The sequence below is a fragment of the Myxine glutinosa genome, chromosome 3 (genome assembly GCF_964187855.1).
Source record: "Myxine glutinosa chromosome 3, kmMyxGlut1.1, whole genome shotgun sequence".
NCBI lineage: Eukaryota > Metazoa > Chordata > Myxini > Myxiniformes > Myxinidae > Myxine > Myxine glutinosa.
This window is the reverse complement of record NC_136263.1, coordinates 93,880,664-93,952,752: the sequence shown is the minus strand read 5'-3', so window position 1 is coordinate 93,952,752 and position 72,089 is coordinate 93,880,664. Positions and strand designations below refer to the sequence as shown.

Genomic DNA, 72,089 nt, shown 5'->3' with positions numbered 1-72,089 from the left:
ATGTTGTTGTAAAAGGTTGTTGTAAAATATCACCCCTCCTCCCTCCGTTTGTGGTTGTATAAAGGTCAAAGGGCGTTTCCGTAGTTAGTCCATAAAACATACATGCAGGACACGATATATCCTTTCTTTTGACAGTTATATCTTATTCTGTGTATTAGTGTAAGGCTGTGTCTTCCATTAATTGAAATACTCCATTGCACCAGTGAAAGAGATAGATTCCCTTCATTCCCATTCCCAAAACCTCCATTCCCCCTCTCGTCACTGCTGAGCCCTCGATTACCAATTACCTCCGATCCAATTGCCGCCATTAACCACGAGGCATTGAGTCGGAGAAGAAAGGCGTGTCGCACCTCGTCAGAGGGGAGGAGGGGCGCGCCCGCCCGTCGTCATCCAGGGCGGAGCCCGAGGGTCGCGCGACCAACCAGGGCCGAGGTGAGCACCCCCGATGGGCGTGTCCAAAGCGCCGGGGGCGTGATCGCTGGGGGCGCTATAAAAAGCGCAACCGGAAGTGAGTAGAGAGAGATGCACTCTGGGTTGGACTGAGTCGGTCGCAAAAGAGAGAGAAGGGTTGTTGAGGGAGAAGAGTTGGTTGAGGAGTTGGTTGCAAGGTTGTTGGTTGCGGTGAGGAGTGAAAGAAGCAAGGAAGAGTTGAGGGTTTGGACCAGACAAGTCCTGAGAACGTAGCGGACAGAGGCCGCAGCCGCAAGACCACCCAACCGCCAAAGGGGGCCTGAACGGCGGTTTGGAGCAGGGCCAAAGAGGAACGGCGGCTGCTGAACGCGCCGGTTGTGCTGCGGGACCCCCCCTTGGACCTCTCCCTCTCCCTCCAGCCATCCACCTTCTGCCATTCCTATCATCAATTCCCCGCGTGAGTCAGTGTTCTGTTTGTGCTGTCCTGGGTTAGTTAAGTCTGTAGATAAGCTAAATTTGCACTGTGTCATCTGCGTCTTGTACTTGTAAATAAACTGAATTGCTTTTTGTTGCTTGTGTGTAAATAGTAAATAAATTCAGTAGTAATATTTCAAACCTTTTGTCTTTCGTCTTGGCCTTCTTTTTCCTCTTTGCATTCGTCGCCTTTGTCTTTTCCCCATTGGGCAGCTACGGTGCGATCCGGCCAAAGTCTGGGTGAATCGGGTGAGTTTTTGTTAGGTCGCGGTTTTAAACCACCGCTCGGTCTATAACATCATAACCGCGATCTGTAACAATTGGTGTCTGGGAGTGGAATTCGGGTCCCGAACCAAATTTTTAAAACATCTAAAAAAAAATTTTGGTCAAAATTACGAGCTGCCGAAATTTGGTTTTTTTTAAGCAAAACCCGAATTTTGAAATCGCGCCATGGCTGTTCAAGGCGACGGGATGCCGGTGGGAGAGATAGACGGGGTAGAATCGACCCAGGACTTAGGAAAAAAAATGGTGGAGGAGAGTAAAGAAGGTGTGGTTGCGGGAATATCAGGTGCACAAAATGGCAGCCTCCCGTACGTGACGGCGATAGCCGGACCCGCAGTGCCAATGGACTGGGGTGTTTGCATGATGCATTTCAGTGCCGCTCTGAGGGGTGACAGTAAGGGATTTGATGCAATGATGGCTACCCAGGGGCTAGACGCGGAAAAAGCGAGGCACGAAGCAAGGTACAACCCGATTGGATTTGAGGAGCAAATAAACGCCACGGTAAAAAGAATACAGGAAGACATTGACCGCAGGTTGGGCGAGCAGGTCCCACGGGTGCACGGGGAGGTAACGCGTGTCGAAAAGCGCTGGTTGAGCGAAGCGGAGGAAAGCACGGGTACAATGACGGGGGTAGAAATCGCGACACGGGGTTTGGAAAAGCCGGCGACCGATGAAGTAGAGGGAATTTTATTAAAGCCAACAGTCGCCGAGGTTAATAAAGAAAAAGCAGTAGCGGGAATTAAAATTGAAGAGATGACGGAGGTAACCCGGGAATTGCAGGGAGAAATGGATTATGTACAAAGTCCCTGCTCAAATCATGATGCTGTACTCGCTAACCCGAATGGAAGTTTACAGGTTCGCGTGGAGAAAAGGATCCCCCAGGTGAGTCGTGCTGTATATTGTGCGGGTAGATTTTGCAGGAGGATGTTTAGCGACAAAAGAATTTTCGCGCGCTTGGGATCGAGGAAGCATCCGGGCGTTGGTGAAGGGTCCCGTGTGAGTGGAAATGGCACGCGTGGGAGGAAAAAGTGTGCGTCGGCGAGTGGGTGTGTTATAAAGTGTGGGAGTGAAACCGAGTGCGAGCGAGAATGCACGTCGGGGTGTACGGCGAGTGACACGAATAGTGAGTTGGTGGTGGCGCAGGTGCGAGAGGGCACATCGGAGCGCGAGTGTGAAACCGAGTGCGAGCGAGAATGCACGTCGGGGTGTACGAAGTGTGACACGAATAGTGAGTTGGTGGTGGCGCAGGTGCGAGAGGGCACATCGGAGCGCGAGTGTGAAACCGAGTGCGAGCGAGAATGCACGTCGGGGTGTACGGAGTGTGACACGAATAGTGAGTTGGTGATGGCGCAGGTGCGAGAGGGCACATCGGAGCGCGAGTGTGAAACCGAGTGCGAGCGAGAATGCACGTCGGGGTGTACGAAGTGTGACACGGAGAGTAAGGTGGTGGTGGAACGTGTGCGAGAAAGCACACCTGAATTGGTCATGGCGCGGGTGTGGGAGAGCCCATGTGAGCGCGTTAGTGGGTGGATGCAAGAGTGCACGCCCATGGTGAGTGTTACGGAGGACGTAACGGAGGAGAGGTGTGGACCGAAGTGTGCGCAAGAGGTGTGGTGTGTAACAGAGAGAGCGTTGGTGGAATGTACGGACGGCGTTGGAACGCCAGGTTTTGTGAGGGTGAAAGGGGTAGCGTATGCTTGTAAGCATGCAAGTGAAGCATCGATGGTAACCGGTTTAGTGGTTAGAGCGACGGATAGCCGATGCGAGCACTCGGTGCGAGGGGTGCTTGGTTGGGTGCGAGGCCCGGCGTCGATCGAAGCTGCGTCGTTTCTCTTCGAAGCGTCGTTGCCGATTCGGGCTTGGCCCCGCCCCACACGGTCGAGTCCGGGCTTTGTCGGGCGAGGCGACCGGTCCGGTTCGAGGGCGAGTGGGAGGAAGCGGAACGGTGCCCCCTCGTGGGGACGGGGTTCCGACCGGGGGAGATGGAGCCATCGGGCCCGGGACCGCAAGGTGCCGCGCCGAGATGGTGCGTGGAATCTCGGTCCAACCAAACCACCTCCCTTGAACCGAAAGCCGGACGGATTCAACCTGCAGGCAACCAAACCACCCGAATTCATTGCTCGGCTTTACGAAGCCGAGTTTAATGATGTCATGACGCACCGAGGCTAGGATATAGCGGACTGTGATGATGGTGATCGTGATAGTAATAGTGTTTTGGGCCCAAAATTAGAGAAAAACAAAATTTGATGATTGGCAAAGGATTGGCAGTAATGATTGGCAGATGATGAGTAGTGATTGGCAAATTTTTGATTGGTTGGAATTTAGGGGTACAAAATTGATAGTGAGAGACCCCCGATGTGGTGGGATGGCAAATCCACCATCCCTCACAGACGTGGGGCAAAGGAGCTATAGTTTATGGGGTGTATGGCAGTGAAAACTAGCCCGGGTGGGTTAGGTTATATTGTAGGGATCTAGAAGAGATTGACATTAGGTAACGTTAAGGTTAGTTAGTGACTGATACCTGTAGTGGGGACGCAGGTAGATTAGTGTGGATGATAATGACGTGGGAGCGCAATAGTTTAAAGGGACGACTGGGAAGCGCAAGTTTCAGAAGGGAGTAGTTAGCTGAGATGATGCCGTGTGTGTGAGGATTGAACAGGTGAGAATTGGACAGGTGTGATTGCACAGGTGTGCAACTGAACAGGTGTGTGGAGCAGTGTATGAGGGAGTAGTGGTGATTGTGTGTTGTGTTGACCAACTGGTCCAGGAAGAGGAGGAGGGTGCAGGTGGCACCAGGTAGGATTGCACAGGTGTGCAACAACAGGTGTATGTGGTTGTATGGAATAAATGGTATGGAGTAGTGGAATGGATGGTAGTGGAGTGAGAATGGTGGAAATTGTGGAGTGGAGTGGATGGTGCAAAGGTGTGAATGGGGGAAGAGTGGACCCCCATCACGGATACCCGGGGCGGGTAGTGTAAGTGTTAGGTAGAGGGTACAGGTAAATTGTAGTTGGATATTGGCATCTGTGGTGCGGGTGACAGAATGGTATGTGGATGGGTGCGTTGGTGTTGTGGAAATGGCTGGGCGTGTAGCCTGTTAGTGTGTGTAGTTGGTTGGGCGCTCCACCACTGTGAGGATGTCGGCCAGGTGAGGCCGCAGGTGGGCTCTGGGAGCCGGTAGTAGTTGTTGTGGATGGGGCCCGAGGATCCGGAGGACGGACCCGGGTAGCCCAGTGCCAGAGGGCACCGAGTGGGGTGACAGAGCCAGGAGGGGCCTGCCCCAGTTAGATAGGTTAGGGTGAGGAGCTAGGTAAGCTCGGGTGGCAACTGCAGTGGTGGAGGTGTGCAGGTGGGTAGACCCACTGGGAGAGGTACACGTCGCAGCCCAGAAATTGTGCTAGAGCACCGGGAGATGAATCGGGGGAGTGAGACCCCAAATTGAGAAGCACCACAGTTTGGCCAATGGGAATTGGTTTTTAGAACCCATAGTGTAAGAGGGCCAATGGTTTGGCCGGAGAAAGAACCCGGGTAGTGTAAAGTGTGTTAAAATCATTTAGAGGATAGTTAGGATGAAGGATCTCCTCGCACCATCTGCATCCACTCACCTGAGGTGACAGGTACTCCACACCATGCCATGTTTAATTATTTTTACTGTGCAAATGTTTGGAATGTGAGACGCATCATGACGTGGGTGTGACATTGTGCGTAATTCCATCTCTTCCTCCTTATGAGGATTGATGATGAATTGATGATGGCAAATTTTTGAAGTAGAGGGATTGTGGTGACGAATTTGGTATAGGGGAAATATGGGGAAGACGTGACAGTAGTGACGAATTGGTAATGTGTAGATTTTGTACATATGGCGTAAGGGCAAGGGTAGGCTAGGTGACAGGGGGGGTGACGTACGGTAGGGACGAGCTTTCTCACTTCGCCCTCCGTACGCATTTTGCCTTGCATTGCCTTTTTGACGTGTACCCTTGAGACCTTACCCCTCGCTCATCTGTCTTGTCCCCCCTTTTTGTCTCCCACATGAGGACCTGAGCGCCGTTGGGCGCCGGGGGGAGCGTGCGTGGGTCGGCCATTGTGCGCCCGAAATTCCCAGAACCAGCTGTCTGCATCGATGCACCACGTTATGGACCACATGTCAGTGGCCGAGCACCACTTATGGACCCCATGGGTTGGGGCAAGGCCCCTCTGCTGGAACCGGCCATGAGGGCCCGAAATCTTGCTGGCGGACCTTGGCCACAGGGCACCGATGCCCCACAGGTGAACCACACTAGTCGGCCCTGTGGGCCATAAATAAAATCAAATAAAAAAAGGACACATTGGGCACACTTTATTGAAAATAGGCCGCCAGTAAGCAAAGCAAAAGAACGACAACATCTGGAAGAACAAATAATAACCAGCAGAGGGAGCCGAAGAGCAAGAGATCACCTGCAGGGTTTGGGTTTGTTGGATTTATTTTATTGATGAACAGTGGTGACTGCACTGATTGGTGCTTGAGGGTGTGTTGGTGCGTTATAGGTGCTTTCATGGTGCATTGATGCAGAGCAGACTGTCCTCCCCCCAGAAAGAACAATTACAGGTCCTGGGTTAGTTTTGTAAATAAAAATAGCGTCAATTGTAAATAATGCTTCCCACCGTCAGTGTGTAGTTTGAAGACCATTCCGCAATTCGGTTAACTGTGGGCGTAAGTCTGTTAGGCAGGGTGCAATGGAGCAGCGGGACACATTTATTTATGTTTTAAAACTGTCGCACTCAGGGTCAGGCTAAAAGTAGAGGGAACTACACCTACATGCCACACTAAGGTAAAAGTAATAGGCCCGGGACGTGCCTAAGGGGAGGAGGGTGCAGTGTTGTGGATATGAGAATGTTTTTTTATTTTGTTGTTGTGGTAAAATGTTGTTGTAAAAGGTTGTTGTAAAATATCACCCCTCCTCCCTCCGTTTGTGGTTGTATAAAGGTCAAAGGGCGTTTCCGTAGTTAGTCCATAAAACATACATGCAGGACACGATATATCCTTTCTTTTGACAGTTATATCTTATTCTGTGTATTAGTGTAAGGCTGTGTCTTCCATTAATTGAAATACTCCATTGCACCAGTGAAAGAGATAGATTCCCTTCATTCCCATTCCCAAAACCTCCATTCCCCCTCTCGTCACTGCTGAGCCCTCGATTACCAATTACCTCCGATCCAATTGCCGCCATTAACCACGAGGCATTGAGTCGGAGAAGAAAGGCGTGTCGCACCTCGTCAGAGGGGAGGAGGGGCGCGCCCGCCCGTCGTCATCCAGGGCGGAGCCCGAGGGTCGCGCGACCAACCAGGGCCGAGGTGAGCACCCCCGATGGGCGTGTCCAAAGCGCCGGGGGCGTGATCGCTGGGGGCGCTATAAAAAGCGCAACCGGAAGTGAGTAGAGAGAGATGCACTCTGGGTTGGACTGAGTCGGTCGCAAAAGAGAGAGAAGGGTTGTTGAGGGAGAAGAGTTGGTTGAGGAGTTGGTTGCAAGGTTGTTGGTTGCGGTGAGGAGTCGGTGGTGAGGAGTGAAAGAAGCAAGGAAGAGTTGAGGGTTTGGACCAGACAAGTCCTGAGAACGTAGCGGACAGAGGCCGCAGCCGCAAGACCACCCAACCGCCAAAGGGGGCCTGAACGGCGGTTTGGAGCAGGGCCAAAGAGGAACGGCGGCTGCTGAACGCGCCGGTTGTGCTGCGGGACCCCCCCTTGGACCTCTCCCTCTCCCTCCAGCCATCCACCTTCTGCCATTCCTGGCATCCCCCGCGTGAGTCAGCGTTCTGTTTGTTCTGTCCTGGGATAAGTTAAGCCTGTAGGTAAGCTAAATTTGCACTGTGTCACCTGCGTCTTATGACTATGTGTTGTAAATAAAACTTGATTGCCCCTTTTTGCTTGTGTGTGTAAATAATAAAACCCATTACTCGTCTGTACGTCTTCTCGTTTTATTCCTTTTCCTCTTTGCATTCGTCGTTTTTGTCTTTTCCCCTCATTGAGCAGCTGCGGTGCGATCCGGCCAAAGTCTGGGTGAATCGGGTGAGTTTTTGTTAGGTCGCGGTTTTAAACCACCGCTCGGTCTATAACATCATAACCGCGATCTGTAACAATATATATATATATATATATATATATATATATATATTTATATTTATATTTATATATATATACAGTCACGTGAAAAATTAAGTACACCCCATGTAAAGTTTTGACTTTTTCAACATATTTCAACATACAGCTATTTGATCTTCATTTCAACAATATTGATAGATGAAGGTGATATAATACAACAAATATCATGAAACATTTACATTTTGTCGTCCATTGTATAATTTAAATAAACAAATGCAAATTTCGCACATGGAAAAAGTAAGTACACCCCTACATTTATCACTACTTCAAATACCTAAAATTAGAATCAGGTGCACCAGCTCAGGTGCAAATGATTATAACATCGTTAGAGAGGATCTTGGAGGAACCTGTCTTATTTAAACCTCAGACATTTAGTTTGGTTTGCTCTTTGTTGTTGAAGTGTGCGGCGTCACCATACCTAGATCAAAAGAGCTCTCTGAGGTCTTCAGAAAGAAGGTTATAGATGCCAACGAGTCTGGGAAGGGATTTAAAAAGATCGCCAAACAATTTGAAATCAATCATTCGACTGTCTGGAAGATCATCTACAAGTGGAGAAGATTCCAAATAACTGCCAACTTGTTCAGGCCTCTGGACATATATACATCATTAAAAGTAAATAATGACCTCGGCCAAAGTTCAAACGACGTGAGTTTCATCTCTACATGAGAGAATTCCACATAGCTATTTGGGCGGTGTATAAGCCAACAGATCGCTGTCTCCATCGATCTTGCCGAGGCTGTAACACCTATCGGCTCGTAATCATTTCAACTATTCACTTGGTTGTTTTTACAATGAAGGAAACATTAACAATGTTGTTAAAAGTTTATTTTGTGATTAATTGGAATTATGTTGTTTGGAATGAAAAAAGATATCGAATTCAAGTAAATGACGACATGCCATGGTGGTTTCTACTTTCTAAACGTGAACTTCGCGGATCGCCATATGCAGATTCGCCCCGGACCCACGATCGATGTTTCTATACGTGAACGTACCTGTTTGTTTGCGAACGGGTACGCTTTTCATGGAAGTCCTTCACGAACTTGCTGTCCATGTCTGACGTGTGACTGCGGGTGCAACAGTAATATTGAATTTATTGGTTTCATGCTTTAGCATTCGCCGTATCTGCATTGCCTGTTTGCTTCTGGCCTCCCACCCGTGCTATGCACGGGTATCTCACTCGTTGAAATAATTACATTGTAAATATTTGTAAATAAATCAAATTGTTAAACGTTTTCCTTTCTCTCTGTCCGTGAAAGTCTTTTCCTCCATTGATCCGCCATTGCTCGCACACAGGTTAACAATCGGCCGCAACAATCAGCATTACCCCGGCAGTTACCAACGGTTTTCGCTCGGCCATTTAAAGCGGTATACCGCCGGAGGGTGCGGTGCGTTACCTGAGTGAGACCATCACATGGTACAGGTAAGCTATCGCGCGACGGACCACTTGGCGTTTATAGTTGCTGATTCGCAACCTGCTAAGCACGAAGTTATTCGTGCACGGTAGCCGCAGGTCCGGTAAGTTCGGGAGGGAACGGAGGTTAACCCCCTCGTAGTAAACCCGAACCCCGGGCCGTAACAATATGTACACTTGTACAGTCACGTGAAAAAGTAAGTACACCCCGTGTAAAGTTTTGACTTTTTCAACATATTTCAACATACAGCTATTTTATCTTCATTTCAACAATATTGAAAGATAAAGGTGATATAATATAACAAATATCATGAAACATTTACATTTTGTAGTCCATTGTATAATTTAAATAAACATAAATGCAAATTTCGCATGTGGAAAAAGTAAGTACACCCCTGCATTTATCACTACTTCAAATACCTAAAATTAGAATCAGGTGCACCAGCTCAGGTGCAAATAATTAGAACATCGTTAGAGAGGATCTTGGAGGAACCTGTCTTATTTAAACCTCAGACATTTAGTTTGGCTTGCTCTTTGTTGTTGAAGTGTGTGGCGTCACCATGCCTAGATTATAAGAGCTCTCTGAGGCCTTCAGAAAGAAGGTTATAGATGCCTACAAGTCTGGGAAGGGATTTAAAAAGATCTCCAAACAATTTGAAATAAATCATTCGACTGTCCGGAAGATAATCTACAAGTGGAGAAGATTCCAAACAACTGCCAACTTGTTCAGGCCAGGCCGCCCCAGCAAGTTCAGCCCGAGAGCAGACCGCAAGATGCTGAAAGAAGTCTCGAAGAACCCCACAATGTCATCATGGGACCTACAGGTAGCTCTTGCCACTGTTGATGACAAAGTGCAGGAGTCTACCATTAGAAAGAGGCTGCACAAATTTGATCTACATGGGAGGTGTGCCAGGAGGAAACCTTTGCTGTCCAGAAAGAACATCAGGGCAAGACTAAAGTTTGCCAATGAACACCTAGGCAAAGACCAGCACTTCTGGAACAATGTGCTCTGGACAGATGAGTCAAAGGTAGAGCTATTTGGACACAGTACCAGAAGACATGTTTGGCAAAAACCAAAGACAGCATTTGACCACAAGAACCTGATACCAACTGTAAAGCATGGTGGTGGAAATATTATCGTTTGGGGCAGCTTTGCTGCATCAGGGCCTGGGCAGCTCACCATCATAGAATCCACGATGAATTCTTCATTGTACCAGAGGGTGCTTGAGGACTTGAGGATAGGTGGTATTGCCCCCTTTGGCAGAAATAACCTCAAGTAGGCGTTTCTTATAACTCTCTACCAGTCTCTGGCATCGACTGGGAGAATTTTTATCGCAGGTCCGGTAAGGCCATCTGTCACAGAATGTGAGGCCATCTGTCGGAAAGTTGAAGCTCAACCGAAGGTGGACCTTGCAACATGACAATGACCCTAAACATACCAGTAAATCCACCAAGAAATGGCTGAAAAGAAAGAAATGGAGGGTTCTGGAATGGCCAAATCAAAGCCCGGATCTAAATCCCATCGAGATGTTGTGGGGGGATTTGAAACGAGCTGTGCATGCAAGAAACCCCTCAAACATCGCACAGCTGAAATAATTCTGCATGGAGGAGTGGGGAAAAAATTCTCCCAGTCGATGTCAGAGACTGGTCGACAGTTATAAGAAACGCCTACTTGAGGTTGTTTCTGCCAAAGGGGGCAATACCACCTATTAGAGCCAAGGGTGTACTTACTTTTTCCACATGCGAAATTTGCATTTATGTTTATTTAAATTATACAATGGACTACAATATGTAAATATTTCATGATATTTGTTATGTTATATCACCTGTGTCTATCAATATTGTCGAAATGAAGATCAAATAGCTGTATGTTGAAATATGTTGAAAAAGTCAAAACTCTACATGGGGTGTACTTACTTTTTCACGTGACTGTATATGGTGCCAGGCCTAATCGCCCAACATCAGTGCCAGACCTCACTAATGCTCTTGTGGCTGAATGGAAGCAAATCCCCGCAGCAATGTTCCAACATCTAGTGGAAAGCCTTCCCAGAAGAGTGGATAGCAGTAAAGAAGAGTGGATAGGCTGTTTTAGCAGCAAAGGGAGGGGTGGGGGGAACCAACTCCATATTAATGCCCATGATTTTGGAATGAGATGTTCGATGTTCAGGTGTCCACGTACTTTTGGTCATGTATTAGATAACAGCAGTGTCATGAAGCAAACCGCCTTGCACATTGGACCATAGCCATGCCATCCCAGGAAGTGATACATACCTCACCAGACTTGATGAAGTGTATTCATCAGCGTGCATACTCAATGTCTCTCTCCTTGGAGCCGACCATAACCTCTGGGCGATATGTCAGTGCGAATTCCATGCAATGATTCGCAGGTGAATTGCACATCCATGTGACGCTCGTCAGCAATGCGAATGTCCAATAGCGTGAAGTTTCCAGGCGAAGCTTCAATATGGTTTTGTGCATTTTGAATTATAATGTTGAAAATTAAATTCAACGTCATGTACACCAAATTTGCTCCTTTTTTGGACAATTCTATAAAACCATCTGGCTCACCTGGATTTCAGAGGGGCATATATTGTATTGTGTGAAAAGAAACTTCGTGGATATTGTGAGAATCTTAGCTCTTTCACGAGCCTCGATCTTGTATACAAAAAAAAAAAAAAAAAAAAAAAAAAAACATGCAACAAATGCTTTTGGCTAAGTGTTGGTAATTTGCTTAACGAGTAGATTGCGTTATACCTTAGTGCCGATTAAGGGACCAGCAATGATCGGATTATTATACTGTATTTGTGGGTGAATACCACGTGTGGTGATTTCAAACGCAAGGTAACCCAAAGCGGAGTGTTGGGGAAACCCCGATCAAATTTAAAATATTTCTTCAGATGAATTTCCTTTGTGTCCACAGATTTAATTCAATATATGTATATATAAGGTTGTTTGTCAATGAGCATGTTCCTGTCACACCTGCATGATGCAGTGAGCATCCTGTGTCATGCCACACCTGCATCATGCCGTGGGCATCAATCGTGTGTTACGTGCTCCTCCCCAAACTCCGGCCACGGTGAACCTCCGAGCCCCAAAAGGAGTCACGGCAGAAAGATGTGCTATTATGTGTGCCAATGACCAATGGTGAAACCACACCAATCAATTGTTACAAAAACCAAGTATTAAAGCGCGGCGTTACGCGCGCTGCTTGTAAACAAGGAGGAAGCGGACAACGCGGTAATTTGTAAGAGTCTTTATTCAAGAGCTCACTGTAACACTGGCGTGCTCCGGGCTGCGCGCCCGGTGTATATCCTGAGGCCACGCCTACCCCTCGGCGTGGCCGCCGCCCACTTGGTGCGCGGAATGATGTCACCACGCCAGTGAGCTTCCGTGTCCGCCACACGCGCCCCCCCAGAATTCCCGCGCACCTGGAGGGCCAGTTTGTGGGGCAAACGGATGACCCGGCCGAAGCGCCCTCTGGCGACCGGGGTGCAGGGATGCCAGGTGGGATGCCCCCGGCTGTACCCGGGATGGGTGCCGGACCGGGGGGCGGCGTGCCTGCAGTGCTGGGCGGTGCCGGGGGTCTGCCCGCAGGGGGGCGGCCCCGACGCGGGGGCCGAGCCACCGGCGGTGGGTGGTCCACGTCGAGGTGGGCCGGCTTGAGGCGGTCCACAGAAACGCGGTCAGGAGTACCGCCGATGTCCAGGGTGAAGTGTTTTACCCCGGTCTCCAGCACGCGGAAAGGCCCGTCGTATGGGGGCCGCAGTGGTGTCCGATGCGCATCATGGCGGACGAAGACGTACTCCGCCGTGCGAAGTTCCGGGGCGACGTGCATCGGTGGGTGCCCGTGGCGTGCCGTCGGCACCGGGGCGAACCTCTGGGCGGTCTCCTGCAGAGCGGAGCGCTGCTGTGCCGCGGACCATGGTGCCGTGGAGTCGGGGAGGAACTCGCCCGGCACCCGCAGCGGTTGCCCGAAGACCAACTCCGCCGCGGATGCGCGCAGGTCCTCCTTGGGCGCCGTCCGGAGGCCCAGCAGGACCCAGGGGAGCCTGTCGACCCAGCCGCCGTCGCGGAGGGTGGCCCGGAGCGCGGCCTTCAATGAGTGGTGAAATCGCTCACACAGGCCGTTAGCCTGGGGGTGGTAGGCCGTGGTTCGGTGCAGCCAGACCCCGAGCCCCTGCGCGACCGCCCCCCAGAGCTCCGAGGTGAACTGGGGGCCGCGGTCGGACGAGATGTCTGAGGGGGCACCGAACCGGGCGACCCAGGTGGCGATGAAAGCCTGCGCGATGTCCGCCGCCGTCGTCGACGCCAAGGGCACGGCCTCCGGCCACTGGGTGGTGCGGTCCACCATGGTGAGGACGTGGGTGAAACCCCGCGAGGCGGGCAGAGGTCCCAGCAGGTCCACGTGGACGTGGTCAAACCGGCGTTCCAGCACCGTAAACGGGGCCAACGGGGCCTGGGTGTGCCGGGGCACCTTGGCGCGCTGGCACGCGAGGCACGTCCTGGCCCAGCCGCGGGCGGCCTTCCGGAGGCCATGCCAGACGAATTTGTCGGCGATCAACCTTTGGGAGGCCCTCGCGCCCGGGTGGGACAGGCCGTGGATGGCGTCAAACACCTGGCGCTGCCAGCCTGCGGGCACGATGGGGCGAGGCCGCCCGAGGGAGACGTCACACAAGAGGGCCGCGCCCGCGCCGTCGAACGGCACCTCAGTGACGCGGAGGCCCGTGACGGCGGTCCGCAAGGCCTGGACGTCGGGGTCAGCGGCCTGGTCCGCTGCCATCCGGGCATAGTCGATGCCGAGGTGGACTGCGTGGGCGACGGCCCGGGAAAGGCAATCCGCCACCGTGTTGTCCTTCCCCGCGACGTGCCGGATGTCCGTCGTGTACTCGGACAGGGCCGAGAGGTGACGCTGCTGCCGGGCCGATCACGGCTGGGTGACCTTGCCCATCGCGAAGACCAGCGGCTTGTGGTCGACGAAGGCCGTGAACGCACGGCCCTCGAGCAGATGGCGGAAGTGCCTGACCGCCAAGTGAAGCCCGAGCAACTCGCGGTCAAAGGTACTGTAACGGCGTTCGGGCGGGCGAAGCTGCCGGCTAAAGAACGCCAGCGGTTGCCAAGCTCCACGCACCCATTGCTCGTGCACCGCGCCCACCACGTAGTCCGAGGCGTCGGTGGTGAGGGCGATCGGTGCATCGGGCACCGGGTGCGCGAGCATGGTGGCGTTAGCCAAGGCGAGCTTCGTGCCCGTGAACGCCGCGTCCATCTGCTCGGTCCAGGTGACGTCGCCTTTGCCCGGCTTACCTCGGAGAGCTTCGTGCAGGGGGCGCAGAAGCTGGGCGATACGGGGCAGGAACCGATGGTAAAAGTTCACCATGCCCAGGAACTCCTGCAGCCCCCTGATCGTGTGGGGGCGCGGAAACCCCTTCACCGCCTCCACCTTGGCCGGCAGGGGGACGGCTCCGTGCCTGGTGACGCGGTGCCTCAGAAAATCGAGTTCGGTGATGCCGAACCGGCACTTTGCGGGGTTCACAATCAGGCCATGCTGGCCCAGGCGTTCGAAGAGCATGCGGAGGTGGTGTAGGTGCTCTTCGCGGGACGCGCTGGTGACGAGGATATCGTCCAGGTAGACGTATACAAAATCCAAGTCGCGCAGGACGCTGTCCATCAGCCGCTGGAACGCCTGAGCCGCATTCTTCAGACCGAAGGGCATCCGCAGGAATTCGAAGAGTCCGAACGGCGTGATGACCACCGTCTTTGGGACGTCCTCCGGCCTGACGGGGACCTGATGGTAACCGCGTATGAGGTCCACCTTCGAGAAGAAGGACATGCCCGCCAAACGGGCGGAAAAGTCCTGAATGTGGGGGACGGGGTAGCGGTCGGTGGTGGTGGCGTCATTGAGACGGCGATAGTCCCCGCATGGTCGCCATCCCCCGCCGGGCTTCGGCACGATGTGCAGCGGCGACGCCCAAGCACTCGCCGAGCGCCGAACGATGCCGAGTCGCTCCAGGGTAGCGAACGCCGCTTTTGCTACCGCCAGCTTCGTCGGCTCGAGGCGGCGTGCCCGGGCGTAGACCGGTGGCCCGACGGTGGGGATGTGATGGGCCACCCCGTGCTTGACGGCCCCCGCCGAGAAGGTGGGCCGCGTGAGGGCCGGGAAGCCGGCGGGTGAATTCGTCCGCTGCCGGAAGCGTACAGATCAACGTGGCCGGAACCGAACCGTTCAGCACGCCGCTTGGCAAGCCGCTCGGTGAGCCGCCCAGTGGGCTGCTCGACGAGCTGGGCAGCGCACAAGCGAGCGAGCTGAACGTCTCGGCCTGGACAAGACGTCTGTGCTTTACGTCGACCAGGAGCCCATTTGCGCACAGGAAGTCCGCGCCAAGCAATGCCATGGGCACGTCGGCGGTGACGAACGACCATTGGAAAACCTGCCCTCCGAACCGCAGAGAGAGGCAGCGTTTTCCGTACGTACGGATGGGCGTCCCGTTTGCGGCAAGCAGCGCGGGGCCCCCGCCCACGGCGCGCTTGTCCGACGTACCGGCAGGAATGACACTCACCTGCGCTCCTGTGTCGCACAGGTAACGGCGCCCGGATAAGGTGTCCGTGATGAACAGCAGGCTGTTCGAACGGCCGGCGCTCATTGCCACTATTGAGCGCCGGCCCGGGCGTTTCCCGACCTGTCGAAGGAACATGGCGGATGACACTGTCGAGCCTCGTGGCCGAACCTGGCGTGGAACCGGCACCAGGTGGTGGAGCTGGAGGAGCGCGGCTGGCTCCGCCAGGCCGGTGGAGCTGGCGGTTTTCCCCGCGGTGGCGGTTTTCACCACGGCGGTGGGCGGGGCGTGGCGGCGGCCACGAGGTGCGTATCAGCATGTTGTGTATGCTGTGGAAGCTGATGCTGTGGATCAGCATCGGCCTCAGGATCCACGAGGTGGGCCACACCGACTCTCGCCCGCGTGTCCGAAGCCGCGAAGTACCTGTCCGCCTCGGCGGCCAATGCTCGGGGTTCCGTTAGCACGGTCCCGGCCAACGCGAGGCGTACCTGTGCTGGAAGTTGGCGACGGAAAAGCGCCCGGAATAGAGAACCAGGGGCTTCGTCGCCCAACAGTGACAGCATATGGTCCATTCGGACCGACGGGCGCGTGTCGCCGAGTTCGGGGAGATCCAGGAGGCGGTCGGCCCGTGCGTCCTCCGTGAGGCCGAACGTGGCTAGGAGCAGCCGCTTGAGTGCCTCGTACTTGTGGCTTGTACCTCGTACTTGTGGTGGGTGGCGAAGGATGGACACAACTCGAGCGGCCGTGCCGGGCCCGAGGGAGGCGACGACGTGGCAGTAGCGCATGTCGTCGTTGGTGAGGCGCCGAAGCTGAAACTGGGCTTCGGCTTGGACGAACCAAACTTCGGCCTGGGCCTCCCAAAATTCGGGAAGTTTAACCGACATCGCGTTGTTGGGCATGGCAATGGCGTCGTGTTTGGAAGGATCGCTACGGCAGATCCAACGTCGAGGGTCACCAGTAAAGCGCGGCGTTACGCGCGCTGCTTGTAAACAAGGAGGAAGCGGACAACGCGGTAATTTGTAAGAGTCTTTATTCAAGAGCTCACTGTAACACTGGCGCGCTCCGGGCTGCGCGCCCGGTGTATATCCTGAGGCCACGCCTACCCCTCGGCGTGGCCGCCGCCCACTTGGTGCGCGGAATGATGTCACCACGCCAGTGAGCTTCCGTGTCCGCCACAGTATTGTATTAAAACCACACAATAATAACAAGTAACGCACGTACAAGAAAAACTCACTTGCACAGTAAACACCATATAATTTCTATGATGGTACCACCAATTTCCTGAATCAATAACTCACGGTCTTCCCACGTGAGCAATCGGTAACATCCCCCAAAGTCACTGTGTCACGATACCAGGCCAAAGTCGATCCCCTTGGCTTTCGCGATCACAAGAAAAGGTCGTACTGAGACCTGAACCCAGAACGGCTAACAGTCGACGCTGCAGACGAGCCGATTGGTGAGGTGTCGGGCCGACGTTGGTCCGGTAAAAGTTCACCCAAAAGGTGACTGGGAATTCACACCTTCTGTTCACCAGACAATGACGCTGACATGAACGATCAGCGGCTCCCAAGCGGAGAACCGCGAAGAACCGCGAGTTCCCAAGTGAAATCCACAACACACACGAGAACCAGGCGAATGGCTGGTGCGAGGTGAAATGGCGGACGGGCCCGTAATGGAGGCGTACCGGCTCTCCAGTGATGATTCACTTTCGGAACCAAAAGCAAAACCCGTCACGCAGGTTTATCTGCCACAGCAATAACGACACTGTCACAGGAATCCCTCTCCCGGGGAAACCAATATTCGCTCATGACCAATGTCCACCAGCGTCAACTCGACACCTCGAAGCAGATCGGCCTTCCTTTCCCGATCTCTCTCGATCCGCTCCTTCTTCTTCTTCCGGTTTCGCCCTCACCCATCTCCTTTTCCTTCTGAGACATTATTTTTACCTTTGAAGACAGTTATCTCCATTTCACACTCAAACTGTAACAATAAAAGTACATGAAACTAAAAATGCTTCAAGTGGATGACAACCACAAAGACGGAAGTGTCGAATCCGTAACACGTGCGTTCGTGCAACACCTGCATCATGCCGTGGGCATCAATCGGGTGTTCATGCCACACCTGTATGGTGCTGTGAGCATTGTGTGTTCATGCCACACCTGCATGATGCTATGAGCAACATGTGTTCATACCACAGCTGAACGGTGCCATGAGCATCGTGTGTTCATGCCACACCTGCATCATGCCGTTGGCATCAATCGTGCATTCGTGCCACACCTGCATCATGCCGTGGGCATCGATCGTGTGTTCATGCCACACTGTATGGTGCCGTGAGCATTGTGTGTTCATGCCACACCTGCATTCATGGTTTGCATTTGTACCTCTTTGAAATTCAGCGCTGTATTCATTTGTCAGGCTCTGTGGAGGGGGTAACATAACGGAGGGGGGGGGGGGAGGGGGGTAACGGAACTTTGTAAACAGCCTTTAGATTATTGGCTGAGAGGAATTGTAAAAGTTTTACCTTTGAAGTGGGATTTTATGTTATTCGTGGAATGGATGCTGCCGAATGTGCTCTTCATCTTTCTGGGAAAAGTTTTGCCGATCTATAAATATGGTTCCGTTCCTAAAGAAGATGTACCACCAACCTCGACCGCTTCCGGATATCCGCAAGGCTAATCCCCGCTCTTGCAGGGAAAATGGCCTTACAAAGGGTTCCTTCTCTATCCCTCTCCACTGCAAATATATCCTAAAGCCCTATTTGTTTTACCTATAGCTTCCTGGTGTTGTCCTGTCTGCTTACCCCTGCATCTATTACCACCCCCAGTTCCTACTCCTATGTGACCCGCTCCCAAACTGCCCCTTGCATCATGTGATCTCTATATTCATTATTCGTACCCATCTCCAGCACCTTACATTTGTTTAGGTTAAATTGCATCTGGATATATTTTGCCCAATCTATGCAAGTATCAATACTTTCCTGAATCTGATCACTACCCACTCTGCTATCTACCCCTAAACTTGTTAAGTTGTGGTTGGGTTTGAAGAAACACCCAAAATATGTTTTTTTTTACAAATGCAAACAGTACTAGGGAAGGACTGCTGTTTGAGCCAGTAGTTTCATACTTTTTCAATGATAATTGAATATCTAAAGTAATTTTTGACCTGCTTTATAATCGGTTCATTGACAAATTTTCTGTCGTGGTTTAATCGCGAATGCCACTTCTATATTTATCGGTAACCATTCGAGTGGCGATCCATCCAGGATTGTGCCCCCTCATTAAGGAAAACTGCCTCGGAAGCCTGATGTATCTGGCAACGCAAAAGGAGTGCTTCTTATTATTATTCACGGTAACCACATGGTTGGGTGTCATGTTTGTCTTGCACCAGCCAACATGTGAATGGAATATTCCATTGGTTGGACTATTCCATTAAATCTTCTATAAAAGGTCATGGGATCTTCAACTTCCACCAACTAATAAATAATAATTTTCAGAATCATTGGAATCTCCTGCGATGAAGCTAACTCCGAGGGCCACTCACTCACCACAGGCAGGTTGGTGGTCTTTCTGTCTTCTATCGACTCCTCTCCGGCCTTGCTCCCCCAGCTCTCTCTGTGCTCTGTCCCCCAAATATTCTTACAGGTCGCACAAGATCTGCCAGCAACCCTCTTATGGTTAAACTGCCAAAATCAAGACTCTCTGCTCACCTTCACTCTTTCATTCCTCTTTTCTCCCGCCTCTTGAACAAACTTCCCCACTCCCTTCAATCCCACTCCTCCCTCCAGGTCTTTAAAACAGCTGTTCACCACCATCTCTTATCTTCCCCCATCCAAAACCTACCTTGATATTTTCTACCCCAGCTAATTCACCCCAGATACACTTTTTTGAAATTCCAGTTTCTTTCCTGGAAGTCCTTGCAGTGTCCATTTGTTTTACACCTCTCCCACCTCCCCCCAAGCCCTCTCCCTCCCACATTTCTCTCGATGTCCCTGCTCTCAAATGTTGTGTTTGTGTCCTTCCCCCTCTCTCCCCATCTTGTCTACCGCTCCCCTTATTTTGTGTTTTATGTGTCGGTTTGACTTTTTGTGTGATTAATGTTAGCTCTTTCACGAGCCTCGATCTTGTATACAGAATTTTTTAAAAATAAATGTGGGCAGATGGGATGCCAGTTTAATCCATCCATCCAAGGGAGGCCACACACATTGATGGATCACTCTGCTTATGAAACACCAGGATGACCGTTTTTAGCTGGGTCGAGATTCAAACCCAGGCTAGACAACTTAAAAGTGAGTGTGCGTACCTCTCGGCCATCCTGTCAGTCCTGTGCTGAGATACCTCAACTGAAACAAATGGAATCCTTAATAGGTGCACATGTGTATGGTCATCAAATAAGAGTGGCTCAAATGAAGTGATCCATTTTTCTTCTTTCTGCAAAGTGCATCATTTAATTTCCACACAAAAGTACAAAGTACTCCATCTGTCAATAGACAACTCCCATGAGTCAAGCAATAAACATTCAGAATCTCGCAATTGTTGCCAATGCATGATTTTCCTGCATTATATGAACCTGAGATGCAGCTGAAGGAATCTTGTTTAGTTTGGCAAATGCTATGGATTATTTCATCAAATATCCCACGTTGTGTATTTTAGAAATAAACAAATAAATGGGGTGTTGATAACCTGAACTTGGTGAGCTAAACAGGCTTGGCCTGATATGCACCAATGATGAGATACTTTGATTAAGACAATGCTTTTGAGCCGAGAGCTTCTCGAGGCCTTACACAGTTTTTAACACACATTACACAAGCTAAAGTTTTCATTGGGGAGAGACAAGCTTTGGTCCCAATATCATCAGTACCATAGCTTTATAGAACAATAAGCTTACTGGATGATTCACTGGGATGGCCTTTCTTAACCCTTGGATGCAGTGATTGGGTCTCGGAGGCCCACAAGGTTTTTTTTGTTGCAAAAACTATGCTGTATAATTTTTTTTGGAATGAGCCTCATTTTCACCGACCTTCATGTTGTTACACAAAATTCAGGTACATAAATAAATAAAAATTTCATTCAGGCTCTTGGGAAAATCTTCATTCTTCACTTATAACCCGAAAATCCGACACGAATGCAGCCCTGTGGCCTTCGAGGTCCCGCATAAATATTGTTGTACTACTATGTTATATCATTATTTTTTTCATATGAGCCTCATTATATGCTCCTATAACTTGGTTACAAATAATTCAGTGACAAAAATATGAAAATTTCATTCAGGTTGGTGGGAAAATCTTCATTCTTCACTCATAACACGAATGCAGGCCAGGGGCTTAGTAGTACAACAACATTTATGCGGGGCCTCTATGTTATATCATTATTTTCTTGATGCGAGCCTCATTATATGCTCCTATCACTTGGGTACAAATAATTCAGTGACAAAAATATGAAAATTTTCATTCAGGTTCGTGGGAAAAGCTTCATTCTTCATTCATAACACTAATGCCTAGGGCATTAGAGGTGCCTCATAATTTTTCTTGTGTTATATCTATGTTATATAATTTTTTTGCTTAGCATCGACTTAGATTGAAAAAGGATATGAAAGAAAAAAATCTATGAAAAATAAAAAATGCAAAAACTGTACACGATTACATTTGTGGGGCCTCCGAGGCCCAAAGGCTGCATTGGTGTAGGATTTTTGACAGTTGGGGTCATATACTTTCTAAATAAAAGGATTACTGAATCATATTTTTTGAGCAAATACTCCTCCATGAGCCTCAACTTTTTAGAGAAAAAAAAGTTGAAAAACCAAGAACAAAAAAGTTTTTTAGGCAAAAAAAATAAAAATCATTACTTGTATGGGATTCTTCCAAATAATAGGATCAATGATTCACATTTTCTGGGCAAATATACATCCATGAACATCGACTTGGATTGAAAAAGGATATGAAAGAAAAAAAATCTATAAAAAATTTTTTTTAAACATTACACGAATACATCCGTTGGGCCTCGGAGGCCCAATGGCTGCGTTTATGTAGGATTTTTGACGCCTGCATCTAAGAGTTCACTTGGATTTTTCTTACATTAAATCTAGGTTGATCAATTATGTTCTGGACAGTGGTGTAGCAGGTGGATACAACAAGCAAGGGAATGAAGAGAGAGGAAGATGGAGAACCTGCAAGAAGGTTGGGTTAGGGAGGATTAATGTGGCAGAGAAGATCACTGGTGGAGATGAGGGATTTCATTGACAAAGTTGTGCAGGGGTTGAAATTAGATGGTGGTATAGACGATTTAAAATGAGATTGTGATCGAGGTGGTCGGAATTGAAATGAGGGAAGTTTAAGAGGTTGAACATTTTCTGGTGGCTAACTATGGAAATATATAGATGGGTTATTTTCACAATTCCTCGCTCGAGAGACAGGGTGAGACAGATATTTGCCAGAATTGAACATTTTCCATTTGTCAGACCAGCATCTCATCTATTCCGGATCAGCAGAGAGTGACGCAGCTGCTATCTGCCTGTCGGTGGGATGTGGGCACTGTAAGACACAATGTGGAGTCATCTGCGCAAAGGAAAAAAGTGTTTCCAGAGCATTGGAGGAATCATTTATGTAGAGGAGGAACAAGACTAGACCCTGGGGCATTGCAGCTTCTTCGAAGAGAGAGGATAATAAGAGAGAGTGAATGCATTCACTGTGTGAATTGAGGAAGCCAGTTATGAGGATGGCCTGTATGCCACAAGCAACAAGCAGAATGCCAGACTGCATCTAAAGCCTGAGCTGTGCCTCGGGAGATGGTCCTGACATATTGATTTAGATTTAGGGCCTCTGACCATTGCTGAGAGAGATACAGCAGCATGTCCAGAATTGAGTGATTGGGATGGAATGCAAACTGATCGTCAGAGATCAGCTTGTTTGAAAAGAGGAAACACTTCATGTCAACAGTGATGGATTACATAACTTTGCTTATAATTGGACGTAATGCTTCCCCTCCATTCCCGTTGCTCACTTCAACTGGCGAGTAATTGAGAGGATCTGTTTTTGCACCCTTCTTGTGAATGGGAATGGTGTTTGCTGCCTTCAAGGCAGATGGGAGGCAGCCAATGGAGGATACAGCAGACATCTGAATAGAGCAGACAGATGTCTGAATAGAGCAGACAGAGGATAAGCAAGATCAGCAGAGCAGGATTTGAGAATTTGGCCAATGTTGCCATGGCCACCGTTGCCGATGAAGCGTTGAGGCTGGGCAGAAGCTTTGTCCACCTACATGGTGTGAAAGAAGGAGCCGATAAGACAGTGTGTGTGAGAAGGTAAGGTCAGGACAGTGCGAGTTTGAGGCTAGCACCGAGCGAGTAATTCTTCCTTATCACGAGCAGAGTCTGAGGTGAGGCAGTTTGAAATAAGCATGGGGATACAGGGTGAGCACATACCAGAGACAGACCTGACAAGTTATCAGTTGGTATAAGAAAGACATTTCTTGGCACTTTGTTGGTAAGAGCAGAAAGAGATTTGGTAGCAAAAATGGCGACATAAGCTTTGTCTTCTTTGAAAAAAGTATTTTAGCATACTATGTAGTACTTGCTTCTTTTCATACTTTCTCTGTATGTTGGGCATATTGAGCTTAACCGCTAATTTGCAAAGCATGTAGCAAATCGTCAGTCTCATAATGTTGCTGGTAAGATAAACTGTATAAATATTTAGTGAATTACAGCAAGAAGCAACCCTTCTTAGCATGTTTACGCAGTAGAAGAACCATTCAAATTTGATACATTGAAGTCTAGAATATAGCATACATAAAGAGCACAAATACATGGCTTGTTGGTAAGAATGCGTTTAGTATGTGGGCCACATCAGAAAACTAATTTTAAAAAACAAAACACCCACAATAACCCAGAAAAACGTGTTTCTTTAGTTTTCCAGCATACAAATTCAGTAACATCTCATTTAGCCAAACTATATTTCTTGCTCTCAATTTCTTTCTTTCTCCAACTATCTGTATATGGAGAGGTGAATTCCACAAATTTTTTTTGTTAGGCTCACTTGGCTGCACCTAGATGGTTTTGAGGGTAGAGGAGTAGCAGCTGAAACCCAAATACCATCCACGTTCCTCGTGACGATTCCATCTTTGCTCAATCCATTCTTCCCGATGACTCGCACGCAGTATTTGGTCTTTTATTTGAATACTAGCAGGGGTATCCGCCGTTACACAGTCTATTTTATGTGGGGGACTAAAACACTTCTGTAAATCCACGAAGGAATTGGGTCGGCGATCATTTAATATTACCTTTCACATAGCTACAAAGGCATAGGCACTATGGAGCATTTTTCTTAAACCAAAAAATTCCCTATTTTTTTGCCTAAAGCACTCCCGGCACTCACGGATGAGCCTGAAAGTTTGATGAAGATCCGTTTTGCCATCTCTGAAAAAAAAATGGTGACGCACACATACGACTCTCTTATAGTATGATGATGATGTGAGTCGTCGCTTCGATAAATCTCTTAACTTCGTTGACATGCTTTCTAAGCACTGTGTTGGCGATGGCTATATAAGTAAAAATGGGTGAGCAGGTGAGGTATCCATTGAAGGGAAAAACCTGCACAGAGAAGCGATTAAAGTGATAGAGGTGTGTGCTATCCCTCTCCCACTCTCCATTCCTATGAGCATCGTTGGCTGCAGGTGCAGTAAAGGCAACGTGAAGTCTGATGCACATAGGCATAGCAGACTGGCCAGGTCATCGGTATGATCACAGCTGCCCTTGATGTCCAAAGTGGGCACAGCTGTCTGCAGATGATGCGCAGTGATGCCTAAATTGGTGCCACCTCTGACTTTCATAGGCGCATTTATCCACGATGTAGCGTTGCCCAGGCTGACCTTCAGGTGCAGTTTGGCGACTTGAGTGTCCTTCTCATAGCCTTAGCCTAAAGAGGCTTCCCTCACAATGCAGTGGGGATCCGTTACCCTGGACAAGGGTACTGTCACAAGGTACTGTCAGCCGGAGCCAACTGAGCCTGGGATTTGCATAGGGCAGGGTCGTCACTCCCTGAGGTAGCTGAAGAAAAGATACCCTGCTACCTTCTTATCGTATAGTTGAGGATCGAATGGAAAACTAGACAATCATCAAGGCTTGCATTGTTCTACATTGGCAGATGTGTAGAACAATGGATGGAATAAACGAGAGTTTGAACAAAGTATGTTGACCTCAGTGGAAAGTAAGGAGAAGCTGATGTTTCGGACATTAACCCTTCATCGGCACAAAAGAGAGAGACGGGATAGGGGTGAAGGTTGATATAGGATCCACCCTAAGCTCAAAACTCAAACCACTAACGGTATGGACAAACACACTTAGGGACATGTGTGGATAACTTGGATATCGACGTGTGGGGTCCACATTTAAGGTGCAAAACCAACTTGTGGTTAAAATTAGTCTACATTAGACAACTTTGTTAAACTGTGCTTATTCTTAAATTACAGCTACATACTGAACTTTGAGAACTTTCAAACTTTGTTCAAGGATGTGATATTAAAATTGGCCGACCGGGGGTGCAATATTAAAGTTGGTTCAGTACATACGCAACATACAAAACAATACCCTATCCCATCCGTTCGGAAATGTGAGGGGCTAATTAATTAAATACATACATCAGCATCCTCATCCTAAAATTTTCTTACTAGCAGGTGCACCTTGTCATTGATGAGCAGCTCCATAGGATTTCCTCCCCATTCAACAAGAGCCAATTCATTGGCCTCGCCTGGCACGGCATATGAGAAAGGTGTCCCCATGCCAGGTGTGGCACTCGAGCGCAGCCACATGCTTACGGTGAACGCATACATCTGTGGCAGTCTTGTGTGGACACGAGCATACATGTAGTCCGTGCGCAGGAGGAACGATGCTTTGAAGGATTCTGCACTTTTCAACGTATTCGTGTCTGCAGTGAAGAACGGTAGAGGTACACATATGGTGGGAACGGAGAGCACTGCAAAACTCATTTAATTATTATTATCCTCGCCAGGGGAGAGGCTGTTGGATTTAGGTCCGTTTGTTTGTCTGTTTGTCTGTCTGTCTGTCTGTTTGTCCGCACAGAACGTGTGTTTTTCTCTGCAACCGTTGGTCAATTGCCACAAAATTCTCACCTTACGAGCGCCTCCTACTGTAGAATGTTCTAATGATAATTATGATATCGTAGGTGACCTGGTAAGGGTGTCATCTTGGAAAAAACTGAAACACTTTGCACCTCTACATCTCCAAAACCACTACATGGGAAAAATTGAAACATGGCTCATTTTCATGTACCCCCCATGGGGAAAAACATATTAATGATGATTTCATCCGCGCCATCATTATGATGTCATAATTAGACAAGTAGAACGCTTGATCCAATCAGTTTGAAATTTTTTGAGCATGATATACACAAAAATAGTATGTGAGAATTGAATTAATGACGTCATCGGTCAAGTCGGCAGCCATATTGGATTGAAAATGAAAACCTTCAAAAATCCTCTTTTTCAGAACGGCTTACTCGATCGTTTGAAAATGATTCAATTATGTCACATGATCTTTTTTTTTCTTTTTTTTTGTTGTTTACTGAATCGAGGCTCGTGAAAGAGCTAAAACATGTCCTGGCGAATCTGGCAGCCATATCAGATTTTATGCACAAACTGCATAAATTTAATTAATGCCCTTCTCTTAAAGCACTGAACGGATCGATGCAAAATTTTAACCATATGTTTGACGACCCATGGGGATACAATTTTGAAAAAAACCCGTCATCGGTCACATGGTTTGGCAGCCATATTGCATTTAAGGGAAATATTCAAAAAATTGTTTATCTGAAAGTGCTTACCCTATCGACGTGAAGTTTTACAAATACCATCTCACACCATTTATGTAAATAGGGTAAAAATGGTGATATCATAGGTCACGTGGTTTGGCGGCCTTCATGGATAGAAAAACAAAACAAAAAAAAAACCACCTTTAGAGGCCATTTTTCCCCGCAAGTGGGGGTTGGCCTTTTTCGGGAACCGTGGTTGTTGTTGTTTTTTGGTCCCCTTTTTGAAGCAATGTTTTACGGCCGGATGCCCTTCCTGATGCCAACCCTTTTTGCCGCCTTTAGCGACAAACAGGGAATTACCAGTGAACTGGTACTCAATTAGCCGACCTCGGAAGGATGACAGGCTGAGTCAACCCCCCTGGCGTTAATTCAGCGATCGACCGGGATTCGAACCCAGGATCCTGGGATCCTAAGCCGGCACCCTAGCCGCTAGCCCAACACCAGGATAGAAAAAGCCCAACATATGATTTGCAAAATTTGCAAATTTGCAAAGCCCAAAAAGCCCAACATTTGCAAAAAAAGCCCAACAATCGCTAGCCCAACACCAACACCATGGATAGAAAAACAAACATTATCCGAAACAAATACCACACAAAATACACCACACAAATTACACCACACAAACATGTCCTGGCGAAGGTCTGCAATCTATGATTGATCTTTTTTGTTTCTATTGTAGAGGTTCTGGATTCAATTGTTGATGGAATATGGTCCAATTAATTATACGCATCTTGATGCTCTGCAGGGAAGCAGTTACACCATTTACATTTACACCATTTACAGTACTGATCTGTTAAGCTTACTGTCCCGTCTACCAGCACTCACATGAGAAAGTTAAAAAAATACCATAGCAGCTTTTGAAAAGAGTAGGTCATCAGGTACAGATGACCTTGGCCAAATTTCAATTTCCCATCTTATGGTCTCCAGGATTAGTCGTGCAAGGTTGTATAGTCTCTCCTTTCCATCAAAATTTGGCGAGAAACATCGAGGGTAGGTTCAGTGACTGCAACTACGGAGTTGCAAGTCGTTTTCTGCAAAGGTTGATGAGGGCATGCCCAGTCGTCAGCAATCGGTAGTCTGAGCATACTTTCAGAAAGTAAAATACTTTATTGACCACATCTCAAAGTGTTGAGCTCATAGTGCTTGTTCTATTGCAATAAATAGATCAGCTTAATCAATAAAATACCCCAGACCCTCATGTTCTGCAAAAAAAATATTTCAACATATACACGGCAACATCACGGGAAGCATGTCTCACCGTGCTCTAGCTCGTCGACACGCTGCTGTAGTTCCGTGAGCGCAGAATCCACATGTTTTTGATGTGTAATAGTCTCGTTCAGCAGCTGCGATTTCCCATGTTCAAGTTCAATCACTCGTGTCAGTAAATGCCGTTCAAGACCAGTCTTCCCATGCCTTGGCACACCTTCGCCAGCTGAGTTCTCCAGGCCATGCTGTGCAAGTGTGAGACAAAAGAGAGGTGGGAATTTGAGGTTCATCTAGACATGGAAAGTCTTTTTTGGGAAGGATTTACAAAATGGGAGTGAGCATACATACATAAGGGGTTTATGAGTGTTGAACCGAGCAAGTACAGAAGATGATGGCAGCTAAGTCCAGCAAGGCACGTTCGTCGATCATGTCAACACTAGGCATCAACTTTTGACAACGTTTGCAAATTGGATGTTAAATCGAAACGGTTCAAGCAAAGGGCACTCCTCTGGTGGCTGTGACTCATCTATCTGAAATGCTATGTTGCAGCAAAAATGCGGCTTCTCCGACTACACTGGAGTGAGTCTGGACAAGACTGTGCGTCTGACGAGGGGACGCTTGCTTATCGTGCGGAGCCGGTGACAGTCATGTCAGGAAAAACAATTTTTAGCAAAATGAGTGAAAGTTAGAAAATTGGACATAAAAAGGGACATAGAAGGAAGATACATGGGGTAGTGAGGATTTTTTTTTGTAAGTCTATGCTTATAGATAGAGAAATAAGAAAAAGAATGTCATTCTAAAATCTTGTTGAAGGCTCCTTGAGCTCCAACATAGCCATAGCACAGGCCATCTTTCAAAAGGCTCACAGTAGCTTATTTGGTACCGTGCTTGTTATCAAACTGTCTAGTCTGGGATCTACTACTGATGAAGTGCAGGCAGGGGGGTTCCATATTTTGAAGTAAGCCATACTTCAGATGGCGATGCAGTGTCAACTGTCCCGAATGCATTTGGATTATGGAGGTTCAGGATTGCACAGTAATAGGCGAGTTTCTCACTGCCAAGGACATATTTCCTGCCTATACAAGTTAATTTACATTTCGTTGATTGTAAAAAAAACTGAAAGACCAAGTTAATGAGGTGTGGATAAGGCAGCGGTATGGTGGACAAAATGGATTCCTCCTTTTTTTTTTCTTTTTTTTTCTTTTTTTTTTGTATACTGAATCGAGGCTCGTGAAAGAGCTAACATTTACTTCACAAACAAATCAACCAGACAAACAAAATATATTAAAAGAGGGAGCGGAAGACAAGATGGGGAGAGAATGGGAAGCACACAAACACAACATTTGAGAGCAGGGAGATGTGTGGAAGGGAGAGGGCTTGGGGGGAGGAGACGTGGGAAGGGGGGGAGGGAGAAGTATAAAACACAAGGACACCAAGGACTTCCAGGACAGAAGTTGGTATTTCAAAAAAGTGGAATTGGGGTGAAATTAGCAGGGGTAGAAAAGATCAAGGTTTTGGATTGGGGAAGATAAGAGATGGTGGTGAACAGCCGTTTTAAAGACCTGGAGGGAGGAGTGGGATTGAAGAGAGTGAGGGAGTTTGTTCCAGAGGCGGGAGAAAAGAGGAATGAAGGAGTGAAGGTGAGCAGAGAGTTTTGATTTTGGCAGTTTAACCATAAGAGGGTTGCAGGCAGATCTTGTGCGACCTGTAGGAATATTTGCGGGACAGAGCCCAGAGAGAGCTGGGGGGGCAAGGCCGGAGAGGAGTCGGTAGAAGACGGAAAGACCACCAACCTGCCTGCGGTGAGTGAGTGAGAGGCCCTTGGAGTTAGCTTCATCGCGGGAGATTCCAATGATCCTCTGAATGCTCTGTCTCCTGCATTCAAGTTTGCTTTGACAAGTGGAAACTTTTCCTCATAGTCAAGAAAAATAACAAGTACAGATGCATTCAAAGTACACAGCCCCCATGCCAAATAAATAAATAACATCCTCCAGCGTGGCAATGCCAGACTGGCTTCGCCCATACCTGGCGATGCCGCCGTGCAACACACAGAGACGGTATTGGGAGGGAGAGGTGTACAATAATTGATTGATTAATTGCGTAATTTAAATCAATCAATAATAATCGTAAAATAATTAATTTATTAATCAATTGGCTAATATCATATCTAAACCACTAGTATTTAATCCGAAGCTGCAACTTTTTGAAAATGAATTCAATAATTAATGAATCAAAAAAATTAAACAATTAATTGATTAATTGACGAATGAATAATTAATCAATTAATTGATTGTTTATCAATAAATCAAAAATATCCTTTATGGCCACATCACTTGGTCACTGTTGTGTCTGAATATCAGCTTCCTAGCTCAAAAGGTGCCTGAGATATTGCCCAGGTGAGAAAGAAAATAAATAATTGATTGATTGTGGAATTACGTTAATTAAGATAAGTGATTAATAATGAAAATAAATACATAGTAATCATAAAATAATTAAATTATTAATCAATTGGCTAATAGCATTGGTTTCATTGGCCAAACAGTTCAATCTTGGTTTCATCAGACCACAGAATCTTGTTTCTCACAGTCTGAGAGTCCTTTAGGTGCTTTTTTGCAAACTCCAAGCGGGCTTTCATGTGTCTTTCACCGAGGAAAGGCTTCCGTCTGGCCACTCTGCCATAAAGCCCAGATCGGTGGAGTGTTGCAGTGATGGTTGTCCTTCTGGAAGTTTCTTCCATCTCCACACAGGATCTCTGGAGCTCAGCCAGAGTGACCATCGGGTTCTTGGTCACCTCTCTCACCAAGGCCCTTCTCCCCCGATTGCTCAGTTTGGCCGGGCGGCCAGCTCTAGGAAGAGTCCTGGTTGTTCCAAACTTCTTCCATTTAAGAATTATGGAGGCCACTGTGCCCTTGGGAACGTTCAATGCAGCAGAGATTTTTTTGTAGGCTTCCCCAGATCTGTGCCTCGACACAATCCTGTCGCTGAGCTCTGCAGGTAGTTCCTTCGACCTCATGGCTTGGTTTTTGCTACTGATATGCATCGTCAGCTGTGAGACCTTATATAGACAGGTGTGTGCCTTTCCAAATCATGTCCAATCAATTGAATTTACCACAGGTGGACTCCAATCAAGGTGTAGAAACATCTCAAAGATGATCAAGAGAAATGGGAGGCACCTGAGCTAAATTTCAAGTGCCATAGCAAAGGGTATGAACACTTATGTCAATGTGATATTTCAGTTTTTTTCTTTTTAATAAATTTGTAAAACTTTCTAAAATCCTGCTTTCTCTTTGTCATTATGGGGTATTGAGTGTAGATTAATGAGGGAAAAAATGAATTTAAACGATTTCAGCATAAGGCTGCAACATAACAAAATGTGAAAAAAGTGAAGGGGTCTGAATACTTTCTGAATGCACTGTATACGTATATATATATACTGTATATATATAATTTTTAACAAACAGGAATTAGATTCCTGCGTGGGGCTAGTGTGAAAAATTCTGACTCAACCCGGGCCTCGAACCAAGGACCTCCATCACTTATGCGGTGACAGCCCACTGCGCTATTGAGCCAACGGAATCTCCTCAGAAATTTTCCACACTTAACCCTGCGAGCTTTATAATGGCCGATGTGTTACATGCCTGCTAGGCAGACCCCGGATGTGAGCATAAGTACATATGCGTATGTACGTGTAAGCAAGTATATGCAGAATACACAAGTATATGCAAGTATAACAAGTGTATACTGTATGTATATATATATATATATATATATATATGTATATATTATATGTGTTTGTGTCATTGTGTGTGTGTTTGTGTGTGTGTTTATGTGTGTTTATGTATGTGCGTGTATGTATGTATTGTTAATGTCCGGCTTCCTTCTTGTAGCTACAGTGCATTAAGTGGTCTTTATTTTGATCGTCAATGATATAATAATACAAATTAATATCAATTAACAATGTGTTGTTAATGATATCGAGACAATGGAAGCCCATGATGAAAAATTAAACGATGAAAATGAAACGTGTCTGCAATGAAAGTTTTGAAATGTTTTTGCACTATTTTGAAATTATCATTGAGAACAATCTAGAAATCATTGTATTTACATATTAAATGTGCTCCAAAATTACCAGCATATTATTTCGATCACATGGAGACTTCTGATTGGCTGTCGCAGAGGTGAATGAGCCTTGGCTCGGTGAGTCACTTGCTGTATTGTTCATGCTGATCCTCACGATATAATATTCATCGGGGGGGAATAAGGTGCATTTAAAAGAGTTAACACGGGAAGCTCCAGGAGAGCTTCTAAGGTCTGTGCCCTTCAAGGTTTCTTTTGATATGGATATCATGGGGATATATCTGCAGTATTCATTTAAATTATTCATTCGCCATGTCTATATGTAAAAAAGAAGTACCTGTCTGAACAGTTCCGTTTTGCATTTCACTGATGGGGAAAATCTGCATTTGGATCTTAACCCAAATCGAATTAGCTTGTTCTTGCCACTTATCCAACTCCTACACCAGGTTTTGTCATAACACGTCCAAAACTTTTTGAACTCATCGTGCTATATATCGTTTTCAGCTCTATCTCTCAATGGTGAAGAATCACTTAAAATTATAGTATCTGGATAAGTATCCATATCTTCACCAATATCTAATCAATTCGTCCTCGTCACACACCCAACCTGTCCACCAAGTTTTGTCTGAATCCGTCCAAAACTTTTTGAGATATCCTTCTCACAGACAGACAGAAAAACAGAAAAACAGGTGTGAAAACATAACCTCCGTCCACTTTCGGTGGCGCAGGTAACAACACCACAAACATGTCATTGAACCTTTGCCTATTTGTCTCCATGTGTATCATGTCTTCCATCTAAAAGCACTCAAAGAGTTCAATTGGTATTTTTACACTCATGACTTTTATGAACACATGTTTTTTGGCTTCATGTATAGTGCATGTCATTAATAAAAACATAAAATGTAAAGTACCTTTTGGTATTCACCGGTTAATAGGTCGATATGAAGTCCACACCTTTATATGTATATCCTTTCCATCCAAGTTCATCGACATTATGAACTAGCTAATACCACCCGTCACTTCGCTGATGGGAATATTAAGAGAAAGCGGATGAAAGAAAGAGGAGGAGGGGTGGGGGAGAGAGAGAGCGGGGGAATGAGAGGGGAGGAGAGAGAGAGAGGGCTGGGGGAGTGAGTAGAGGGTAATTCTAAAAGGTAAATCTAGAGAGTAATTCTAGAGGGGCATTCTACAGGATAATTCTAAAGGGTTGTAAAGGGTAATTCTAATGGGTTGTAAAGGGTGATTCTAAAGGGTTGTAAAGGGTAATTCTAATGGGTTGTAAAGGATAATTCTAAAGGGTTGTAAAGGGTAATTCTAAAAGGTTCTAAAGAGTAATTCTAAAAGGGAAATTCCAAAGGGTGATTCTAAAGTGTAATTCTAAAGGGTTGTAAAGGGTAATTCTAATGGGTTGTAAAGGATAATTCTAAAGGGTTGTAAAGGGTAATTCTAAAAGGTTCTAAAGAGTAATTCTAAAAGGGAAATTCCAAAGGGTGATTCTAAAGTGTAATTCTAAAGGGTTGTAAAGGGTAATTCTAATGGGTTGTAAAGGATAATTCTAAAGGGTTGTAAAGGGTAATTCTAAAAGGTTCTAAAGAGTAATTCTAAAAGGGAAATTCCAAAGGGTGATTCTAAAGTGTAATTCTAAAGGGTTGTAAAGGGTAATTCTAATGGGTTGTAAAGGATAATTCTAAAGGGTTGTAAAGGGTAATTCTAAAAGGTTCTAAAGAGTAATTCTAAAAGGGAAATTCCAAAGGGTGATTCTAAAGTGTAATTCTAAAGGGTTGTAAAGGGTAATTCTAATGGGTTGTAAAGGGTAATTCTAAAGGGTTGTAAAGGGTAATTCTAATGGGTTGTAAAGGATAATTCTAAAGGGTTGTAAAGGGTAATTCTAAAAGGTTCTAAAGAGTAATTCTAAAAGGGAAATTCCAAAGGGTGATTCTAAAGTGTAATTCTAAAGGGTAATTCTAAAGGGTTTTGTTCGTTTCTGGGCTATGCCTATTTCATATTAAAAATTCCAAACTGACCTGCTTCCTTCATACATGGGTGCGATATTTTCTATATGCAGTGATATAAGGTTTTCTAAGGTATATTTAATTATGAGAAAGGTTTATTTATTTTATGAGAATATTTATCGAGTTTATTTATGAGAAAAGATTATTTATCAATGGTGATCTAAGATATTTTGTGGAGCTTGTACATGCAGGACATACATTAGTAGACTCCAGTGTACTTTAACATGAATTACAAGGACATTAGTAGATAATGGACAATTACATATGGCATTTGGGATTTTAACATGGGATTCCTTGCATTACCTTGCATTGTAATGCATTACCTTTTAAACCTTGCATTACCTTAACTTGCATTGTAATGCATTACCTTTTAAACCTTGCATTACCTTAACTTGCATTGTAATGCATTACCTTGCATTACATTAACATTACCTTGCATTACCATGGGATTCCTTCTCTGTGCAGAACCAAGGGTTCAGGTGGGAACACTAACCGGCCAACCCTGTTTAACTGAACTGATGGCTCTCGATGCTCGGTGTTTCTCATTTTCTAACTGGACAACATATTTAATCCTTAAACATCAACAAAATGCAAGTTTGTTACCATGGACAAATCAATGCAGTGCACGGGATTTGAATGTGAGATGGCAGCATCAGGAAATAGCAGCTCGTATGTTAATGCCGGACAAGCCAACTGTCGACCATTGCACTCTGCTACAGTAGTTAGGACATCGTTAGCAACACAGGATAGCATCTGCGTTTTCATCCATGAAGCATGTGGTCTCGAGCTATTGTAGTCCTTTTCAAAGCGCATTTGCTTGTAAAGTTATACAATCTTGTACTTTAAGTGTATATTTTTTAATAATGTAATAAACTACACAATATTGGCCACTTGTATGTAATGAGGTAATAACGAAATAATTATTGGGTAGCAGGATAGCTGTATTTCAGCTACCTCTGGAGTGACATCCCTGCAAGTCTTAGGCTCAGCTGGCTCCGGCTCACAGTACCTGGTATAGGTCCCTTGTCCAGGGTAACGGGCCTTGTTCAGGTAATGCCTTGTGGGGGAAGGCTCTTTCGGCTAAGGCTATGAGAAGGACACTCAGACACCAAACCGTACCTGTAGGTCAGCCTGGGCAGCGCTACATCGTGAATAAATGTGCCCGTGAAAGTCAGTGGTGGCACCAATTTAGCTGTGTCCGCTTTGGACATCAAGGGCAACCGTCATCATACCGACAACCTAGCCAGTCTGCTATGCCTATGTACATTAGACTTCACTTTTAATTTACTGCACCGACAGCCAATTATGCCCAAAGGAATAGAGAGTGGGAGCGGGATAGCACACACCTTTATCACTTAAATCGCTTCTCTGTGCAGGTTTTTCCTTTCATTGGCTCCAGTTCACCTGCTTACCTGCTCACCACCCATTTTTTACCTATACAGTCATCGCACAATGCACAATGCTTAGTGACCACACCAACGATGGGAAGAGATTTATCGAAGGCGACGACTCACACCATGTAATGAGCAAAGGAGCATCACAGACCATCTCCAGGGCACTTGACTGTTATAGTGCAGCGGAATAGCAAAAATTTAAGAAGAATTGTGCATTTTGTGATGGAAGCACCAAATTTGGCACAATGATAGAATGTTATATTTAGAACATTTTCAGATATGGAACCACTTTGAAATTCACCCAAGGTTGCCGCCATATTGGATTTCAAAATGGCGGCTTTAAAAATCTGTAACCCTTAGGGGGGGTGGCGGAAACAAATCCTACAGGCACAATTATTGCCCCATTCACCCTATATCTTTTCTAACATCAGTAGACACATTACAGCGGCGATTCTGAGCTCAAGGGAACATCTAGGGGTCTGGGGAGTGAAAAATTTGAAAATTTCGGCCAAAAATACCCCTAAAAGAGGTCATTTGGTGTCAAATTTCAGGGGGAGTCGTGTATTGTCCTGTAGATAAAACATGCTGGTCCGTTGATTAACCCCTAATTAAACGACTTTTTTGTTTGTTTGCTCCATCCAGGTTTCAATCATGTCGAAGCAGTTCAAGTTAGTTCATGTTACCAAGCATGTAACTTCAACGCCAAAGACGCCACTGGACTGGGAACTCTGTGTTCTGTGTCAAGTTGATATAGGAGAGTCCCTACAGTGTCCTGCTGTCACGAAAAGAACTGATGCAGGTGCTGGATACAAGACACTTGAAGACAATCTATCAGCATTCAATAAACTAGGCAAGCTGCCACAAGACGTGGACTTGCAACGACTGGATGAAGGCCAAGGGATAGCTGCCACTCTAGCTGCCCACCAAGCCAAGTGGCACAAGTCATGCAGGGTGAAATATAACACTACCAAGCTACAGCGGGTACAGAAGAGAAGTCATTCAGAGGGAAGCCCTATCCCCAGTACAATCACAGATAAGTACAAGCTTACTAGGTCTCAGGCAGCTTGTGTTGATAGCATATGCGACAATTTGTGCTTCTTCTGCCAGCAAGAGCTTGGTTTGGAGTTTCATCAAGCAGCGACATTGGAACTAGATAAACACGTTCGCAAGGCTGCAGAGTTTCTTCAGGATACCACTTTGTTAGCCCAACTGAGTGCTGGGGACATGGTCGCAAGAGAGGCCAAGTACCATAAGAAATGTTTGACATCCCTATACAACCGCGTGAGGGCAGCAAAAAAGCTTGCTGAGCAAAGCCAGAGCACGGTAGATGTCATTTCAGCAATAGTCCTTGCTGAACTGGTAACGTACATAGAGGAAACTGCTAAAGAAGAAGACACTGCTCCTGTATTCAAGATGGCAGACCTCACCAAGCTCTACACAATGAGAATGGAACAGTTCGGAGTTGTGCTGGAAACACGAGTCCATACAACCAGACTCAAGGAGCGTATCCTGGCACACTTCCCTGATCTGCAGGAGCACAGGCAGGGAAGAGATGTCCTGCTGGTGTTTCAGGAAGACATTGGCAGTGCATTAGCCAAGGCATGTCAACATGATATTGACAGTGATGTTGTGCACCTGGCACGAGCTGCAGGGATTATAAGGAAGGATATGTTCCAGTCATCTCAGCCTTTCAATGGGTCCTTCTCAAACAAATGTCAAGAAGAGTCTGCGCCACAACTGCTGCTGACAATGGTCTCCATGATTTTAGAGGGCGCAGGCATCAAAGATCAGGCATGTCAGTCATCGGCATCGGCGTCTGTGACAATAGCTCAACTTCTCAAATACAACAGTGTGAAGCATGAGAGGAGAGGTGCAGGCACAGACGTACAACACAGCATTAGTCAAGAGACTCCTTTGCCAATATATCTTGGCTTGATGCTTCATGCCCATACGAGAAAGAGGGAACTGGTTGACACATTATCTGGACTAGGGATCAGCATTGCCTATGATAGAGTGCTACGGATCTCTGCAGAGCTGGGGAACGGGGTCTGTCAGCGCTTTCGGGCGGAGAAGGTGGTCTGTCCCCCAAAGCTCCGCGGTGGAGTGTTCACCACATCAGCTGTGGATAATATAGACCACAATCCCAGTTCCACGACAGCACACGACTCCTTCCACGGAACTGGTATTTCATTGATACAACATCCAGACTATGACAATCAAGGCACAGACCGAGGTATTGTCATCATCGGGGGTGTCTCAAATGTCAAGACTGTGGAGGACCTTCCACGGTATTACACAGATGTACAACCAGTTAGTTCACTTGCCAAAAGCCACCCTGTACCAGCTGGAACCCAGGCGTCGCTGCAGAGGAATCCTGCACAAGCTGAACTGGATAAAGAGAAGAGGTGGCTCCAGACTGTGAAGGATGCATGTGACAGTGGTGACACACAGAATCCAGGAAACATTTCTTGGGCTGCACATCACGCAGAGAACCAATCGGCCAAGGATACTAGTATCACAGTCACACCCACTGCCTTGCTTCCCCTCTTCCATGACCAAGCCCACTCAGTGGCAATGATCCGCCATGCCATGGATGTCGTGAAAGCAGCGATCAATGAGCTAAACCCTGGACAGATACCCGTCGTCACACTGGACCAACCACTTTATGCGATCGCCAAGCAGGTGCAATGGAACTGGCCAGACACACATGGTGAAGATCTCTTTGTGGTCATGCTGGGTGGTCTACACACAGAGATGGCAGCTTTGAAGACAGCAGGAGACTGGCTGCAAGACAGCGGTTGGACACAGGCATTGGTTCAGGCAGAGATAGCAACAGCTGGCACAGCAGACTCCTTCTTGCGTGCAGCTCACGTCAGCCGTACAAGACGCGCCCACCAAGTAACTGTTGCTGCCCTACACATACTGCAGCATCGTGCATATGACATATACAACGAAAGAGCAACTGCAAGAGATGAGGAACCATTGGAGTTCGAGGCATGGTGTGACCAGAGAGCAGCGGCATGTCCACAGTTTCAGTACTGGGCCACTGTACTTAACCTGGAGCTCTGTATACTCCTCTACATACGTTCACTGAGAGAGTCCAACTTCACGCTGTACATGGACACCCTACCAGAGCTAGCTGCATGGTTCGCTGCATTGGGCCATATCCACTATGCTCGCTGGTTACCAGTCCACATCAGGGACATGGTTGGCATTGCAGAGAAACACCCAGATGTTGCTGCCAAGTTCCATGCGGGGCACTTCACACCCAAGAAGACTAGGCATGCTTTCTCCGCCATCTCCCTAGACCAGGCTCATGAACAAAACAATGCCACGGTCAAAGGCGATGGCGGGGCAGTGGGCCTAACTGAAAATCCAAGTGCCCTTCGACGGTGGATGGTGGCTGGCCCCGAAGTTGCTCGGGTCATCACAGAATTTGAGACCTCACAGCAACTGCGCCAAAGGGGAGAGCACACCCACCACCATGAGCAAACCGACAGTGTGCAGAAGAAGTTCGTCCAAGATGTCCGTGCACTGACAACAGTCATCGAAGAGATGGGCAGCCCCTTTGAAGAAGAAAGCACAGATTTGCTGGTCCTGGGCACACTGGAGATCTTGGGCCCAGCTGTTGTAGATACTGTGCGTACAGCTTTACAGATTGGGAGAGATCAGTTCCATTCATTTGAGAAGGAACGTCTGGCAGACAGATCCAAGCCACTCAATGATGTCATCAAACGCAACAACCTCCCGTTGTTTTCATCCATCAAGGTCAAAGCTGCCCAGAAGAGCAAACAACAAGTAGCCTCTGCAAAGAGTGATTCAGAGCTCTTCTCCAGACTATACATCGCATGCCAAACCAGAGATGGGGGTCTCGAGCAGTTCTTCAAACATGAGAACAGCGCACATCCGCCAGCACTCTCGCAAAATGGACAGCTCCGCTTTGGTTCCAAAGCTGACTTGTTGCAGCCCTTAGAACAGCTTGTCGAAACAAAGTCGGACCCACCACAAGTATCTTCTGTGATCCTCGATGGAGCTGTAATAGTTCAAATGCTGAGCCCAGGCCAGACCAAAACATTTCTTGACTATGCCACAAAAGTATTCGTTCCATACATTATGTCACAGCTTCAACATCGATCTCGTCTCGATCTAGTGTGGGACCGCTATGCAAAGTCAGGCAGCCTGAAGGCAACTGCAAGGACCAACAGAGGCAAGGGAATACGCAGACGTGTCACTGGCTCTGCCCTCCTACCAGGCAACTGGCACAGTTTCCTCCGTGTCGACGAGAACAAGGAGGAACTCTTCAGCTTTCTGTCTAAGCAGGTCACGGAGTCCATCGATGTGCCAGACAAACAGCTGATTGCTACTGACGGTGAACAGGTAATGTGCATGATGTATGTTAGTGTGTGTTAGTGAAAGTGTGTGTATGTGTCTGGGTGGTGAGAGTGGGTGCGTGCCTGCTTGTGTGTTTGAGAGTGTGTGTACAATCTTCTGTGGTTTCAGTACATATTATACAATGTATTATTGATTTATGCTGTTGTAGAGTAAATTCTTACCCACATATGTGTATTCTTTTCATATAATTTAATTTTGATTATATAATCCCGATTTGTATTATCTATTCGGAAGAATATTTTGTATTGTATATATAATCTTTAGCTGTCCACGGTACACTCCCTCAAATTGTTAAGAAAGGCCTATTGGCCATAGTGTTCTTGAATTGCTTTTTTCTTTCCTGGCATCTTGGGGGAGTGTACACGAACAGGCTACTGTTATATGTGCAATGTCATATTGTATGATTTCATGTGTTTGATGCCAAGTAAATAACAATAATAATAATAATAATAATAATAATAATAATTGCCCTGTATTTATGTACTTGAAATAATGTACTAAAATAAATTAATAAATGTTATGCAGATTCATGTCAGGTTTTATTCGTGACCACCTACACCAAAGGAATTCACATTTAATTTACATCACGGTATTGTTCATGCTTACACCAACAGGTCATTGCTGTACCACCATGTGCAGACACAGCCGCTTTGGCCCCGTGCAATCACGAGGAAGCAGACACGCGCATGATGCTCCACGCAGCAGCTGCTATGAAATCTGGACACCGCAGAGTACTCATCCGCACCGTGGACACAGATGTGGTGGTTCTCGCTGTGTGGATGGCCCAGGAGCTTAATGAGGTAGTGGACGAACTCTGGTTAGCGTTTGGAACCGGAAAGAACTTCTGCTACATAGCAGCACACGAGCTGTCTGCTACCCTGGGACCAGACAAAGCCAAGGCACTGCCAATCTTCCATGCAATCACAGGGTGTGATACCGTCTCGAGCTTTGCAGGTCGTGGCAAGAAAACAGCATGGGCAGTATGGGAAACTTTTCCAGAAGTGACCAATGCATTCCTGGACCTGGCATCTGCACCAAGTGAGATCTCTGAGGATACACTGGCAACCCTGGAGAGATACGTAGTGCTTCTGTACGACCGCACATGCACATGTTCTGAGGTGAATCTGGCAAGAAAGAAACTCTTTGTAACGTATTATTCTGACTTGTATTTGCATTGTTGTTGTGGTTTATCGGACGCGCTTATTCGTCAGACACGAGTGAATCATCACCGCGTCAATAAACGCGCTTTCCGCTTCCGGCACGATGGAGTCTGCTTGAGTTCGTTACATGGTGTCAGAAGTTCGTTGATATTCATGCCATAAGCCGCCATTCGTCTCCATAAATATGGCATCTCCGAACTTTGATCATCCCTCGATCGACTGGGAGAGTCTGGATCTCTACCAGGAGTTTTGCCGGTTCAGAAATCACGTCAGTTTTGTCTTGTCAGGGCCACTCGCAGACATAACGAAGCCTCGTCAAGCAGGATGGCTCGGAACGTGGATCGGCGAACAAGGTCGTCAAATCTACCAAACTCTATCTTGGGAGGAAGGAGAGAAAGACGACCCGCAGGAAGTGCTGAACAAATTCCAGAACTATGTGCAGCCCAGAAAGAACAAAAGAGTTGCCAGACACCGACTGAAACAAAGGCGCCAGCGGAGTGGTGAGTCTTTTGATCATTTCATAAAAGATCTGAGGATAATTCTCATGGATTACGATTACCAAGACCCAGACGACATAATCGTCGATTGCATCATTGATGGCAGCCATGATAAGAGGGTCCAAGAGAAATTACTCGATAGGGGTGAGGAGCTCTCACTAGCTAAAGCTATAGAAATTGGCCAACAGCTAGAGCTCTCGCAGAAACATATGAGAATAGTCCGAGATGAAGATGCTCTCATCTCAGCCCTCAGATCTGAAAACGAACGAACTCAGCACCAGACTCAACGTTGTAAGAGCAAGCCTGATAGGCATACACAAGCCACCGAGCTGTTCAAAGCTGAGAATCGGTTTCGGAATGACGGTCCCTGCAGCAAATGTGGCCAGTCAGTGCACAGGCAAGCCAAGTGTCCAGCAATTAATTCTAGCTGCTCCTACTGCAAGAAGCCTGGTCACTGGTTTGCGGCGTGTCGGAAGAGACTGCGCGACCTAAAGTCCCTTGATGAGGAGACCAGTCTAGATCATGTAGATCTTCCTCAAGAACTCGTCAAGGAATCTGAAATTTTAAGGATCTCCGCTCTACAACCAAGCATCAATACGGCTACTCATGACAAGTGGGCACAGACCGTCACGTTGCTGGGTCAGCCGACTCGGTTCCGGATTGACACGGGTGCAAGGTGCAACACACTAACACTCAACGATTACCAGTTAGTCCAGCACCTCGCAGGCGATCTACAATCGTCGCATAAAGTTCTTAAAACATACTCGAACCATACTATCCATCCTGTCGGTACCGTGACACTCCCTCTCTCTCACAAAAACAAGACCGTTAGAGCCAGTTTTGAGGTCATTGACCTCGATCAGAAGAATGTAATGTCAGGCGCTACCTCGGAAGCCCTAGGCCTCATTGTCAAGCTCGATAAGTTGTCTCTTGTTCAGCCTCTAGTCAATGTGTCTCAGGAAGCAGTAATCTCTGAGTTTCCAGAAGTTGCCAAGACAACTGGAACTCTTCCCGGAACTTATCGGATCAAGCTTGTAGAAGGGTCACAGGGAGTAGTTCACGCTCCTCGCAGACAGCCTGCAGCATTGAGAGAGCAAATAGTTGACAAGCTACAAGAGATGGTCACCGAAGGTCACATCGCGAAGGTAGAACGACCGACTGAGTGGGTGAGTTCCATGGTAGTAGCTCTTCGCAACGGCAAAGTCCGCATCTGTATAGACCCCAAAGACTTAAACAAGTGCACAAAACGTGAGCACTACCCAATGAGAACTGTTCAGGAAGTTTTAGCTCAAATCCCTGGAGCCAAAGTATTTTCTGTGCTTGACGCCCGCAGTGGGTTCATGCAAATTCGCCTTGACGAGCCTTCTTCATTCTTGACCACGTTCAATACACCTGTAGGGAGATACCGCTGGCTGCGTCTCCCTTATGGATTGAGGTGCTCGCCGGAGATATTCCAGCGAATCATGGACCAGATGCTAGAAGGGATAGAATGGGCAACAGCGGTAATGGATGACATTTTAGTTGCTGGTCGTGACATCACCCACCACGACTGTGTACTGAAGCGAGTTATGCAACGAGCTACAAGTTATAACCTGCAACTAAACTTCCGAAAATGCCTCATCCGGCGAACCTCAGTCCCTTATGTAGGCCACCTGCTTACTGCAGAAGGAGTGCTACCAGATCCATTCAAGACGAAGGCAGTTGAGAAAATGCCACGTCCAACAGACAAACAAGGCGTCAAGCGTTTCCTTGGATTCGTTCAGTATTTAGGGAAGTTTATCCCCAACCTAAGTGACACAAGCAAGCCTCTCCGTGATCTCTGCAAGGCGGACGTGGAGTTCTCCTGGCAGTCAGCCCAGGAGCTGTCCTTCAAGAAGCTGAAGCAAGCATGTATTTCGGCCCCGGTCCTTCAGTACTACGATGTAAGTCAGCCAGTTGAAATACAAGCCGATGCCAGCCAAAACGCTGTAGGAGCCTGTTTGCTCCAGAATGGCAACCCTATAGCGTTCACATCACGCAGTATGACCGATACTGAGTGTCGCTACGCTATGATTGAGAAGGAAATGCTCTCAATCGTCCATGCAACAGAAGCATTTCACTACTATATCTTTGGAAAATCAGTAGTGGTATATAATGACCATAAACCCCTTGAGGAAATCTTCAAGAAGCCTCTCCTATCTTCTCCCATGCGTTTACAGCGTATGTTGCTCAAGCTTCAACGGTATGACTTGGAGGTTAACTACTGCCGTGGTTCTGAGATGGTGCTCCCCGACACATTGTCCCGTGCACCTCTACCGGACACCGACTCAGAAGCTGGGAAAGACCTTGAGCCTGTGAACATGTTCCAGTTCCTTGCGATCACGAGTGGGAAATACCTCGAAATCCAGGAAGCTACTCTGAGTCAAATGAGCCTTCTCTGCGGTGTCATTGCAAGTGGATGGCCTGACTCCCGAAAGGAAGTCCCAGCACAGGTCCGTCCGTACTTTGACTCCAGAACGCAATTGGCAGTCTCAGACAGTGTTGTCTACAAAGGCATGCGCCTTGTCATCCCGCCAAGCCTCAGACCCAGAATGCTGAGCTTGATTCATGAATCGCACCTCGGAGTGAACAAGTGTAAGCAGCGTGCTCGCGAGGTCATGTATTGGCCCTCAATGAACTCTGACATCGAAGAAACTGTACGGAATTGTTGCAAGTGTGCAGAGTATCAAAGCGCTCAGCAACGGGAGCCTCTCTTGCCGACTTACACGCCTGATCTTCCATTCATCGAAGTTGGAAGCGACGTTTTTGACTTCGAATCAAAGCAGTATTTGCTCACGGTCGATTATTACTCCAAGTTTGTGGAGGTGGATTGCCTCAAGGACATTACAGCTCGCTCTGTAATCGAAGCTCTCAAGCAGCAGTTTTGTCGACATGGTATTCCAGAGAAGCTGCGAAGCGATTCCCGAAGTCAGTACACGTCAGAGGAATTTTCTCAGTTTTGCAAAGAATATGGCATAACTCACGACATTGTGTCCCCCAAGCACCAACGTGCCAATGGAGAGGCAGAAAGAGCGATCCAGACAGTGAAAAGGCTCTGGAAGAAGTCAGCAGATAAGTACTTAGCCCTGTTAGACTACCGCACCACTCCACTTGAAGGAATAAACTTGTCCCCGGCTCAGCTCCTAATGGGAAGACGCCCCAGAAACACACTGCCTTGCAACCGCACTCTTCTCATGCCTGCGCGGTATGACCATCACCTTGTGAGATCACGCCTTGACACACAGAAGGAGAAACAAAAATACTATCATGACAAGCCATCTATGTCAGATTTGCCACCGCTCCAGCCGGGAGACAGTGTTAGGATGTTGCCAAACCCGGAGGCCAGGCATTGGATTCCGGCTGTAGTTGAGGCGCGCCACAACAGCCCCCGGTCATATTTGCTGAGGACCCCAAACAATGTGTACCGGCGTAACAGGCTCCATCTCCGCAGAGTGCCTCATTCAGCCAATGTTGGCCCGGTGTGAAGTCAGCCACTCTCTCGCTTTTACTCTTCCCAGGACATGAGGGACTTCCCTGATCCCACCACTCAACAGGACACCCCAGTGGGGAACTGCTGCAAGTCCCCAAGTCCAAGTGAGCAAGCATCTGAATCCCAAAGTCTCCCAACAGTGTCATCGCCTCGAGCCACTGCATCTCCCAGAAATACCAAGTTCATCACAAGGAGCGGCAGAGCGGTTAACCCTCCCAGACGTCTGGATCTTTAAATTTAAATCAATTGATTCACGTGATCTGAATGTGATGCTGTTTGTTAATTAATTCAGTGTAAGTTTTACTTTATAGAGTTATTTGCTTTGCTGGTTTCCTTTAAAGTGGCTTCCTTGAAAGAAAGGAGGATGTAACGTATTATTCTGACTTGTATTTGCATTGTTGTTGTGGTTTATCGGACGCGCTTATTCGTCAGACACGAGTGAATCATCACCGCGTCAATAAACGCGCTTTCCGCTTCCGGCACGATGGAGTCTGCTTGAGTTCGTTACACTCTTTGCAAAGAAATCTCGATCCATTGAAGCAATACCTCCAACACAGGCCGCCCTAGTACAACACGTGAAGAGAGCAACTTACCAGGGTGGACATTGTTGGGGACAGTCTCTTGTCCCACACTGCTATCTCCCATCACCATGCGACTGGGGGTGGGTGGACAATGACGGACAGTTCGATCCTCTGTGGACAACACTACCAGAAGCTGCCAAATCCTGCTATGAACTCATCTGTTGTGGGTGCGAAAAAGGTTGCAGTGGGAGATGCAAGTGCAAGAAAGCGGCTCTGAAATGCACAGCACTGTGTGCCTGTGATGGTGACTGCTCACATTGAGTTGGAACTGTGACACTTGGCATGACTTGATGCAATACGCTCGCTAGTTCTCTTGCTGAACGTGTGTATACAATGTACGTAATATGGGATTATCAGTTGCTTATGTGCATTAAAACATATTTCAATACAACCATTCAATTCATTGACCTCAGAAATGTACATCTAGACACCAGAATCAAGTATCTAGCTGGCATAGAACCAGAGATATCGGTCAGCAGATTTTCGGAAGCCGCCATCTTGGAATCCAATATGGCGTCAGTAAATCAATTTCCGCCATCTTGAAATCCAATATGGCGTCAGTAAATCAACTTCTAAGTAGAACCATTCAATTCCTTGACCTCAAGTTTGTACATCCAGACACTAAAATCAAGGCTGTAGCTGGTATAGAACCAGAAATATTTGTAATTAAAGATTTTTAAGCCGCCATTTTGAAATCCAATATGGCGGCCACATTGGGGTGAATTCCAAAGTGGTTCCATATCTGAAAATGTTCTCCATATAATATTCTATCATTCTGCCAAATTTGGTGCTTCCATCACAAAATGCACAATTGGTTTGCTATGCCGCTGCACTATTACATCTACTGAGCTACATTTTTTTTACAGCAAGTGCCTTGGAGATAGTCGACTGCAGTCATACAGATCACATCACCCTGTACACAATGACCTTGTAGTATATCAAACGGAAAGGTCCATTGAGAATTTATTTTGAATATTTTCAATCGATTCAGGGTAAGGTTTGAGATGTGTGCTGCCCTCACTAATAGCTTAGCCGACAATCTCCAAGGAGTCACGATCTCCAAGGAGTCACGCCCATGTTAAGACCCATTGCATATAGAGTGCTGTTGAGTTGCTTGATGGTCTTTATCGAAATAGATGGAATATTTTCAGACTGACTCAGAAACTCAGCAAAAAGCATAGATCAAAAAATGGGTGAAAAGGACCACAGCTCCTGTTGATTGTTACCACATAACCAAAAAGCTAGATCAGTCAATCACCAGTATGAACATGAACTCCCAGGGGCACGGCCATGGCCCCAGAAATGATGCAAACTATAACTCAATATTTGCATACACATTAATAAAAATGAACTCTCTTAAGACAATTACAAATCAATTTGGTGGTATGGTTTCAAGTAAGATATTGTTACGTGTGTGGGGGTCGGGAATGAAATACCTTAGTTGAGATAGAATTGTGTAGAATTAGTGTGCTCTGTATGCCGTGAAGCCACCTCAATGTATCTAAGTTAGGGCCGAATGTCTGTGTAAGCGGTTGTGTGTCTTCGTACGAGGGGCGAAGTAGTGTTAATTAGGTAGGGCTTAAGAATAATCCCCAGTGTGTAATTGCCCTGTGATTTTCCCAATGTTTTATTACAATTAAAAAGCACAACAATTATAACCACCCCATTCACCGACAGTATGACCGGACATGCCGATCTACAGAGGAACCCCGCCCAGTTTAACATTCCCAAAGGACGGCTAGGACATGCCCCGAGCTTCGTCAGTGGGCATCAATAATGGCCGTGAGGCCATGCCCCGAAGGACGATTAGTTAGGACGATTCAATGGCGCTTGATGATTGGAGCGAGCATGACGTCAGAGGGAATGATCGAGAACGGAGGAGGAAAAAGCGAAGGGATCGCGATTGTTCGCTCTTTCTCGTGCTGGCATCGTGACGAGCGGTCACATTTCCTTGCTCTCTCCCTCTTGGTCCTGCTTTGGTTCGTGTGCGCTCTTGGAAGGGGCTGGTGAGAGAAAGCGGTTCGGGACGGTCGGAGCTCGGTGCAGCCGAAAGTGCAGGACCGAGGGAGGCAATCCTACATGCTGACATAAAAAAAAAAAAACATTGTATACAAGATTGAGGCTCGTGTAAGAGCTAACATTAATAACAAAAACAAACAAACGGACACAAGACAAAATAAAGGGAGTGGTAGACAAGATGGGGAGAGATGGGGAAGCACACAAACACAACATTTGAGAGCAGGGACATTGGGAGATCTGTGGGAGGGAGAGGCAAAAAAAAAAAAAAACATGGATTACCAGGGTGAAACTGCTAGGGCTTCCAGGAAAGAAGTCGGTATTTCAGAAAAGTGGATCTGGGATGAATTAGCAGGGGTAGAAAAGATCAAGGTTTTGGATGGGGGAAGATAAGAGATGGTGGTGAACAGCTGTTTTAAAGACCTGGAGGGATGAGTGGGATTGAAGAGAGAGAGGGAGTTTGTTCCAGAGGCAGGAGAAAAGAGGAATGAAAGGGGGAAGGTGAGCAGAGAGTCTTGATTTTGGCAGTTTCACCAGAAGAGGGTTGCAGGCAGATCTTGTGCGACCTGTAGGAGTACTTGGGGGACAGAGCACAGACTGGGCTGGGGGATTGGGGGGCTAGGCCAGAGAGGAGACGGTAGAAGACAGAAAGACCACCTACCTGCCTGCGGTGAGTGAGTGAAAGGCCCTCACAATCGGCTTCATCGCGGGAGATTCCAATGATTCTGAAAGCTTTGGTTTCAACAGTGTGATGCCGAGCGAGGTGTGAGGCACGAGCACCGGCAAAGAGGGGAGAGCAGTATTCCATTGAGCTGCGGATGAAAGCCTTGTATGTGGTGAGGAGCTCAGGTGTGCCAAGAAAGGACTTCACACGATGGAGAATGCCCAGTCGGCGACTGGTTTTGGAGGCTAGCTTGGAAATGTGGTTTTCCCAGGAAAGATCATGGCAGATTGTGAGACCCAAGAGATTGAGTGACAGAACTTTTTGGAGAGGATTGTTGAGAAAGTAGATGGGAGCGTTGTCCAGACGGTCTTTTCGAAGAGACATAGTGAGAGTGTGAGATTTGTCAGGATTGTATGACATGTTCCACTTGTTTGACCAGTCTGTGATTTTAACCAGGTCTGCAGAGAGTGAAGAGGCTGCTGCCTGCCAAACTGAGGGATGAGGTATGGAGTGGCAGAGTGGAGTCATCAGCAAAGAGATAGAGAGGTTTTTTTTCCAGAAAGTTGGAGAGATCATTGATGAACACCAGAAAAAGCACAGGGGCCAGAACACTACCTTGGGGAACTCCAGCCTGAACAGGAAGGGGAGATGAGAGAAATACATTCAGGGCCACACGTTGAATACGACCAGAGAGGAAGTCCGCCAGCCATGCGTGGAGATTTCCATGGATACCATAGGAGGAGAGTTTGGTGAGCAGAGCGGGGTGCCAGACCATAATCGAAGGCACGTGATATGTCAAGGGAGACAGTTCTAATTTCCTGTTTGACATTGAGGACCTCCATCCATTGTTGAGACAGCAGAAGCAGCATGTCCAGAGTAGAGTGACCTGGTCTGAATACAAATTGATGATCAGAGATCAAGCCATTGGAGAAGAGGAAGGATTTGATATCCGAAGCAAAGATGGATTCCATGACTTTGCTGATGATTGGGAGCAGGCTGATTAGTCTGCAGTTGCAAGGATCTATTTTTGCACCTTTTTGTGTACAGTGGTAGTGTTTGCTGATTTCTAAGCTGAAGGCAGATAACCTTGAGCAAAAGAGAGGGTGAAGAGAACAGAGAGAGGTTGTGAAAGAGCGGCAGAGCAGGCTTTTTGGACCCGTGGGCTGATGCCGTCTGGTCCAGTTGCAGAATCAGAGTCGAGGATTGACAGAAACCTCTCCACCTTGTCAGGAGAGAAGGACACAGAGTCCAGGGGCAGCTGGGTTTGACTGGGTAAAGTGGGTACAGAGAGAGATGGGTTTGGGACACAAGATTTTGAGGCAAACAGAATTGAGGCATTCAGCTTTTTCATGTGCAGGGCCAGCTTTGTAGCTGTTTGAGGTAAGGGAGGGCATGGTGGGGGAACAAACACCAGAAACAGATTTGACCAGATGCCACCAGGATTTGGAAGAGGGAGACAGGTTGGAGAGTTCACTTTTGAGAGTGGTTAGATGTTGTTTCCTGGCTCTCCTGAGGGTAGACACAGACTTGTTCCTGGCTTTATGAAAGGAAATGAGATTACCTTCCGTTGGCCTTGCCTTCCAGGAGGTGAAGGCAAGTTGTTTCCGGGCAACTGCCTCACCACAAGATTCAGTGTACCATGGATGGGAGGAAGGGTATGACAACTGAAGACGAGATGGGATAAATCTGTGAATGAGGGAGAGCAGTTTCCTTTGGAAGAATTCCCAGGATGAGTTTATGTCAGAGGCAGTAGAGATGGGAGACCAGTCCAGATGATTTATGGCTGTTTGAAGACCATGCCAGTTGGCCTGATTGGAATGCCAGACTCGTCGACGCTGAGGAGGCTCTCTGAGAATGGTCAGAGAGATGTCCACTTTAACAAGCACATGATCAGATGAGCCGATTGGAGCAGAAGAAGAGCAGCAGACATTTGCAGGGAAGTTTGTCATCACCATGTTTGGAAGAGAACATGCTCAGTTGACTGAGATCCGGGTTGGGAAATTGACAGATTGCGTCAGTCCCAATGAATTGACCTCAAATATTTCATTCCTCACTTCTTCCATCTATGGCACATCTTCCAGGAGCTGTTCCGTTTCACTATTCCCTCCAGGACTTCAAACAAGCATGGACACCGGGGGATGTTTAACATCCACCAAATAATTCTGGCAGATTGGACTCACATTTAACGTCCATCCGAGGAACTGCGCAGACATTCATGAATCACCCTGCCTGTGAAATACCAGGATGGCAGTTTGTAGTTGGGACGAGATTCAAATCCAGGCAAGATAGCTTCGAGGCTTGAGCAACAGATAGCAAGATAGCTTGAGCAACAAAAATGCGTACCCTTAGGCCATCCTTCCAGCCAGTGTGTAGTTTACATATAGTACATTTCCAAACCTTGTCTAAAACACTATTGCCACATTCTTGGGGTGATACTTTGATCTTGAGACAGTTGTAAAAAATTTCAAACTACTTGTGCACGACGGTATCGAAGGCAAATGTCTCCGAGTCACCCACAATCCAGGCCTAATTTGGTTCGGCACAAGCTGAGCAACAAAGAAAAACAATTATTGATGGATATGAACTCCCAACAAATATAAACAACTCGTTTTCTGCATTTACCAACCATCACTTCCTTTATATTCCATCTCTTCCCATCCTCTTCACTTACACTTGCAAAGTGAAACTGGCTTGAGGGAATTCCTGTATTTGTACGAACAGATGGAATTTCAAATTCAAAGTCACCTATACTCTAATTGTAAACAATTAATGAGGTCTGATGCAAAGTTTAATACTCTAAGTCAAAGTAATTATGAAGACTTGGTCAATGTCAAATACTTTCAAATGTTTCAGTTTAGCATGATGACTCTTGAAAGGGTAATGGGCAATGAAGTTTTCAAAAATCTATAAACATTTTCAAAATTTAAAGCACCATCTTTAACATGTGTTACGGATTCGTCACTTGAATGGTTTCGTCCGGTGTGCTGGTTTTCATCCACTGTAAACATTATTGATTCCATGTATTATTATTGTTGTCATTGGAGGGAAATATAAATTATTATTTTCAAAAGGTAAAAGTTAATGTTTTAAATGAAACCGGAACCGGATGACGAGGAGGAGGAAGAGAGAAAAAAGAAGGCGGAGTGAGTGAGTTCGACAAGAAAGCCGAGCTGCTTCGAGTTCTCGAGCAAAACATTGATGAACGGAGGTCACTAGCGAACTTCGGGTTTCCCGGGAAAGGGATTCCTGTGACAGAGTTGTTATCGCTGTGACAGATCAACCTGCGTGTCAGGTTTTGCAGTGGATTTCGAGGAGAATCATCGTCGTGCCGTTACGTCTCGAGTACGGGCCGTCAGCCATTTTGACTCGCGCGCTTTGCGCGTCGTGCAATGTTTTTTTTGCTTCGCTTCAGCCGTTTTCACCGCATTCAGACGTTTATCTGGTGTGGGTGTGTGTAACGTGGATTTTGAAGGTTAATTTGCGGTTCGCCGACTGTGAGCCGTGAAACGTCTATACCCGAGGGTGTGATTTCCCAGTCACCTGAAGGGTGCCTTTGGATTTCCCAGTCGCCTTGAGGGTGCCTTTGCACAGCTTTGGCCGCATGACTGTGACTGTCATCTGAACGGGATTCTGGTCTCGATTGGACATCATTCTGACGATCGCTGGAGCGGATCGACTTTGTTTTGAAGCCGGGAAAGAGACATTGGGAATGTTCTGGTTTCACTCACTTGGAGCACAGTGAGTTATATATTACGAAACTGATGGTACCATCATCGGATAAATATTGATTAATATTACTTTTGATTAATATTATTGTTGTACTGTTATTCTTGTGTGATCTTAATACAATATTTGTTTGTTGGTAACAATTGGTGTGGCTTCACCATTGATCTTTGCATACAGAATAACACATTTTTCTGCTGTGACTCCTCTCGGGGCTCGGAGGTACACCGTGACAGGGGGTTGGGGAGGAGCATGTAACACATGTAATCATAAAATGTAAACAAGAAGGACACACAAATCAATATGAACTTTGCTGTGACACGTTGCCTTATGCTACACTATCCTTCATCATGCAAACCTGCAGGCTTTCCAGTTCACAAGAAAGTGCCACGAGGCCAGACAGCCAGCTTAACAGCTCTTCCAAAGGATGATCGACTCAATTATACAACACAAGGACTACAAAGTAGCACAATGGAAGTTTATAGTTGGAAACGTAACAGAGACAAAAACAGTCACAGAGGTGAGCATGCTACATCTGAACAATCCATTGAGGTTCAGCGACTTACAGTCACGCGAAAAAGTAAGTACACCCCATGTAAAGTTTTGACTTTTTCAACATATTTCAACATACAGCTATTTGATCTTCATTTAAACAATATTGATAGATAAAGGTGATATTGTAGCGGTTACCGCTGGATGCACACAATCGCCTTGCACCGGCCAGAACACGGCCAGACGCGCCTCTCCCGGGCATGCCCGGACTCACTGTTCCCGGGCACGCCCGAACCTCCCGGGCACGCCCGGTCTCGTCTTTCCCGGGCATGCCCGCTCTCGCCTTTCCAGGGCTCGCCCAGAGCGTCCGGGCATGCCCGCTATCGCCTTTCCAGGGCTCGCCCAGAGCGTCCGGGCATGCCCGCTATCGCCTTTCCAGGGCTCGCCCAGAGCGTCCGGGCATGCTCGCTATCGCCTTTCCAGGGCTCGCCCAGAGCGTCCGGGCATGCCCGCTCCCGCCTTTCCAGTGCTCGTCCAGAGCGCCCGGGCACGCCCAGCCTCGACTTGCCAGGCCGCAGCCAAACACGCCCGGGCAGGTCCAGACTCGCCTTTCCAAGGCTCGCCCTTGACACCCGGGCATGCCCGGTATAGCTTTTGCCGGGCAAACATCCCGACATAAATGTGTATATATATTGCTGCCCGATAAACGGGCTTTTGGTCAGAATACCTGAGCTGTTTTGTTTCAATAAAGCAACTCGGACGAATTCCGTCTTTGGTCGCGTCAATTCTTTCGACTCGCGTTGGAGCGCAGCTCCTTCACTGGTGACCTACCGACATGGACACGGCAGTGACTCTTAAACTGCCTACCTTCTGGGAGGCTCACGCGGCTGTTTGGTTCGCCCAGGCGGACTCCCAGTTCGCCCTGCGAGGCATCACCGCGGACGACACCCGCCTCCACCACGTCGTGGCAGCGCTCGGTTCCGCCACCGCGGCCCGCGCCCTGAGCCTCCTCGAGCACCCGCCGGCTGCCGACAAGTATGACACGCTGAAGACGCTCCTCCTCGACGCTTTCGCCCTCACCGGCAGCACGCGCACGGCGCCTGCTCGACCTGCCCGAGCTCGGCGACACGTGCCCGTCCGAGCGCATGGACGATATGCTCTCGTTGCTCGGTGAGCACTCTCCGGATTTTCTGTTCCGCGAGTTGTTCCTTCGCCAGCTGCCTCACCCGGTACGCCTCGCCCTGGCTGGCACGTCGATCACCGATCCCCGCGCCCTCGCCAGGGAAGCCGATAAGATCTCCTCGGCGGGCCAACACATCGGCGCGGCTACCTGGAGCCTGCCGCCGTCCGAGGCGACGCCCACGCGCCCTGCGCGGTTGGAGGCCGAACTGCCGGTGAAACTGGCGGCAGCCACGCCGCACCGACCGCTTCCGACACGACGGCCGGGGCCTCCACCTGACCAGGCGTGGTGTTATTACCACGCCAGGTTCGGACACAAGGCTCGGACGTGCCGACCCCCGTGCACTTTCGGCAAGTCGGGAAACGGCCGGGCCGGCGTTCATTCCCAGCCATGAGCGCCGGCCACTCGGGCAACTTGCTTTTTATTCGGGACAAAGCGTCCGGGCGGCGTTTCCTTTGTGACACCGGCGCCCAACTGAGCGTCATACCCGCCTCCGAGCAGGACAGGCGGGACGCCGTTTGCGGCCCCTCTTTGGTCGCTGCTAATGGCTCGGCCATACGCACTTTCGGCCCGCGCAACGTCACCCTCTGCTTCGGCAGCCAGCGTTTTCAATGGACTTTTGTGACCGCCTGCGTCCCCATGGCTTTGCTGGGCGCCGACTTCCTCTGCGCGCACGGGCTGCTGGTCGACGTCAAACGTCGTCGCCTTGTCAACGCCGAGACCTTCAGCTCCCTGGCGTGCACGATGAGCAGCTCCGCGCCGACCGAACTGGCGTGCGCCCTCCCGACGGCGAACGAGTTCGCTCGCCTGCTCGCGGAATTCCCGGCCCTCACACGGCCGACGTTTTCGGCCGTCGCAGTGCGGCATGGGATCGAGCACCACATACCCACTACGGGCCCGCCGGTCTACGCCAGGGCCCGCCGCCTCGACCCGGCCAAGCTCGCCGTGGCAAAGGCCGAGTTCGACGCGTTGGAGCACGTCGGCATCGTGCGGCTCTCCAATAGCGCGTGGGCCTCAACACTGCACATCGTGCCAAAGCCGGGGGGCGGATGGCGCCCGTGTGGCGACTACCGCCGCCTCAACGATGCTACCACCCCCGACAGGTACCCGATCCCGCACATCCAGGACTTTTCCGCCCGTTTGGCGGGACGGGTCATATTTTCCAAAATTGACCTGATACGGGGATACCACCAGGTACCTGTCCGGGCGGCCGACGTCCCGAAGACGGCCGTCATCACGCCGTTCGGCCTGTTCGAATTTTTGAGGATGCCGTTTGGCCTCAAGAACGCGGCCCAGGCGTTCCAGCGCTTAATGGACGGCGTGCTGCGCGACCTGCCATTTCTTTTCGTCTATCTGGACAACATCCTCGTCGCCAGCACGTCCCGCGCCGAGCACCTCCTCCACCTCCGAACACTGTTCGGTCGCCTCAGCGAGCACGGCTTAATTGTCAACCCGGCCAAATGCCACTTCGGCACGACGACCGTTGACTTTTTGGGCCACCGCATCACCAAGACCGGGGCCGTGCCGCTGCCGACCAAGGTTGAGGCCATCACCACGTTCCCGCGTCCCCGTTCCATCAAGGCCCTACAAGAGTTCCTCGGCATGGTGAATTTTTATGACCGATTCGTGCCCCGCGCTGCTCAGCTCATGCGGCCCCTTTACGAGGCCCTCCGGGGCAAGCCGGCCAAGCATGACATCGTTTGGTCCGCGGCCATCGCGAGCGCAAAACGGGCCCTCGCCGACGCAACGCTGCTGGCTCACCCGGTGCTCAACGCGCCCATCGCCCTCACTACGGACGCCTCCAACTACGCAGTGGGCGCCGTCCATGAACAATGGGTGGACGGGGTTTGGCAGCCACTCACTTTTTTCAGCCGGCAGCTCTGGCCGAACGAGTTAAAATACAGCACGTTCGACCGTGAGCTGCTCGGTCTATTCCTGGCCGTTCGCCATTTCCGACACCTCCTGGAGGGCCGCCCGTTCACGGCTTTCGTCGACCACAAGCCGTTGGTCTACGCAATGGCCAAAGTCACGGAGCCGTGGTCGGCCCGCCAGCAGCGCCACCTCTCCGCCGTGTCGGAATTCACCACGGACATCCGACACGTCGCCGGCAAAGACAACGCTGTGGCTGACTGTCTTTCTCGGGCCAGCGCGAACGCGGTCCACCTCGGCGTGGACTTCGCGCTCATGGCGGCCGACCAGACCACCGACACCTCGGTGCAGGCCCTCCGGGCGGTGGACACGGGCCTCCGCCTGGCCGACATCCCCTTCACGGGCACCGTCCTGCTCTGCGACGTCTCCCAGGGCCAGCCTCGCCCCATCGTGCCCGTTTCCTGGCAGCGACGCATCTTCGCCTCCATCCACGCCTTTCTCACCCGGGCCGGAAAGCTTCTCAGAAGCTGGTGTCGGCGCGTTTCGTCTGGCACGGCCTTCGACGGAACGTCCGCGACTGGGCCAACGCCTGCACGGCCTGCCAGCGGGCCAAGGTCCACCGCCACACCCAGGCCCAGCTGGCACCTTTCACCGTGCCTGCACAGCGTTTCGACCACGTCCACGTGGACCTGGTGGGTCCCCTGCCCCCATCGCGGGGGTTCACCCACCTGCTCACCATGGTGGACAGGACCACCAGGTGGCCGGAGGCCGTGCCCCTCACCTCCACCACCACCGCCGACGTGGCGCAGGCGTTCATCGCCACCTGGGTCGCGCGCTTCGGCGCACCGGCGGACATCTCGTCCGACCGCGGCCTACAGTTCACGTCCGAACTTTGGGGCGCGGTCGCCCGCTCGTTGGGGGTCACGCTGCACCGCACCACGGCCTACCACCCCCAAGCCAACGGGTTGTGCGAGCGGTTTCACCGCTCCATGAAGGCCGCACTCATGGCCGGCCTTCAGGACGACGGTTGGACTGACCGGCTGCCGTGGGTCCTTTTGGGCCTCCGCACGGCCCCCAAGGAGGACCTCCGGGCGTCCGCCGCCGAGCTCGTCTACGGCCAGCCGCTCCGCGTCCCGGGCGAGTTCGTGCCCGACGCTACCAGTCCCTGGTCCGCCGCACACCAGCGCTCGGACCTCCAGGAGGCCGCCCGCCGATTTGCCCCCGTGCCAACGTCCCGCCACGGTGGCCCCCAGTCCTACGTCCCCCCCGGCGCTTCGCACAGCGGAGTACGTCTTTGTGCGTCATGACGCGCACCGGGGGCCACTCCGGCCGCCGTACGACGGGCCCTTCCGGGTCCTGCGACGGGGCGACAAGTCCTTTGTCGTCGACGTTGGCGGCCGGTCGGACCGGATCTCTGTGGACCGCCTCAAACCGGCGCACATGGACGTCGACCGACCACCACGGTTGGGCCTTCCTCCGCGGCGAGGCCACCCCCCGTCCACAGTTCCCCCCGCTCGACCACCCACCACCACGTCGGACCCCTCCCCACGACCCTCCAGGGGTCGCTTCGGCCGGGTCATCCGGACCCCCCTTAAATTGACCCTGCCGGTGCATGTCGATTCTGGAGGGGCGTGTGTAGCGGTTACCGCTGGATGCACACAATCGCCTTGCACCGGCCAGAACACGGCCAGACGCGCCTCTCCCGGGCATGCCCGGACTCACTGTTCCCGGGCACGCCCGAACCTCCCGGGCACGCCCGGTCTCGTCTTTCCCGGGCTCGCCCAGAGCGTCCGGGCATGCCCGCTATCGCCTTTCCAGGGCTCGCCCAGAGCGTCCGGGCATGCCCGCTATCGCCTTTCCAGGGCTCGCCCAGAGCGTCCGGGCATGCCCGCTATCGCCTTTCCAGGGCTCGCCCAGAGCATCCGGGCATGCCCGCTCCCGCCTTTCCAGTGCTCGTCCAGAGCGCCCGGGCACGCCCAGCCTCGACTTGCCAGGCCGCAGCCAAACACGCCCAGGCAGGTCCAGACTCGACTTTCCAAGGCTCGCCCTTGACACCCGGGCATGCCCGGTATAGCTTTTGCCGGGCAAACTTCCCGACATAAATGTGTATATATATTGCTGCCCGATAAACGGGCTTTTGGTCAGAATACCTGAGCTGTTTTGTTTCAATAAAGCAACTCGGACGAATTCCGTCTTTGGTCGCGTCAATTCTTTCGACTCGCGTTGGAGCGCAGCTCCTTCAATATAATATAACAAATATCATGAAACATTTACATTTTGTAGTCCGTTGTATAATTTAAATAAACATAAATGCAAATTTCGCATGTGGAAAAAGTAAGTACACCCTTGGCTCTAATAGGTGGTATTGCCTCCTTTGGCAGAAACAACCTCTAGCGTGGCTCCGCAAGCACCTGATAGGGAACCGATGGGGGTTTTTAGTACAGCCGTACCCCTTGAAAATTGTACATATTTCGGGTCGAGATAATGTCATGGCAGATGCTCTATCTCGAGCTGAAGAGTTTTTTTTCGTGTCCCTGCATATGAGCTATGACGCCTGTAAATGTCACAAGGAGAGATGGCTGTTTGTTTTTTGCACTGTTTATGCTGGGTTAAGTTTATGCTTGCACTGTTTATCCTGCCTTTGTAAAATAAAACTTTTCTTGGGGTAAAGTTTTCTTCTTTAAGGGGGGAGGTGTTACGGTTTGTGACCTTTTTCTTCTTCCTTCCCCCACACCCCCCTGTGAGTTAGACCAAGTGGTTTGGTCCATGGGTATAAGCCTATGATTGGCTGTGGGGCAGGGGTGTGGCCAGGAAGGTGAATCAGAGGAGTGAGTGGCCATTTTGGAGGAGGGCTTATGGCAGAGTGCTTTTTCGGGAGTTGTGGAGTGTCCCGCTGCAATCTCTCCACCTGAAGGGTGACGTTGATCGAACTCTTGCTGCCTCCCACTGGGGACTGCCTTGGGGCCTACTCGTGGACTTGCCTACTCCTACCCTCTCATGCTGGGCCTGCCCTGAGGCCTACCACTGGACCTACTGTGCGGCCTACTCTTGGATCGGCCTACTCTTGGACCGGCCTTCTCTTGGACCGGCCTTCTCTTGGACCGGCCTTCTCTTGGACCGGCCTACTCTTGACTGGCCTATTCGGGTTTTTCCCTCTCTTCTCCCTTCTTTGTTTTATGTGTAGGAAGAGATTTTCGTGTGATAATAAATAAATAAAGACCGTGTGATTGAAGGCTTGGTCTGGTGTGCTTCAGGCCGTAACAATAAAAAGGGGAGCGGCAGACAAGATGGGGAGAGAAGGGGAAGCACATAAACACAACATTTGTGAGGGACATCGAGAATGTGTGGGAGGGAGAGGGCTTGGGGGGAGGCGGCGTGGGAAGGGGGGGGAGGGGGTGGGAGAGGTATAAACACAAGGACACCACGGACTTCCAGGAAATAAGTTGCTATTTCAAAAAAGAGGATTTGGGGTGAAATTAGCGGGGGTAGAAAAGATCAAGGTTTTGGATGGGGGAACATAAGAGATGGTGGTGAACAGCTGTTTTAAAGACCTGGAGGGAGGAGTGGGATTGAAGGGAGTGGGGGAGTTTGTTCCAGAGGCGAGAGAAAAGAGGAAGGAAAGAGTGAAGGTGAGCAGAGAGTCTTGATTTTGGCAGTTTAACCATAAGAGGGTTGCTGGCAGATCTTGTGCGACCTTTAGGAATATTTGAGGGACAGAGCCCAGAGAGAGCTGGAGGAGCAAGGCCGGAGAGGAGTCGGTAGAAGACAAAGACCACCAACCTGCCTGCGGTGAGTAAGTGAAAGGCCCTCGGAGGTAGCTTCATCACGGGAGATTCCAATGATTCTGAACGCTTTGGTTTCAACAGCATGAAGACGAGCTAGGTGTGTGGCAGGAGCACCAGCCCAGAGGGGAGAGCAGTATTCTATTGAGCTGCGGATGAAAGCCTTGTATGTGGTGAGGAGCTCAGGTGTGCCAAGGAAGGACTTCACACGACGGAGGGTGCCCAGTCGGCGACTGGCTTTGGAGGCCAGATTTGAAATGTGGTTTTCTCAGGAAAGATCATGGCAGATAGTGAGACCCAAAAGCTTGAGTGACAGAACTTCTTGGAGAGGATTATTCAGAAAGTGGATGGGAGGGTTGTCCAGTCGGTCTTTTCGGAGAGACATCGTCAGTGTGAGATTTGTCAGGATTGAAAGACATGTTCCACTTGTTTGCCCAGTTAGTGATTTTGTCCAGGTCTGCAAAGAGTGAGGAGGCTGCAGAGTGCCGATCTGAGGGATGAGGAATGGAGCGGCAGAGAGTGGAGTCATCAGCAAAGAGATAGAGAGGATTTTCAAGTGAGTCGGAGAGATCATTGATGAAGACCAGAAAAAGCACAGGGCCCAGAACACTGCCTTGGGGAACTCCAGCCTGAACAGGAAGAGGAGAAAGGGTTTTGTTAATTTTGTTAAAAATCAGTTCATTGTTAGAAATAATTAGATTTCAAGCAGGCGATTCTCCTTTTCTTTGGAATTTACCTCACCTGTGGTGAGTTGCAGGTGCCTGCAATACAAAAATCACTCATTCAACCAGTTTGAACAGAGAAAAGGAGTCATTCTGCTGTTTTGTGTCACTGTGTGTACCTCAATGAGCATGGAGAAAAGAAAGAAAACCAGAGAATTGTCTGAAGAGGTCAGACACAAGATTGTAGCCAAGCATGGACAATCTCAAGGCTACAAGTCCATCTACAGAGACCTTGATGTTCCTGTGTCCACCATACGCAATGTTATCAGGAAGTTTAAGGCACATGGCACTGTAGGTAACCTTCCTGGACGTGGCCGCAAAAGAAAGCTTGATCGAAGATTGCAGCGAAGGATTGTTCAAATGGTGGAGAAAGCACCTCGATAAACTGCCAAACAGATTCAAGCTGACCTTTAGACACAAGGTATGATAGTTTCAACTCGCACCATCCGTCGCCAATTCAAGAAAAGGGGGTTCTATATTAAGAGACCCACGAGGACCCCACTGCTAAGAAATCCCGACTGGAGTTTTCCAAAACACACCAGAACAAGCCAAAATCCTTCTGGGAGAATGTTCTGTGGGTAGATGAGACCAAAATTAGAGCTTTTTGTTAAAGCACATCATCTCTATGTTTACAGAAAACAAATTGAAGCCTTCAACGAAAAGAACACCTTCCCTCCAGTCAAACATGGAGGAGGTTCAGTGATGTTTTTCGGGTTTCTGCACTGCCTCTTGCATTGGGTGCCTTGAATGTATGCATGGCATCATGAAATCAGTTCATTACCAAGGCATTTTGGAGCGCAATGTCGAGCCTAGTGTCAGAAAGCTGGGTCTCCGTCAAAGGTCATAGGACTTGCAGCAGGACAATGACCCCAAACACACCAGGCACCCAGGTAAGTATTCAAAAAGCACCCAGGAATGGTTCAAGACAAAACACTGGAGCAGTTTGCACAAGAAGAGTGGGCCAAACTGCCAGTAGAGAGGTTTAGGAAGCTCGTTCATGGCTGTAGGAAGTGCTTGACTGCAGTTATTTTGTCCAAAGTGTGTGCTAACAAATATTAAGTCAAGTGTGTCATTAATTTTGTCAATGATATTTCTTTTTATTTTCTGATTGAAAACGATATATTAAGTTCTGAATCAAAAAGAAAGGTTCTGTAATATTATCAGTGAAATAAAGAATTGTGGAGAGCAAATACTTTTGTCAATTTCAACTTCTTTTTAGAGAAAATTGTGAGTTATTTGAAAAAAGTGCAATGGTGCCAATATTTTTGGCCACGACTGTATATGCACACTCACTTCTCAGCTGTCTGGCTTGAGTTCGAATCTTGAGCCAGCTTTAAGCTGTCGCCTCTAGCTGGGTTTGGATTCAAACCCAGATGAGACAGCTCAAAAGTGAGTGTGCATACCTCTAGGCCATCCTATCAGCTCAATCCCAACATGAATTGAGTTTAATACGTTTCGGTTCGTAAAGACTCATACGTCAGCAATAGATGGAGGTTATTAACAAAACGTTGATCGAGGTGTGCCAACCACCACGGGAAAAAAACATTTCGGGGTTAACCCTTTGCCAGAGCATCAACCCTTCATAGTTGACCTCTTTTGCTCCAATGAAGAGTTTTCCCCTCAAAACATCCTCTTTCCCTCGTTTCCCCATGACGCTTAGCATACTCCGATCAACATCCATTGAATGTTCTACTTATCCGCCGCCGCAGGACGACCATAGCCTTCATGATTTGGACTAGTTTTCCATTTTACTAAGTCAGCGGCCCCCGTTTCATTGAACTCATTAAAAATGAAGAATCATGGGCCAGCTTATGCTTGACGCCACAACTTACCGCTTGCACTTTAGTATGACGTGGTTTTAGCTCTCAAGCTGGGCCAGAAGTGTGGTCTACAGCCCAACTTGGCACCATATGGGCTGACTTTCAGAAAGGCTTTTGGCTTGGGCAACTATCTATCTTGCAGGAAAACTATATAAAGCACAAAAGAAAAGAGCTGCAGTAAGTAGGGGAGAGTTGAGAGTTATTTTCTCCATCTACTGTGTTGGTGAGAGTTGTGTTTGGGCATTGGGTTTCTGAAATGATCAAAGAATGTATCTCATATTCAATATCTTGGATTATTGTTCAGGCCAGCGAAGGAAATCTACTTATCACATGAATCCAGTGGTCTTTACATAAGCATCAGATAAATAGACGGACAGCATAGTGTTTCCACTTAATCTCCAGGACACAATTGAGGCACCTTTCCTGCATTTTCTGTAAAATTTTCAGATCATGCAAACCTGCTGTGTGACGTCATCCCCCCATGGTATGCCCGTGCTGGCCCAAGTCCAAACGCTAATGGCACTTCCATCATATTTACATCCATTAAATTGTCTCTGTGCAGTGAAACCTACAGGAGAACATCACCTATTGCTCCCTGCCCACCTCATTACCTCCAAATGCGCTTAACAGGGCACAATTTGAGGCTGGTCATCAAGGTGCAGAGCATAGCACACAATGCGTATCACCTTTACATTAGCACCCCCTTGATGAAGGACACAATCCATTGCTGAAATTATCGCAGGTGAATGGAATCGCTTTGTATTCTGGAGAATAATCTTACAGCAGATGTTGCTTGCATCAAATTGATCCCATAATGCCAAAAGTATCTTCATACACAGCTGCCGTTGTACGTGTGCGGTTTAATTATTACAAAATTAAATCTCGTTTATTTGTCGATTTTCAATTACAGGTATTTGCAACGAGAAGGAAAATGATACAACTCATTTCAAAGCTGTTTCAATCTCAGAAAAAAACGATTCCACTGGGTAAAGGAAGTAAGCTTGAAAGATGTCGCAGGCAGGGTGGCATTCCACAAGTGAGTCGGTCAAAGACAGCTGTGCATCCTCGGTCATACAATACCCTTCCATGGAACACTTGAATTCTTATACACCTACAAGGCCTTCATCCACAGTGTGATGGAGTACTGTTCTCCCCTCTGGGCTGGTGCTCCTGCTTCACATCTTCCTCATCTTGACACCATAGACACCGACGCCTTCAAAATCATTTGAATCTCTCGCACTGAAGCTGAGTCCACAGTCCTATCGCTTTCACATCACAGACAGGTTTTCAAGTCTTCCATCCAGGTCTTCAAGATTCCTTCATCCAGGTCTTCAAGATTCTTCTATCCAGGTCTTCAAGATTCTTCCATCCAGGTCTTCAAGATTCTTCCATCCAGGTCTTCAAGATTCTTCCATCCAGGTCTTCAAGATTCTTCCATCCAGGTCTTCAAGATTCTTCCATCCAGGTCTTCAAGATTCTTCCATCCAGGTCTTCAAGACAGCTGTTCACCACCATTTCAGATCAACCTCCCTCCCCACCTCCACCCCCATCCAAAACAATGATCTTTTCTATCACTGCTTCGCTGCTCCACCCCACTACCCTCCTTCCTCCACCGTCCTTGCTGCTCCCAACTACTTGCTGCTCCACCCATCTATACTTCCTTACATATCCTTGCTTGCTGCTCCACCCTCCTTCCAAATTCCCAGTTTTTCCTTCCTGAGAGTTGGATTCTGTATCCATCTTGCCAACCCCATGCGTCATTCCCTACCCCTCATTCCTCCCTACATCCCTTATCTGTGCATCTTCCTCTATTTTGTCTCTCAATCCTGTTGTTGGTGTTTCCTCCCTCTCTTTACTGTTGTTTTTGTTGTGTTGCATCCTGATCCATTCTGCGTTGTAGCTCCTCCATGTGACTTGACTTTGTATTTTTGTTTTGTACACAATGTCGAGGCTCATGGAGGAGCCAGAAAAAAAATTCCTCAGATGTCCTCCACCATGATTGTCAATGGCAGTCATTGCTGTCATCCCTCAATTGCCTACAATACTAGTTCGGCGAATATGGCCAGGGAGGGTGGCAATTTAAAACTGTTTTGATGAAATAAATCTTGGTCTCATGTTGCATGCAACATTTGTAAACGTGGCATTTTGCTGCCAGAAAATACCAATACCTCAACCGTGAAGGAATGACCTAGCTACAAGCCGAAAGATTTATTCACGGCAATTCATCCAGACTCTGGGTCGTCACATAGCGTATCCACTCAATTTTTCACCAAACGGGTTGCGTTCCAGCATACGTATTATTCGTTTTGGGATCAACAGACTCCCAAATGACAAAATCACATCTTTGCAACAAGTCAGTGACAAAATAAATAAATAAATCATTTTCCACTTGATATTCTTGCAGAAATGTCACTAGCACCGCAGAAGCCATCAACATAAGTGTGACAATCAGAATGGGTCCCTGAGGAGGTTGTTACAATTCATTCATAATTAGATGTAAGCAGCTGGTTATGAACTCTTCTTCCCAATAAATCATGGGTCTTTCAAGTTGATCTATTGGAAATGCTTCTACAAGTGAATACTCTGGATAAACTAGTCAATACAGAGACTAGATACCCATTATTAAATCAATCGATTTACTAGATAGCATGGATATATCAGAAGTTCTTCAAAAGAAAGAATGGGGACAAGCAACGTATAGATGAAGAACTATCAACAGATTTGCCTTCAATAATGGAAAAACTCTCATGCAAATCATTCAAGCAATTCATATCACGTTTTCTTTTTAACAACAAAATCTCAAAGCACTTTATAAATAAGGAAGAGGTAAGTAGAATAGAAATGGAGAAAAAGCAACCGTAACCAGAACAACACTCGGTAGAGCGAAAACCTCCGTCAGGCTGAACAGTTTACGTTGTGTATCCCACTGATCGGTCATATCTGGATCCGACATGGACCAACATCTAATCGGCTTATTCCTGTCACTTACCCAATTGATCCACCAAGTTTTATCATAACTCATCCACAGCTTTTTGATATATCGTGCTATATATAGTTTAAAGCCCTATCATACAATGGTGAAGAATCACTTAGAAATTAAATAAATCTCGCATCAGGATCCACATTCAGATCTTCACTAACATCGAATCGATTCGTCCTCGTTACACACCCAACCTGTCCACTAAGTTTCGTCAGAATCCGTCTAGAACTTTTTGAGATATTTTGTTCACAGACAGACAGACAAACAAACAGACAGGGGTAAAAACGTAACCTCCATCCACCTTCGGTGACAGGTAAAAAGACAATATCTTAAAAACATAATCGATGAGGCTCTATGCATTTTAAATGGTAGAAATCTTCGCAATCAACCTGAAGAACATTCGATAGCTAAAAGGTATCCAACCTCATTCAAGCAGATCCACCAGAAGATTCCCCTTGTTAGATCACAGCATTCTTTCTGGGCTGTGAAATGTGTTTAGGTCAGAAATGTAAGAAGGAACCAATCTATTTTTGGCCATAAAAGTTATAAGTAAAATTTGACAATCTATTACTTTGATATACTGGGAGGCCAACGGAATGTCTGAAAGATTGGAGTGATGTGATCAAATTTATGAGGATGAAGTACGAGCCTCGCTGTCATAATGTGAATACGTTGTTAGGACTAGAGTTTAAAGGCAGGTAAACCTTCTAGCAGTGAGTTGCAGTAATCAAAGTGCCGGCATTACGAGAGCAGGAATCAAGGTTGGATGAATCAAAGTTGGATAGGTAACTGGAAGTAATGGGGATGGGGGAGTACGATTGATGCTGGCTCGATTGCACAAAATTGATGGGCCTAAAGGCCTCCTGATGCATTGAAGTTCCTTGTAAATCCCTGCAAAGTTTCAATGTTCTGCTTATTTAAGCAATATTATGCAGCAGGAATAAAATATATTTTAGAGACACCAATATTTGAAACTGTTTTAACAAAGATCATTGGGTGATCACAAAGTTTCATTATCTGGAGTTTTCGCATTTTAATGGATAAGGGGCCAAAGACAAGCATCTCAATCTTAGCAGAAGTGAGTTTGAGAAAGGTCATGTACCTAATGTATTATACAATAAAATTTTTAATGTATAAAATCATCCTTTGTATGTTTACAAAATGCAAGATTTATCAGATTATTTGTCAAAATAAGGAAGGGAGTGAGTTTCTCTTCGTCACGATAGTTTCAACACAACAAACACATAGGACACAAAATTATCATACTGTCAGAGCACATCTTATCCTCCGTCATATTGTCCACCTTCTCACAGAAAGCAAACTCCAACAAAGACTGAACAAGTAGAGATACATTCAAAGTTCACCGCCTCCATACCAAATAAATAAATAACATCCTCCAGCGTGGCATTGCCGTGGTGCCGCCGGCACCTGGCGATGCCGCCGTACAGCACATATTCATGGTAATGGGAGGGAGAGGTGTACAATAATTGATTGATTAATTGCGTAATTAAAATCAATAAATAATTGACAAATTAATTTCTTAATCAATTGGCTAACAGGGTTAGGGTTAGATATTTAGTTGACGATATTTAGTCAATTAGGATGAACCCCCCCCCCCCCCCCACCTCCACAAAAACCACCTCAACCACCAGTGTTCCATCCGAATCTGTAACTTTTTGAAAATTAATGAAATAAGTCACTCATCGAAATAAATAAATAATTAATGGATCTAATCAATAAATAATAAATCGATTAATTGATTGATCAATGAACAAAAAATATCCTTTCCAGCCAAATCACTTGGTCACTGTCGGGTCTGAATATCAGCTTCCTAGCTCAAAAGGTGCCTGAGATATTGCCCAGATGAGAAAGAATATAAATAAGTACTTAATTAATCGATAATAATTAAGTAATTAATCAATGAATTGATTAATCAAAAAGCAAAAAATATCGTTTTGCCAGAGCACGTGCTCACTATTGTGTCGAAATTTCAGCTTCCGAGCTCAAAGGATGGCTGAGATATCGCCCAACCAAACAAGAAAACAAGAAGACGTCATGCGGAGCATGATACTTGCAAAATGCACCCCCACCCCACGAACCCCCCCCCCCCCACCTCCAAAAAAAGGTTGCCATTGATCCATCAAACTGTCCTTTTCATCAAGATTGAAATTGACGATCTTGATCAAGGCTCTGAGTAATAGGATGAAAATGGATGATTTTTCAGATGAAAATTGATTATCTTAGAAGTTTCACCTTGAGTTGACCTTTGACCTCAAAAATAGTTTGTTTCCCAATTCAGTGAGGCACTAGGCAAAAGCTGTTAAATTTTCAAGTCAATCAGATGAAAATAGATGATTTTGGAAGTTTGACCTTGAGTTGACCTTTGACCTTTTGTCCTAAAAAGTGGTTGGTTTCCCTATTTAGTGACTCAATGTGCAAATGCTGTTCAATATTCAAGTCAATCGGATGAAAAATTTCGATTTTAGAAATTAGACCTCCAGATGACTTTGACCTTTGACCTCAAAATCAATAGGCTTCTCAATTGTAATGACCTCTACAGCTTGGTGAAGTTTCATGATGATCGGTTTAGAATTGTGACCTGTATGCGAGTGACAAACAAACAGACAAACAGATGAAAAATCACTCATAGAGCGACACTTGGCAAAATAGAACAAAGTAGAATGGCACTCAGTAGAGCATCCTTTGACCTCAAAAATAGTTGGTGGTTGAATTCAGTGGCATTAGTCTAGTAGGAAGACTAGGTCCCTCTGCACCCCCCGGAGATATACTTCTAATCAGTGTTTCTAGATTGGAAAAAATGTGTAGAAAATGACTAGCTATGGCCCCAAGCTGAAAAAATGTCCCACATACCATTTTTATGCAAATTACTGCTGCAAATTTTATGCAAAATTATGCAAATTTTATGCAAATTTTTGATGAGGAGTAGAGTTGAGGGGTCTTTGAGGGCTTCATCGAGGTGCTCTCGGTTGCAAGACTGGGTCATTCTGAGAAGCACAGCAGGGTCAGAGATCATGATGTTCTCCTCCTCAGTGAATCTCTCCATCAACAGCCTCTCCATTGCCTCACACACTGTTTTGAGGCAAAAGAGGGACTTTGCGTAGGCCTTTCCACTGAGAACACCTTTGAGAGATCCACTTGTTACTAGTTGTGCCTCAAAGAGAATCTCTGCATATCCAGAACCACGCATCTTGTGTCCAGTGAGCATCCCGATGTAGTTCATGGATGTGTGGAAGGGTCCAATCGTTACTACATGACTAGCAAATTCATTTGGCCAGCGCCAGATGATGGGAAGGGCTTTCATGCAGACACCCAGATCAAATGTATTCAGGACCCATCTCTGACCCACCTCAGCAGTTGCTGCCTCGGAACGCTTCAGTAGCTCACGAACAACTGCGTTGTCTGTGATCGGTCTGTGCCTGGTGCCTGCATGGCATGGCAATGGCCTGCAGCCTGTGCCTGGGCTAGGGGGTTTCACCTCTGCAACTGGTTCTCCCCCACCCAGCAAATCAACAGTCGACTACTGCACGCCTATCCACCAACCGATCACAGACAACGCAGTTGTTCGTGAGCTACTGAAGCGTTCCGAGGCAGCAACTGCTGAGGTGGGTCAGAGATGGGTCCTGAATACATTTGATCTGGGTGTCTGCATGAAAGCCCTTCCCATCATCTGGCGCTGGCCAAATGAATTTGCTAGTCATGTAGTAACGATTGGACCCTTCCACACATCCATGAACTACATCGGGATGCTCACTGGACACAAGATGCGTGGTTCTGGATATGCAGAGATTCTCTTTGAGGCACAACTAGTAACAAGTGGATCTCTCAAAGGTGTTCTCAGTGGAAAGGCCTACGCAAAGTCCCTCTTTTGCCTCAAAACAGTGTGTGAGGCAATGGAGAGGCTGTTGATGGAGAGATTCACTGAGGAGGAGAACATCATGATCTCTGACCCTGCTGTGCTTCTCAGAATGACCCAGTCTTGCAACCGAGAGCACCTCGATGAAGCCCTCAAAGACCCCTCAACTCTACTCATCAAAAATTTGCATAAAATTTGCATAATTTTGCATAAAATTTGCAGCAGTAATTTGCATAAAAATGGTATGTGGGACATTTTTTCAGCTTGGGGCCATAGCTAGTCATTTTCTACACATTTTTTCCAATCTAGAAACACTGATTAGAAGTATATCTCCGGGGGGTGCAGAGGGACCTAGTCTTCCTACTAGACTACATGATATGCAAATCGTCTTCAAATTTTAAGTTAATCGGATGAAAATTGACAATTTTAGAAATTTGGCCTGTGTTGACCTTTTGGTCTATGTTGATCTCCAAATAGTTGGTGGATGAATTAAATTCACTGATATGAAAATCCTATTCAAATTTCAAGTCAATCGGATGAAAATTCAGGATTTTAGAAATTTGAAAATAAGTGCATTGACTTTTGGCCTATGTTGACCTTTTGACCTCAAAAATATATATGATTTTTCCGGACAGCAACCCCTACCATTTGGTGAAGGTTTGTGAAGATCGGTTTAAAATTGTAACCTGTAGGCAAGTATAAGTGAGCGGACAGACAAACAAACACACAAATGAAAAATCACTCATAGAGCGACACTTGGCAAAAGAGTACAAAGCAGAATGGCACTCAGTAGAGCATCCTTTTGCCCTATTAAATAATTGGTGGTTGAATTCAGTTAGCTGACATGAAAATCCAATTCAAATTTCAAGTCAATCGGATGAAAATTGAAGCTTTTAGAACTTTGAAAAAAGTGGTTGACCTTTCGCCTATTTTGACCTTTTGGCCTATGCTGATCTCAAAAATAGTTGTTGGTTGAATTCAGTTAACTGATATGTAAATCTTATTCAAATTTCAAGTGAATCGAATGAAAATTGAGGATTTTAGAAATTAGAAATTGTTGTTGACCTTTGACCTATGGTGATCCCAAAAATAGTTGGTAGTTGAATTTAGTTTGCCGATATGTAAATCCCATGCAAATTTCTAGTGAATCGGATGAAAATTGAGGATTTTAGAAATGTGAAATTGTTGTTGACCTTTGGCCTATGCTGATCTCAAAAATAGTTGGTGGTTGAATTGAGTAAGCCGATATGTAAATCCTATTCAAATTTCAAGTCAATCGGATGAAAAGAGGATTTTAGAAATTTGATAAAAGTGGTTGACCTTTGACCTATGTTGACCCTTTGGCCTATGCCGATCTCAAAAATTGTTGGTGGTTGAATTTATTTAGCTGATATGTAAATCCAATTCAAATTTCAAGTCAATCGGATGAAAATTAAGGATTTTAGAAATTCTAAATTGTTGTTGATCTTTGGCCTATGTTGACCTTTTGGCCTATGCTGATCCCAAAAATAGTTGGTGGTTGAATTCAGTTCGCGGATATGTAAATCGGATTCACATTTCAAGTCAATCGGATGAAAATTGAGGATTTTAGAAATTTGAAAAAAGTGGTTGGCATTTGGCCTATGTTGACCTGTTGACCTTTTAACCTCAAAAATATATAGGATTTTGTCGGACCACGAACTCCACCATTTGGTGAAGTTTCGTGAAGATCGGTTTTAAATTGTGACCTGCAGGGAAGTATTATTGAGCGGCCAGACAAACAAACCGGAGTGATCAACATACTTGCAAAAAAATTTTTTTTTTTTGGCCGAGTAATGAAAAACGACTCACAGAGCGACACTTGGAAAAAGAGAACAAAGTAGAATAGCACTCGGTAGAGCATCCTTTTGACCTCACAAATAATTGGTGGTTGAATTCAGTGACCTGATATGCAAATCGTTTAGTTTAAGTTTTAATTTTTCTAAAGTTTTTAGGTTTTAAGTTTAAGTTTTAAGTTTAATTAACAAAGTTTAAGTTAATTGGATGAAAATTGACAATTTTAGAATTTTTGACACAAACAAACACACAAACCGGAGTGATCAACATACTTGAGATTTTATTTTTTGCCAAGTAACGAGATAAAAAAAAAAAAACCACCTTTAGAGGCCATTTTTCCCCGCAAGCGGGGGTTGGCCTTTTTCGGGAACCGTGGTTGTTGTTGTTTTTCGGTCCCCTTTTTGAAGCAATGTTTTGCGGCCGGATGCCCTTCCTGACGCCAGTCCTTTTTGCCGCCTTTAACGACAAGCAGGGAATTACCAGTGAACTGGTACTCAATTAGCCGACCTCGGGAGGATGACAGGCTGAGTCAACCCCCCTGGTGTTGGTTCAGCGATCTACTGGGATTCGAGCCCAGGATCCTAGGATCCTAAGCCGGCACCCTAGCCGCTAGCCCATAGACCTTTTGACCGCCAAAATGCCAAAATGCCGCCAAAATGGACGCCCGGGCGTCCTGGGCGCGGCCTGGCAAGTCGAGGCTGGGCGTGCCCGGGCGCTCTGGGCGAGCCCTGGAAAGGCGAGAGCGGGCATGCCCGGGAAAGACGAGACCGGGCGTGCCCGGGAGGTTCAGGCGTGCCCGGGAACAGCGAGTCCGGGCATGCCCAGGAGAGGCGCGTCTGGGCCCGTCCGGAACCACCAGGTTTCACCAGGTTTCACAACAACGATACCAGAGTGAAAACCGAGTACTCCCTTTCAGCGCGCCGGAACTCCTTCGGTGCCGAGCGATGACGTCATGCAGCGCCTGGAGATGAAATAGGAAAGGAGCGGTGTACAATTATAAAATTATGATATTACAGTGTGATATGTTATGTGGTGTTCAGGGTTTATGTACTGTAAGTATGTACTTGTCAAATTGCATTAAAAAACTTTCACCTTGTGAGTTGTGCCATCGCATGCACAAAGTTTTGTGCATGGTGCACCCACATCGCCGACTCAAGCTACAAAAACCTCAAATCAAATATTCCTTTGGCAGGGTACTCAAGTTAGTTTGCTCACCTCCGAGCTGTGAAGTGGAGTGGGTAGACCCCAATGGGGGTCCAATTTCATTGAATAAAAATGGTTGTTCTGGTGCAGCACCAATGCTGAATGAGTAATCAATTGTGCACTGGTACCCGAGCCAGACCCCCAGTGTTATCTATCTATAATTCCAGTAATCTCTGTGTGTTTGTTTGTACGTTTGTCTGTGACCGCTGTTTCTCGACAACCACGGGTCCGATATACTTTAAACTTGCCAGGTATATTGCTGGGGACCCGAGGATGTGCCTTTTCAAGGTTTCATATTAATCGGACAATTACTTACCGAGCTATGTCCAAAAAACGATTCAACCAATCAGAGAGCAGCGAGCTATCGCGTGTGCCGAACGTGGCGGACACACTCTGCCTCGGATGGCACATTTGAGAGCGTATTCATTTATTTCCCGTCGGCAAACTATGTTGGCGCTATGTTGGCGTTAAACGATGTTTTAAAACTAATTAAAACCCCGGGGGGATTGTCACTGTACTCGCAAGCCGTTCGCCGTTCGCTTTGGCGTTGCGAATGGACCAAAACATTTCATGCACCAAACCATTTCATGTAAAGCGTTCGCCGTTCGCTTTGGCGTTGCGAATGGACCAAAACATTTCATGGACCAAACCATTTCATGTAAATAGAGGGGGGGATATAATTTTAGATATAGATATAGTACGGGCATGCCCTAGTTTGTCTAATTCGCACCACCTGAAGTGGGTGGAAATGCGAGAGTGTCAGTAACTCGGTGTGGTATGAACATGATGGACCAAATGACCATCCTTGTATTGTCCACGTCATATATGAAAGGGAGGTCCAAAAGTCCGGAGCCACAGGGATAATATTGTATCAGGTAGAAAATATATGTCAGGGCTAAAACAAAATGCGTTCTCATAGCAAAGATAACTTGATTATTAATTGATTACCATGCGAGATTACCATTGATAGAGTAAATGTTCGAATTGTTGGCCATTAACTTGCTAGTCAGGTTCACTGTGTTAACAAATATAATTTCGTTC

At 47.4% G+C, this 72,089-nt stretch overlaps 1 protein-coding gene across 1 annotated transcript; it reads left to right on the top strand.

Moving 5' to 3' along the window:
* Positions 1-38,857: 38,857 nt before the first annotated feature.
* LOC144891213 (uncharacterized) lies at positions 38,858-51,742 on the top strand. The gene is made up of 3 exons (XM_078773589.1): positions 38,858-39,147; positions 39,777-40,312; positions 51,676-51,742. Exons 1-3 carry the CDS (start codon positions 38,884-38,886, stop codon positions 51,740-51,742), a joined length of 867 nt encoding a protein of 288 aa, XP_078629715.1. The 5' UTR covers positions 38,858-38,883.
* Positions 51,743-72,089: the final 20,347 nt, after the last annotated feature.

Coding starts and splice junctions, on each gene's coding strand:
- LOC144891213 (XM_078773589.1), top strand. CDS start 38,884: ATGTCACAGCTTCAACATCGATCTCGTCTCGATCTAGTGTGGGACCGC. Junction 39,148..39,776: donor TTGCTACTGACGGTGAACAG/GTAATGTGCATG, acceptor TTACACCAACAG/GTCATTGCTGTACCACCATG. Junction 40,313..51,675: donor AGAAAGAAACTCTTTGTAAC/GTATTATTCTGA, acceptor GCAAACCTGCAG/GCTTTCCAGTTCACAAGAAA.